Source organism: Mobula hypostoma, chromosome 10 (genome assembly GCF_963921235.1).
Source record: "Mobula hypostoma chromosome 10, sMobHyp1.1, whole genome shotgun sequence".
Classification (NCBI taxonomy): domain Eukaryota; kingdom Metazoa; phylum Chordata; class Chondrichthyes; order Myliobatiformes; family Myliobatidae; genus Mobula; species Mobula hypostoma.
Genome location: NC_086106.1, coordinates 114,766,758 through 114,833,894, shown reverse-complemented (window position 1 = coordinate 114,833,894; position 67,137 = coordinate 114,766,758). Strand labels below are relative to the sequence as shown.

The 67,137-nt window shown below is 42.1% G+C and overlaps 1 long non-coding RNA gene across 2 annotated transcripts; it reads left to right on the top strand.

Moving 5' to 3' along the window:
* Positions 1–7,089: 7,089 nt before the first annotated feature.
* LOC134353409 (uncharacterized) lies at positions 7,090–44,436 on the top strand. 2 transcript variants are annotated; one of them, XR_010019616.1, is made up of 5 exons: positions 7,090–7,203; positions 8,885–9,034; positions 13,467–13,683; positions 17,452–17,617; positions 44,319–44,436. It is a non-coding gene; the product is annotated as an uncharacterized LOC134353409 (long non-coding RNA). The 2 variants fall into 2 exon arrangements; XR_010019615.1 differs by lacking the exon at positions 44,319–44,436 and having other exon boundaries at positions 17,452–18,018.
* Positions 44,437–67,137: the final 22,701 nt, after the last annotated feature.

Sequence of the window (67,137 nt, the reverse complement as noted above, 5' to 3'; positions counted from 1 at the left end):
GCAGTGGAGACTTGATGGGCAAAATGGTCGAATTCTACTCCTATGTCTTAATTTCTTATGATTTAAAAGATCTTGCAGAACAATTTCAACACCTTTGCCTAGTATGAGTGACAAAAATGACCCTGGAACAAACATTACTAAAATTGTTTTTATTCCAAAACAGTTTGCTAGAATTTGTGGTTTACAAATTGGTAACCATATTTTCTACATTGTAATAGTGACTCTATGTCATAAGCATTTTGCTGGTTACAAAGTGCTTTAGGCATCCTAATGAATGATGCTGTTTTAAAATATTATCTTTCCATACTTCATCGTGGAAGTTTTAACTGTTAATGTGTTGGAATAGTTTGGCTTAAATCCAAGAGAGAACCATAAAGCAACATCAACTAGAGGCAAACAAGAGTGTTTTTAATGTAGGAGGACATGTCAGAATGTTTCACAGAGGTGGGAAGGAGAGAGGCAGGTCATGCCATGTGTGATATTATTATAGCCTTTTTCAATAACAGTGATGGTAGGGGAGTGGTTGCTCAAAACTGATGGGAGGTGTTGAATTGGGAAAAGCTCAGCTGATGATTTTGTGCTTGAAGAGTTGGAGAGACAAGGGATGTTGGCAAGAAGCAAAAATGTTTCGAGCACAGAGCTGTTGAAGGGAGGTTTCTATGTGGAGTTAGTATGCCTGACAATTTTGATGGGAAGAAAAAAACGCAATTAAAATACACTATTGTAAAAACTGTATTATTTAATAAATGTAAAATGGTGATTTACTGTAGAATAATATTATGTCAACACTGTACTGCTGCTACAAAATGACAAATTTCATGTCATACATCAGCAATAATAAACCTGGCTCTGATTTGAAAATATCAGCTGCTCCGGGGGGAATTGCAAAATGAAAATCCAAGTCAAGGGAAAGTTGATTGTCAGATGCACAGGAACATGTACGTATAGGTGCCATGAAAGACTTACTTGCAGCAACATCTCTGGCACATGGTATTAGAGACACAGCATTCACAAGAAGAACAAATTAAACAGAAATTATACAAAATTTGAACAGTAAATATTAATTGCAGTGCAGATTTAGAACTTACAGATTAGCTTTATTTATAAAGATTAGTCTTTATTTTTCACATGTACATTGAAACATAGAAACATGCAGTGAAATGTGCTATTTGTGTCAACAATCAACACAATCTGAGGATGTTTTGGTGGCAGCCTGCAAGTATCATTAACATCGCATTTTCCCCCTTCCTTTCCAGTCTTGATGAAGGGTCTCATTTCTATAGGTGCTGCCTGACCTGCTGAGTTCCTCCAGTGTTTTGAACCTGCAAATATTACTATGCTCCTGGCCCTAACATAGTACACTCACAACTTGCTACATATACATCTTTGGGAGGAAAGCAGAGCAACTGGAGTAAATCCACGTGGTTACAGGGAGAACATATAAGCGGAAGTCCAACCCCAACTACTAGTGGCGTAAAGGGTTATGCTATCTGCTACACTACTGTGCTGCTCTTGAATGTTTGAAAGGAAGTAGCTGTTCGTGGACCTGATGTATGGGACTTTAGATGAGATCTAGTCTGTAGTTCATGTTATGATGAGCTTCTGGTTTCTGGTTACTCCTTTTTTTATTACTATTTTGTATGATTTTGATTAGGGTGAATTGGCTCTGTGGCCTGCGAATGACACAGGGCTAAATTAAACTGTACTGAACTAAACTGAACATTCCTAAACTGTTTCAAGGACTCTAGGGTTTAATATTTAATATTCTGTGTATTATTCACTCATTTTTTGACGTTGGCGCAATTTGTTCTTTTTTTGCGCGTGGGGTGCTTGTTTTTTTTCTTTGAATGGGTTCCATGGTGTTTCACTGTTTTGTGACTATTTTGCAGGAAGACAAATCTCAGGTTTGTAATCTGCATACACACTTTGATAATAAATGTACTCTGAATCTTGTATGAACTGAATTTTAGCGCTATATGTGTGTGGAAAGAAGGGAAACACTGAAAGGAAGAAATTAGAGAGAAGGAGGGAAAAGTGGGAGGGAGAAGGAAATGTGCTGTCATCTAGCTTTGATAGATCGTCTGTTTCCCTGCTCTCTCCACTTCATTCCTCAGTCTAATTCTTTTGATGGCATTGTGGATGGTGGTACTGCAACTTCTGCCGCTGTTGCACAGCTCCAGCAACCCGCGTTCAATCTTGACCGCCGTGTGCTGTCTGTGCGGTGTTTGCAGGTTCTTCCTGTGACCACATGCATTTCCCTGGATGTTCTGGATTTCTTCCACATCCCAGTGATTTGATCATAGGCTAATCAGATGGCATGATAAAGCACGGAAAGGCCCTCTGGTCTGTTGAGTTTATGGTGCCCTTGTACCTCTCTACTAATTCATTTACCCACATCAATGTGTGCTCCACTCTCTGCACCCTTTTCACATTGCCAAGCCAATTTACCTGCTTTCCCCTGCAGATGGACTGCGTTCACTCAGTCCTCTCTTAGTTGTTGTTCTCTCTCTGGTCTATCCCCGTTCTGGTTTCCCAGTGGAACACCGTCCTTTTTGGATTCATTGGAGGTTCACTCTGACTTCTCTCTTTCACGTCTGCCTGAGTTCCACCCTGACTTTTCCTTTCCTGGTCTGCTTGAGCTCATTTCTGATTTCTGCTGCTCACCAGCTCTCTAAATCCTTGAAGCCTACACTCCCTTTGCCGCATCTCCTCAGACTGTTCACACTAACTGGAGCAGTGGCTTCGTCGCTCAGCATCTCTTCACTTTCCAGGGTCCACTTTGGTCACGCTGCTGTCCCTGCTTCACGCTGCAGCCAATTACTGCTGTTCATTCCTTATATAGTTTTCCATCCCTGTTCCCAGATCAGCCCCCCCCCCCCACACACACAGTCCACAAATTCAATACCCTTTTTGGCCTGTGGATTGGCATTTATTGAATCTTCCCATCATAGATACAGATTTTCCACAAACAGCATTGCAACATGACACTCCATCACAGCAGACAATTACACAGGCTAATATGCTATTGTAAATTATTGCTAGTTAGGTGCCTAGCCACTGTTCTGCTCTGTCTACATTTAGGACTGCGAGGCTAAGTACAGCTCAAATGTCATCTCTAAATTAGCCATTGCTTTCAGTAGAACCTCAGATGGTGATGAGGAAGCTTAAAGCAACACACGTAAAATGCTGCAGGAACTCAGCAAGTCAGGCAACATCTATGGAAATGAGAAAAAACAGTCAAAGTTTTGGGCTGACACCCTTCTTCAGGACTGGAAGAGAAAAGGGGGAAGGCAACAGAATAAAAAGGTAGGGGGATCACAAGATCACAAGACAGAAGTAGGCCATTCAGCCCATCGAGTCTGCTCTGCCACTCCACCTTGAGCTAAACAATTCTTCCATCTAGTTCCAATTTCCAACTTTTTCCTCCATATTGCTTGATACCCTGCCTATTTAGATACCTATCAATCTCCTCCTTAAACACCATCAATGATCGAACCTCCACAGCTGTATGTGGCAACGAATTCCACAAATCCACGACCCTCTGGCTAAAACGGAGGGGAAGGAGGATAGCTGGAAGGTGAAAGGTGAAGCCAGGAAGGGTAGAGTGCTGGAGAGGAAGAAATCTGATAGGAGGGGAGAGTGGACCATAAGAGAAAGGGAAGGAGGAAGGGTCCCAGGGGAGGTGAGATGAGATAAGGAGTCAGAATGGGGAATAGAAGAAGAGGGGAGAGGGAGGGATTGTTTTTTACCAGAAAAAGAAATAGATCTTCATGCCATCAGTTTGGAGGCTACCCCTATGGAACATAAAGTATTGCTCCTCCAACCTGAGGGTGGCCTCATTGTGGTAGCAGTGGAGGCCACAGACTGACATATCGGAATGGGAAGAAAAATCGGAATTAAAATGTCTGGCCACCAAGAAGTTCAGCATTTGACGGATGGAGTAGAAGTGCTCGATGAAGTGATACCCCAATTTACGACAGGTCTCACCAGTGTAGAAGAGCCCACATCAGGAGCATCAGACACAATAGACGATCCCAACAGGTTCGCAGGTGAAGTGTTGCCTCGCTTGGAAGGGTGGTTTGTGGCTCTGAATGGAGGTGAGGGAGTAGGTGAATGGGCAGGTGTAGCATTTCGGTCACTTACAGGGATAAGTGCTGGGAAGATGATTAGTTGGGAGGGACAAATGGACGAGGGAATCACGGAGGGAGCAATCTCTGCAGAAAGCGAAGGGGGGGAGGTAAAGATATGTTTGGTGGTAGGATCCCTTTGGAGATGATGGAAGTTACAGAGAATGGTGTGTTCTCATTTGCATCACCAACATCTCCAACAGCATCACACTGAGCATGGGGGCCCCCCAGGGCTGTGTGCTCAGTCCATTGTTGTTCACTCTGCTGACCCACCACTGTGCTGCAACACACAGCTCAAACCATATCATCACGTTAGCCGATGACACAACCGTGGTGGGTCTCATCAGCAAGAACGATGAGTCAGCATACAGAGAGGAGGTGCAGCGGCTAACAGACTGGTGCAGAGCCAACGACCTGTCTCTGAATGTGAACAAAACAAAAGAGATGGTTGTTGACTTCAGGAGGACACGGAGCGACCACTCTCCGCTGAACATCGACGACTCCTCCATAGAGATCGTTAAGTGCACCAGATTTCTTGGTTTTCACCTGGTGGAGAATCTCACCTGGTCCCTCAACACCAGCTCCATAGCAAAGAAAGCCCAGCAGTGTCTCTACTTTCTGTGAAGACTGAGAAAAGTCCATCTCCCACCCCCCATCCTCACCACATTCTACAGAGGATGTATCGAGAGCATCCTGAGCAGCTGCATCACTGCCTGGTTCGGAAACTGCACCCTCTCGGATTGTAAGACCCTGCAGCGGATAGTGAGGTCAGCTGAGAAGATCATCGAGATCTCTCTTCCTGCCATTACAGACACATACACCGCATGCTGCATCCGTAAAGCAAACTGCATTATGAAGGACCCCACACACCCCTCATACAAACTCTTCTCCCTCCTACCATCTGGCAAAAGGCACTGAAGTATTCAGGCTCTCATGACCAGACTATGTAACAGTTTCTTCCCCCAAGCCATCAGACTCCTCAATACCCAGAGCCTGGACTGACACCAACCTACTGCCCTCTACTGTGCCTATTGTCTTGTTTATTATTTATTGTAAAACCTGAACTGTTTTGGGCACTTTATGCAGTCTTGGAGAGGTCTGTAGTCTAGTGTAGTTTTTGCGTTGTTTCATGTAGCACCATGGTCCTGAAAAATGTTGTCTCATTTTTACTGTGTAATGTACCAGCAATTATGGTCGAAACGACAATAAAAAGTGACTTGACTTGACTTGGATGTGGAGGCTCATAGGGTGGTAGGTAAGGACAACAGAAACTCTTTCACTGTAAGGCGGTGGGAAGATGGAGTGAGTGCGGACATTCGGGAAATGGAGGAGATGAGGGTAAGGGCAGCATAATTGTGGAGAAAGGGAAACCCCATTCTTCGAAGAAGGAGGACATGTCTGTTATATTGGAAAGGAAAGCCACATCCTGGCAACAGGTGCTGGGGAAATGAATAAACTGAGAAAAGGGAATAGTATTTTTTCAGGAAAGAGGGTGGGAAGAGATATAGTCAAAGTAACCGTAGGAACTGTTAGGTTTATAAAAGATGTCAGTCGACAGTTTGTCTCCGGAGATGGATATAAAAGATGAGGACGCTTACAGAAGTGAGATAGAACTCAGTGTTGAGTGTTAATGCTACAGCAGCCTTGCATTCAACATTAACAAGACCAAGGAACTGATAGTGGATTTCAGGAAGGGATATTAGGAGAACCCACACCAGGGTTCAGCAGTGGAAAAGGTGAGCAGCTTCAAGCTCTTTTTTCCAACATCTCAGAGGACCTATCCTGTGCTCAATGCATTATACAATCATGAAGAAGGCCAGTGGCTCTGCTTTGGAAGGAGTTTAGAAGTTTGAAATGTCACCAAAGACTCTTACAAGTTTCCCTAGATTATGGTGGAGAACTTTCAGACTGGTTGCCTCACAGCCTAGCATGGAGGCTCCAATGTATAGTAATGTATAGTAATGTATGGTATTGTATAGTATTGCAAGAGGGTGCACAGGGTTGTAGGCTGTGCCAGCTCCATCACAGGTGCAATCATCCTCATGATCAAGTGCATCTCTGGGGCTCCATTATAGACACAATTGCTCTCACCATCCAGGACATTCCCTCTTCTCATTACTACCAACAAATCAGAGGTACCACTCTCAATGATTCAGATACAGCTTCCTTTGTTCTGCCATCAGATTTCGGAAAGATCTATGAACCTACAAACACTCCCTGAGGACTCCTTTGTTTTGCTTTATTTAGTTAGTTTTGTAATGTACTGATGCCACAGAACAATAAATTTCATGTCATAAATCAGTGGTAATAAATCTGATTCTGCATAATAGGAGAATTGGAAAGAAATGATGGACGTGTGAAAGAGAAATGTAAATAAGTGAGAGAATAGAAATGATGGGATGATTCTGAGAACTGGCTGAATGCCCTCCCTCTATACCATAAGATTATTATGACATTAATCATGGTTTCAACCACCTTGAGGTCAATTCACCAGGATCTGAATTACTTTACAAGAATTCTCTGCTGAAATTCTATTTTGCTCAAGTACATTGCTTTACAGTTTTATAACTTGTCGTACTATCGTCCTCTGTATAGATATAACCATGCTTGTTATCTCTACTAAAGTAAACATGTGAATTTACATAATGAGTTCTTGTTCATTAGGAAGGGGAATCACAACAGTCTTTTTTCTGCCTTGATCTGATGTTCATTTTCACCCATTTTATCGGAGGGTTGATCCAGCACAGAAACTGTAAGCAATGTTTCCATTCTCTAGCTCTGCAGTGCCTGGTAAGTTGTATAGAAGCCATTAGTTAATACAGCCCTGAGCAGCTATTTCAAAATGAACCAAGGTCGTCTCTGTAATCTTCTCATTGCATATCGATCTGTGCCAGACATAGCCGATCATTAACTCAGTTTCAAGCATTTAAAGTAAATCTATTTTTCAGACAATACTTAATAGCAGCTTGAGGTAGGGTTTCCAGTGTTCATAGACTGCCTTGGAGTCTCCCAAAATGATGCTGAATTTCTCAGCCACTACAGGGAGCACCGGAAGTACAGTTACACCTGTGTAGAGGTAATCTTTCTCTGCCTTTTCAGAAATGCTATGAAGAGTATAGATGCAGCAAGTCCTGAGTAGAAGTTTAGAGATAAAGTCAATGCTTAAATTATATTGCAGCTCAAGCTGGGAGCCCTAGCCTGCTTAGTTCACGCCCGATAAATAGGAGGATAGCCATTAATGGAACTTCATTACCTGGTTTTCACAAATTAAATCATTGAAATATAATCATATTTTGAGAAACCTACTATTCCAGGATAGAATAGCTAAATTAAGATTTAAGCTCCCACATGGAAAGAGTTAATTAAAAGCGCAGGCAAAATAACTTTTGAACTCTGTTGCAAATTGAGGATAATAGTATACTGGAGGACCAGGTCATGACAAATTTCCTGCCATATCCCTATGACTTGCTCTTATTTTTCAGCCTATTGAGCCTACGTCTGTTCCCAGTGCTCTCCAATCCTCTCTCTTATGTTCTCCTAACACATTCTCTTTCATGCACCCATCAGCTTCAGTCTAATTTTCCAAACCACCCACCCATATTAGGAACAATTTAAAATATCCAACCAATCTGCCAAAAAGCATGCCTTGAGGGGAGGGGTAGGGAAGTTGATGCAATTGCCATTCTTTTTATCTGCAGGGGAGGGGTGGAGGATTTTGGGGTTTGCAGATTTAGTTTCTTCTTCTTTTTCGTGCTGGGGGAGGGGAGTTGGTATCTTTTCGTTCAACAATTCCTATGGTTTTTTTTGTATTTCTAGAGTAGACAAATATCAGAGTTGTATTGCACATGCGTACTTTGACAATAAAATGTACCTTTTGAACTTTTGATGTGGGAAGAAACTTGGGCAACAGAGGGAAACGCATACAGTCACAGGAAGAATGTACCAACTCTACACAGACAGCACCCAAGGTCATGAGTAAACATGGATCACTGGAGTCGTGAGGCATCAGCACTACTTGCTGAATCAACCAGCCGGCAGACTGATTGGTGCTTCTAAGTTATCCGTGTAGTGCAAGTTCCCTTTTGGGTTATGTTCTCTAACTGCAGATGCTGAGGGGAGACTTAATAGAAATCTACACGATTATATGAGACATAGAGTAGAAAGCCGACATTTTTCCCCCTTATTGAAAAGAGTACGAGAGGGCATGAATTTAAATTGAGAGCAGAGTAATTCAAAGGAGATGTGTGGAGCAAGTATTTTTCACATAGAGGGTACAGCCAGAGAAGGAAGTAGAGGCAGATCTAATGGAAACACTTAAGAATACCTTGAAGCTGGGTGAGACTAGAACTCGTGGTCAGAGGTTAAGGTTGAAATGTAAAATGTTTAAGGAGAACCTGAGAGTGAAATTCTTTGCTTTTAACATTTATGAGAACTTTGGATAAAGACATAACTAGGACAGGCATGGGCTCTGCAGCTTGCACATAGAGCTTTGAGCATCTGGGTTTCTTGAACACCCGTATTTACTAATTGTTAGAGCCTTTAAGCTCAGCTATTTTCTATTTGGTGTTGTCAAGCTGATTGTGACTGGCAGGTGTTTCTTGCACTCTGTCATTATTTAAAGGAGACTCACGGTGTGCTCTGTAAGTGAAGTCCTCCTGTGTATTGGAGAATAATTTGTCTCCCAGTGTCACTCGGCCATGCCTTCAATGCTCTGTTGGTATTCCTATGTCAAACCTCTTGTTTCCATCTCTTCACAGGGAGTGTGCCGTTCCTCCGCTCCTGGGTCGAGTCGGCACCAGCACCTACCAAGATTGAGGCTGTCATCTGCCGCACCTGGGTTGAGTCAGTGCTGGCAACCACCATGACTGAGAGGTTCTGCTGTTCCTCCACACTTGGGCCCCAGTCCTGTAAGTGGGCTTTGCCACAGGGGAGGGTGTATCAGGTTGTGGTCTGGGTGCGGGTCAATGGGACTAGGCAGAATACCAGACTAGATGGGCTGAAGGGCCAGTTTCTATACTGCAGTGCACTTTGACTTGACGACTCTACTACATGGATATGCAGAAAATGGAGAGAAATGAACCATGTGCAGAGAAAAGAGGTTAGCTGTGATTAGCTTAATTAGTTCTGCACAACACTGTTAGCTGAAGGGCCTGTTCCTGTGTTGTACTTTTTTCATGTTGTATGTTTTACATTCCAGTACACATTGGCACAGATCAGACTCTGAGGAGATGAGGAGACAGAATATAAAGTCTAAACGAGGGGCCAAAATTGATGGAATTATATCATATGATGAAACCTGGTGGAAACGGTTCAAACAGAGGTTGCAACTTTAGTTTGAAGAGTAGGGACAGATAGCTGATGTGGGAGGGGCCAAGTGAGTTGAGCAAGTAATTATAAGGTGAGCTGGTGAAAATGAAAGGGCTCTATTATTTTCTGGATCATTAGGGAAACAATTTTAGATGACATTTCGATAAAACCTGGGTGTCATGGGAACATTGCAGAACAGCACTCAATGACATTAACAAAGGTCAAACAGGAGTGCTGGAGCTGCTGGCTGCACAGTAACATATCTGCTGTTAAAATAGTGCCCTGGCTGGGCCGGACATTGATCAGAAATCTCCTGGCTGCTGCTCCCCATCGACTTCCAATGGCGTACAGCAGAAACTACCTTTGTGTGCCTCAGATTTTTACTCTGATGGACAGAGAGCGGAGCTAATGGAATCCCAATTTTTAGAATCCACCTTCATTGCCGGCGCAAAGTCTTGAGTCACAATCTGGTAACATAGAACATAGAGCAGTACAGCACAGGAACAGGACCTTTGGCCCACACTGTGTTGCCGAACCAATTTAAACTTGTACTCCAATGTAAGGTTTTACATTGAGTAATAGTTGTCCAGCATTGAGGAGTCATCTGCTTTGTGGCTGCCTGTAAGGAAATGAATCTCAAGGTTGAATAACTTATACATTACTTTGATAATAAAGTAGTTGAACTTTGATTGCAGAATTATGAAATCAGGCTGATGTCTACAGTGGACTGGGAAATGCAGCAACCTAAATGAGGCAGCCATTTAGCCCTTGAGCTCCCGGCCTCCCAACCCCACCTCACCCTGGCCCTTGCACCCAATTTGTCTTCCTACTCTGTACCTGCAACACTATATTGTACTCTGTTTTCTTTCTGCAACCTCAATGTAATTATGTATGACATGATCTGTCTGGATGGCGTGCAGAACAGAAGTTTTTCTCTGTAACTCAGTTCATGTGACAGTAATTAACTAAAACCAACACCTGCTCCACCATTCAGTGCCATCGTGTCTGCTTATTCATTTCAGTAGTTCATTCCTGCTTTTTCCCCCTATCCTTTGGTTTCTGTGGGATTAAGGGATATACGCTCACTGGTCAGTTTACCTAATAAAGTGGCCACTGGGAGTATGTTTGTGGTCTGCTCATTAATGCAAATATCCAATCAGTCCATCATACAAGCATGCAAACATGGTCACGAGCTTCAGGTGTTGTTCAGACCAAACACCAGAGTGGGGAAGAAATGTGATCTGAGTGAATCTGACCATGCAATGATAGCTGGTGTCGGGTGGGGTGTTTTGAGAATCTCAGAAACTATTGACCTCCTGTGATTTTCATGCACAACAGTCTCTAGAGTTTACAGAGAATGGTGCAAAAATCAAAAAAAAAAAAAAAAAAAATCCAGTGACTGGCAGTTCTGTGGAACTAAAATACTTTGTTAATGAGAGAGGCCAGAGGAGAATGGCCAGACGGGTTCAAGCTGATAGAAAGGCAATGGCAAATCTAATAACTACACAGTTACAACAGTGGTGTGCAGGAGAGCAATTCTGAATGCACAACACATCGAACCTTGAAGTGAATGGGCTACAGCAGCAGAAGACCATGAACATGCGCTCAGTGGCCATTTTGTTAGTACAGGAAGTACCCAGTAAAGTGGCCACTGAATGTATATTGAACTCCTGGGGCCCAAGAACTTATTCCTGTCTCTATGAACCAATGAACACTACAATATTATTCCTTTCTTTCTTTTTAACTTCTCAATTATTTTATTATTTATCATAATTTTATACCTTTGTACTATACCGCTGCAATAAGACAACAAACTTCACGTCAAATATGGCAATGATACCAAACTTGATTCTGTTTGTACTATCAACTGATTCTTGTCAATGTGTAATCTGAAAGAACTGGAGTTTTATTTTAGCACAATAATTTTTTTGGGACATTCTCAAAGGCCTTCTTAAATTCAAAACATACCATGTCCATAAATTGTTTTTTTATCTATTTTACTAATTAACTCCTCAATAAACTGCAGGAGATGCATAATTTCTCTTTCCTAAACCTATGCTGACTGTCTAATCCCATTAGTGCTTTTCATTTGAAATGCTATTAGTTGTGTAGAAGTCTCTGCCTATTAGGGTTTTTAAGTGGCTCAATAATTCTTGATTATTACTCTATAAAAATTCTCCATCATGAAGCTTCTGATTTACAATGATACTGATAATAGTATAGCCATATGGACAGTCAAATGGCACAAGACAGAACGTAGGACAGAACTTCCTCCCTCACCACCATTCAGGGCCCCAGATAGTCCTTCCAGGTAAGGCAACACTTCACCTGTGAGTCGGCTGGGGTGATATACTGCGTCTGGTGCTCCAAGTGTGGCCTTCAATATATTGGCGAGACCTGACGCAGACTGGGAGACCGTTACGCTGAACACCTACACTCTGTCCACCAGAGAAAGCAGGATCTCCCAGTGGCCATTTCAATTCCACTTCCCATTCCCATTCTGATATGTCTATCCACGGCCTCCTCTACTGTCAAGATGAAGCCACACTCAGGTTGGAGGAACAAGACCTTATATTCCGTTTGGGTAGACTCCAACCTGATGGCATGAACATTGACTTCTTTCACTTCTGTTAATGCCCCTCCTCCCCTTCTTACCCTATCCCTTATTTATTTATTTAATATTATTTTTCCCCCTTTCTTTCTCTCTCTTTTTTCTCCCTCTGTCCCTCTCACTATGTCTTCCTCTGATGGCCCCGTCCACCTCTCTTTCTCCCTAGCCTCCCGTCCCATGATCCGCTCCCTTCTCCAGCTTTGTATCTTCTTGCCAATCAACTTTCCAGCTCTTTCCTCCTGTTTTCTCCTGTCATTTCGGATCTCCCCCTCCCCCTCCCATTTTCAAATCTCTTACTATCTCTTCTTTCAGTTAGTCCTGACGAAGGGTCTTGGCCCGATACATCAACTGTATCTCTTCCTATAGATGCTGCCTGGCCTGCTGCGTTCCGCCAGCATTTTGTGTGTGTTATTTGAATTTCCAGCATCTGCAGATTTCCTTGTGTTTGCGTGTGTGTCTCTCTCTCTCTCTCTCTCTCTCTTCCCCCCCACCTTCCCCCCCCTACTCCCCTATTGCCACTCTGCACTCAAAGCTTCTACATCCACAGAGCCTCAGATCCCTCACTGCGTGTTTGGATATTATAGTTTGGACAAATTTGTCAACATTTAGGTGTAAGTTCCAGGTCCTATTAATGTAGGTATCATTTGCCACTTCTTCTGCTACTATTTCTGCAATTGCTGAACAGAAAAAAATTAAAAAATAGTTGAATAAAAATGTAACTATTATGACTCAAATCCATACTGTAATCTAATAAAGAGAAGTTAAACTGCCAAAAGGCATATTTAGGACAAACAGAATTATTACCATGTTGAACGGAACATATGTTTTAATAGCAAAATGTCGTCATTTAAGGAGTATTTACGCACTAAATCTGGAATGGTTGGTTTTGTTTAAATGGCTATTTCTTGGGTGTGTTTAAATTTCAATAAGTTAACTAATAGCCCAGCGGTAAAATGTAGGCACCATCCTATGAATAAAGTCGAACTTCTATTACTGTATATCAACTGCACGGACACACTATATTGAGAAATAATTTCAATGAATTGTCAGGGGAGACATTCAGTGAATTAGATGGCTGTTTCTTGCAAATTTTGTTGCATTTTTATCTGGTAAAACTACTGCTAAGATGTATATATTATTTTGCTAATGTCAATTGTTCGGTAAAATCAGTAGGTGGGACTTTCATTTTACCCATTTGTTGCATTCACAAAATGGCTCCTTCAACTGTTCTTGTGATTAAATGATCAGAGATTGCTACTGGGTTGCTATTCAAATCCAGATCATGCATCAGATCTCCCAGTGGGAAACAGTGGTGGCACAAAGACTCATGATTAGAAGGTAGTATAATTACTTCAAAAGGGGTATCAACAACGTTTTTTTGGAAGACTTCCTAACAATGGACATTCTCTGTTCAATTTTAGGACTATTTCATAACATTCAAAGCAGCTGTTGTGGATACGGTCCATGGGAGATAGGAAATCAACATGCTTCATTTATCAATAACAGAGTCCCTCCACAAAATAATCTCCAATTAATGGTGGCCAGGATTGTTGCTAATTCTGTCCGCTGTGAGCTATCAGGAAATTTAGAAAACGTAAAGCTAACGCTAAAGTTTTTAATTACAAGTTCCATTTTAAGGTAAGGAATATTTTTATAAAGGCTACAGGCACAAAATGCTGGAGAAACTCAGCCGGCTAAACATCATCTATAAAAAAAAGTACAGTTGACATTTCGGGCCGAGACCCTTTGCAAGGATTTCCAGCATCTGTAGATTTTCTCTTGTTTGTGTTTTTATAAAGACTATTATTTTTAATATAGTAGATTAACAATCAACATAAACATAATTATAATCATATTAATAATATTTACTACATCATAAAAAACAAAATTAAATTACAGTACTATGCAAATGTCTTAAACACATGTAAAACAATTCTGTAAAGATGCTTTCAAAAATAATGAAATGAAAAGTTTCTAAAATGAAAAAAACATAATAACAAGCAGTAAACAGTAAAAAATGACATCAAATCAATATTTGGTTTTCATCTTTTGCCTTTGAAACCGAATCAATTCTCTGCTGTGCAGTTTTATAAGAAAATCGTCTGGTAAGTTGTTCCAAACATCTTGGAGAATTTGCCACAGTTTTTCTGCAGACTTTGGCTGTCTCGCTTGCTTCTGGCTACAGGTAATCTCAGACAGCCTCAATAATGTTAAGATCAGGACCCTGTGGAGGCCATACCATCTGAAAGCATATAAAAAGTCTAGGGCGCTTAAGACGTTTGCACAATACTGTATATTAAATGTAAATCACTTTGGAGCAATCTGAGGTTGAGAAAAGTACCAAAAACTGTCTTTCTTTTTGTTCTTTCCTCTTTGTCAATCCAGTTAAACAACTTACAACAAGAGCAAGGCAAACATTAGAAATGCTATGATCTCACACCTCCTCCTTGGTTTCAGTATTACATTAGAGCTCAAATAATAACGTCCCAAAGCCAATTGGTTGCAAAGCCATTTATTTAACTATAGTGCGCCCTAGTGACCTAAGACATCATCGGCAGTTTGTTGATCTAAGAATCTACTCACTAAAAAACATTGTTTTCTTGCACAATTTCTGTGCACATCATTTCTCCTAGTACAGTGAAAATCTACGGGTCTCTGTCCTGAGTATAATCGACAAGAACTTCCAAAAGCACTTTGCAGCAGAGGGCTTCAAGGGTTCATAACATATTATTGAGGGTATTTTTCTCATTGCTACCCAAATTGATCTGCTCCTTATTCTGAGGGGATATGCTTCCTAGGTCTAGGCACTCCCATTAGTGAAACCGCCTTGTTAAGCCCTTTCAGGTTCCAAAGAATTATCCTTCATTCTTCTAAATTCCCAAAAGAATAGACCTATCCAAGTCAACGTCTTTCCACAGGACAACACCTCTGATCCCAAGAATAGCCTGTTCTCTGACTTGTTCTATGAGATATTGCTTGAAGAATGTGCCTTGAATTCATCAAGTCTTTTTGGCAATTTAATTATGACAGTCAACAGTCTATATGCAGATTTAAAACCCTCCTGGTTTTTACATTATTTTCCTTATTGTCCTCGTAACAGTGTTTTGTTTAACCAGTGATGAATCCAATTGTCCAGGAACTGAAACACTGATCTCCTCTACCATACTCATAGCTATACATTCTGACCTTTGATTTGGTATATCTACTTCAAGCATTTTTTTGCTAAGAAACTAGAGATAATAATCTGTTAGGGTCTGTGGTTTAGTCTTCACCATAATTCACTAACAAAATCTCTCAGAAGAATCTCTTTCTAAGTGCTCCTAAATGGTTGAGGATCCCTGCCTCCCATCCCACAATCTCTATGACCCACTAGCGTCAGGAAGGAGATACAGGAACATCAGGAGTAACACTGCCGGACTGGGTAACAGCTTCTTCCTTCAGGCTGTGAGACTAATGAATACCCTGCCACCAGTGAGGTCTCATCGCTAAGACAAGAAGTTTTTTACTGAATTGTTTGTTGTTTATCTGTGCTGCATGCTACATGAACTTTGAGTTACATTTTAAAAACTTACTTGCAGTAATATTTTGTTTTATGTGCTGTGTGTGATATATGTTTTATGGGAACACCATGACTGTGAGAAACATTGTTTTGTTTGGTTGTATACATGTCTAATGACAATGAACTTGACTTGAACTTGCAGAATGGATCACTCTTCAGTGCAATGTAATACAACGCAACATATAATGCAGCACAATAATGCAGATTATTGTGCTGCATTATATGTTGTGTTGTATTACATTGCACTGAAGATTACTTTAACCCTACAAATTGGCGAATGATGCTGCTACTGGGACCCCAAAGAACACAATCAATGCCTCTTTCTGCCATTTTCTTTCTTCCACCCTCAGTTTGATGAGCTCTTTCTCTGTGGTGCGGGGGAAATATTGACCACTCCCTGTGCTCTCACCCATACAGTTTGAAGACTGGTCATGCACCAGTGCCTCCCGCGTCCACTATTCTCGTCAGCTTCTTGTATATTCAAATTACCATACAGGACCATGACGCAACCTGTCAGGATACTTCCAACAGTACAACTGTTAAATTGTTAGACTTTTCAATGACAAGCCGAACCTCCAAAGCTGGTACTCTTTCCTTATGATTGCTTTGACGTGCTGGGCCCAGGACAGGTCATCCAATATGTTAATGCCCAGGAATTTAAAGCTGCTAACTCCCACCAGCGCTGATCCCCCAGTGTAGACTATTTCCCCTTGCTGAAGTTCACAATCAGCTCTTAAGTGTTGCAGCTCCGGTCAACCAGGTGTCATGAGGCAGCAGAACATTATAAAATGCACTTCATTATACAGTACAGTGCAAAAGTCTGAGGTATATATATATATATATTACACAGCTCGGGTGCCTAAGACTTTTACGCAGTCCTGTATTTGTCAACATGGAGCAGAGAGCAAGTTTGTAAATCTGACAGGAGCAAAAGAGGTTGGGAATGGTGAGGATGGAGCACTGTGGGAGGGGTGTGGGACAGGTGGCAGAGAAGGAGTCCCAGGGTTAGGAGGTGGTTCAGGTACAGACACACCCAGCCCTGAGACACCAGACAAGGTCACTTTGTTTCCAAATAACTGTTTTATTGATCATTATTGAATGTATCTATGGTGCTCCCCACTCCATCCCTTCTCCTTTCCCCCTTTCCTAACCATGATTCCCTTCTCCCTGCCTCTTCCCACTCTCAGTCCACAATAGAGACCCATATCAGAATCGGGTTGATCATCACTCACATATGTCATGAAATTTGCTTTTTTCTGTGACAATACAGTACAGTATATACAGTGAATGATGCTCATCGGTTGCTTGATAAGTAATATAAATAGTGCATTCAGAAACCTGATGGTGTAGGGAAAGAAGCTGTTCCTTAAACATTGAGTGTGTGTCTTCAGGCTCCTGTACCTTCTCCCTGATGGTAGAAATGAGGACGAGGGCATGTCCTGAAGTGATGATGGTCCTTCCTGTTGGATGCTGCCTTTTTGGGGCGTCGTGTTTTGAAGATGTCCTCAATGCTGGGGAGGCTACTCTCTTTTTCTTGGGTACAATGCAATGCAATGCTAAATAGCACATTATATAACATAATTTAATACAAGACAATGCAATGTAAGAAAGAGATCTGCAGCATGATGTGAAGCAGTAAGGAAAGACTGATGCACTTCAGTAGAGTTATTAGTGTGCAATATCTCTGGTATGATAGGGTGTTAAATGACTTAAGCTTCCAACATTCCACGATGCAAAAAGCCTGCCAGAGACCATAAACAAAAATCTTTATGACTGGATTGTACTGGCAGAAATGGGGGTGAGAAATAATGTCTAGTTTTCAGCTGGATTTCATTTTTAATTTTCAGACTTGGTCAGATTGGCTGCCGCTTCAAACTCTTATTAAGTTTTCTACAATGCATCGGAGCCTATTGTGAAGATTTGTAATACTTTTAGAGGCATTGACAATGGATTAAATCTGATTTTGTGGTGGAGTGGGAATGAAATCTGCAAGTATTCTAAAGGAATGAAAAGGTGAGAAGCGAATGTATTAAATTCACCCATCTTTTGAATCAACATTCATTCTATTATTAATGATCCAGAACCTTTTTATCCATGGCCATAATCTTACATTGTCCTTAGATACATAAACAGTGCTTGATGTGATGTGTATTAGCAAAGTCCAAAATTCAAAAGCAGATTTTAAGCCTTATCCGATCTAGGTATGTATCTACAGGTGTCCTCGCTATAGGGAGATGTACTGTATTAACCTACTCTGCGAAGACTAGCTTCTTTCCCTGTCTTGTCTCAGCAGTGCGGTCTAACAGCCAATGCCCACGATTTGAGTGATGGGGTCCCCTCCCTACCAAGAAGGAGATCCTTCCAGCTACCAAAATAGTTTAAGCACAGTTTATTATATTTTTAATGACACATGCTTAAATTAGACTAATTGTTCTTAAAACACAGGGGATTTCTGATTTATAAAAGATTTATGAATTATAGAAGATTTACAAATTTCAAAGGATTTCCAAGCACAGGTACAATTCTTACGAACTAAAAGTACATACCAACGAGTGCAGACGAACGAGTCATCCATTGCAGAAAACAAAGGCTGAGGAGTGAATTCTAGTTCTTCTTTCTCTCAGCCTGTCTTTCTGTTATTCTTCTTGTCATTCCTAACAATCCTCAATGCTTTCTAACATTTATACTGTTTTGCTACTAGTTGACATTGTTTGCATGTGATGTGTTTTAGATAACTTTGCCGGGACAAAGTAATTCACACAGCTGGCCTAAAAGCTTCTGTGGATAGCTTCTGTGGCTCCCAAAATGAATGCTGTATGACCTGACTCTCTGAGTAAACAGGTATCCCAACCATTGATGGATCATATCTGTGACCATGTTTGATGTGCTAAGTGACAAAACCAATCTGGTCTGCAAGCTTATTTGAACTCAATCACAATAGTGTAATCAACCCAGCCATTCCTGTTTGCTTGCAAAGCTATCTTTTTTAACTTCAGACTTTGTACATTAAAAATTAAAGGCTGGTCCTTGTTAAGCTGAGCAAGGAATATTGGTTAGAAGTTTTACTTTGTTACTAACATCTCCGACCCTTTGAGAGGTCAGACTGCTGTGATAGAAAGCTGAGGTTAATGATAAAACTCTAAGGCTCTGGAAAGTGAATATCCATCAATCCAGAGTTCATGTTTAACTCTCAGACATTGTCAGATTGGAGGTTACTTTAACCTTTATTAGGTTTTCAACAAGGCGTTGAAGCTCATTGTTAAGATTTAGAATACTTTTAGAGATATTTACAATTAATTAACTTTGTCTTGTGGTGGAGCAGGAATAAACCTGTAGGAAATATATCCTAAAGGAATGCAAAGATGAGAAACGAATGTAATGAAGGCACCCATTTTTACAACCAACACTCAGTCCATTATTAATGATCCAGAACCTATTATCCATGGCCATAATCTCAAATCATCCTCAAATACATTCACCTACAAGCCTGGCAGTTCATCCTCCTGACGGAAGTCTTAATTAGCTCATGGAAAACAGCGCAGATGCAGCATGCATAAGCTATTGGCTTACAGACAAAATACAGGCAAATGAAACTGAATTGCATATTTTTTTGATGTGGTGCATTTTATACAAGATCCCATTTTTTTTCCTTGCGTAAAAAGGTTGAGTGGCCTGCCAGAGATTTTTTTACTGGGCAGAAATGGCTAATATGCAGGGGCATAATTTGAAGGTGATTGGAGTAAAGCATATGGGACATTACAGAAGTAAGTTCTTTACACAAAAAGTGATCAGTCTGTGGAACACCCTGTCAGGGATGGTGGTAAAAGTTAGGGACAGTAGGGACATTTAAGAAATTTTTAGATAGGCACATGGAGGCTATGCAGCAGGGAAGAGTTAGATATTTCTTAGAGTAGGTTAAAAGGTTAGAGCAACATCGTGGGCTGAAGGGTCTGGACTATGCTGTAATATTTGATATTCTATACCCAGGACCGAGCTCAAATGAAGACCATAAGACCATAAGACATAGGAGAGAATTAGGCCATTCAGCCTATCAAGTCAGCCCTGCCATTCTATCGTGGCTGATTCATTATCTTTCTGAATCCCATTCTCCAGCCCTCTTCTCATAACCTTTGCTGTTCAAAAACCTATCAGTCTCCGCAGATCCCACCTAGGAGTTGGAAAGAATGTCTTCCCTCAAGGCACTCTCCCCATTTGAACTGGACAAAAACAATGCACACTAAGACAGCTGAGGAAGAGAGAGAGGACACAGGGGAGAGGTAGAGAAACAATAAACAAGACTCAAAACTCCTAATAACTGAAGTGCACGCTAGGAGAAAATACTGTGTGGCAAAAGGCCAGCAAACCAGCCAAGGCAGGATATGGTTCCAGTCATATCCTCTAGGGGCGAGAATTACTTCTTATTTAAGCAATGCAAAATTAAATGTTATGTTCTCATACAAAATGTTGCAACAAACTGTCCATTGCTGAAACTGTTATAGTTGAATTTATTATTACAATCATGTTATGATTCTAATTATACTCATGTTATGATTCTCATTAAATTATAATCATGTTATGATTCTCATTAAATTATAATCATGTTATGATTCTAATTAAATTATTATCATGTAATGATTGGTGTGGTTCAGCAAAGGAAGATATAAAGGATTATCATGTGACATCTGAGCTGTCACCTGACTTTGGTGAACGATGTGGGTGTTAAGACTTGTGGTGTGAGAGCATCACTTTGCCTGCTGGGAAATAAAATTTTATCTGGCTTCTTATGAAAAATTGAGCTCTTTGAGGGCATCCCCCAAATAACTTTTAGTTAATGCCGACTTACTTTGTTCTACTCATATTTGTGTTTTGCAGATTCATTTCCTGGTGCTTTGCCATTTCTGGCATCTGTAATTTTTTTTTGACCCGTGCATTATGCCTCTGAAGTGTTAGGTCTCAATGCTGCTCTCCTGCAACACAAATTGTTTGTGGTATGCAGCAAATCTAACAGAGGGTCTGCAACTCCTGGACATTTTCTGCATGGACTAGTACAGTCATGGGATTTTTAGAAGACCAAAGGTTCTGAGCTTGTGTAACTGTTACATAGAAACATAGAAAATAGGTGCAGGAGTAGGCCATTCGGCCCTTCGAGCCTGCACCGCCATTTATTATGATCATGGCTGATCATCCACCTCAGAACCCTGTACCTGCCTTCTCTCCATACCCCCGATCCCTTTAGCCACAAGGGCCATATCTAACTCCCTCTTAAATATAGCCAATGAACTGGCCTCAACTGTTTCCTGTGGCAGAGAATTCCACAGATTCACCACTCTCTGTGTGAAGAAGTTTTTCCTCATCTCGGTCCTAAAAGGCTTCCCCTTTATCCGCAAACTGTGACCCCTTGCTCTGGACTTCCCCAACATCGGGAACAATCTTCCTGCATTTAGCCTGTCCAATCCCTTTAGGATTTTATACATTTCAATAAGATCCCCCCTCAATCTTCTAAATTCTAGAGAGTATAAGCCTAGTCGATCCAGTCTTTCATCATATGAAAGTCCTGCCATCCCAGGAATCAATCTGGTGAGCCTTCGTTGTACTCCCTCTACGGCAAGAATGTCTTTCCTCAGATTAGGGGACCAAAACTGCACACAATACTCCAGGTGTGGTCTCACCAAGGCCTCGTACAACTGCAGTATCTACAAAGGTGGATTACGGGTTGGTGTGAGGGAGCAGAAGGTAGTGCTTGCTCCCCACATTTAACCCTCTGGTGGTGATGCATCACAAAAATTGTCTGGCAATTTGGTCATTCACAATATCTGTACATTCAGGAAACAGGAGAAGGTCTAGATTGAGCAGATAGCCAGAGACTTTTTCTCAGGGCAGAACTGACTACTACAAGGGGGCATAATTTTAAGGTGAATGGAGGCATTTATGGGGGAGGATGTCAGAGGGAGGCTTTTTAACCAGAGAGTGACAGGTGAATAGAATGCTCTGCCTGGGGTGGTAGTAGAGGTTGATAGCTTAGGTGTATTTAAGAAGATAGAAAAATGATGGGCTATGTAGGACAGAAGGGCTATTGCTGAACAGTTTCTAACTACAAAGTTTGTAGTACCACTTGAGTGAACTTGTGCGGCTGTTAGATTCTATACCATGCTTAGAGCAAACAGTTTCTAAATACGTTGATTGTGTTCAAAAAGCAATGATTTTTGTCACTGATAGTTGGCAAGAAATAAGCAGTAAGACAACTTAGAATTGTTTTGCTCACTGTGTTTCAAGCGTTCAGACTTGGAGATGCCAGAAATGGCCGGGAGTGAAAATTAAATGATTTCACTACATCAACAGGTAAGGCACTATGAAGAATTTGAAGGTATTGACAATCATCCTGAATGCTACAATGAAAATGAAGATTTGGAGGATGCAATCATCAAAAGCATTGCAGGAAGGCAGTCCATTATCTACACTAGGTGTCTGAGCTAATTTTGTTCATTTACAGTCAATCAAAGAAAGCGGCTACATACTAGATGTCTGTCATTTCTGACAATGACATTGAAACTTGTGCGGGAGAGTTTTTAGAGTGGAAAAGCCATTACACTGGGACAGTTCCACTCTCTTGGCCTTGGAAGTCCACGTCCAGTGGTGCAATTAGTCTTCACAAACTAGGATCTTCCTCGTTTGCAGTGGATGACCATAACTTCTACTGTGCCTTATCATGCCTTTTGCTCTGCACGAATTGTGCAGAACCGCCTTCTTGGCCTTTTGATCTCATCCACCCAGTTTGCTGGAGCTGACTTGATATGCTAGGACTTGACATGACTTGACTGGGATATGATGCCACCAGCTACCTTCACCTAGTTTAACCTGTCTGTAGAGGCGGTCTACCAGAATGTGGCCACTGCCACATGCAAACAGTTAGTTGCAACCACAGTTGAGAGCTGAGTGTCCGGTGAGGACCAAAGGTAAGTGAGCTGTCCCAGAATGTACACAACAAGCCCTTTCACCAAAGGCATTACCCATCCCTGGACACCCCATACATGGCGCGTACACTGCATGAATTCCTCTGTCAATAACTGGTATTAAGAACTAATACACAGTTTTATAGTACTGCAGTAGCATTGGTGGTGTTCTAAATTATTTTGTATTTCGTTTAAGTACATACATTGTTACTCAGTTAAATGTTAGTTTCTCTTTTTTTTATATACCTTTTAGCTATTTCCATGAAATTTTGGCTAATTGGGCCAAATGTTCTGGTCTGATGTGTCCCAATTAACCGGAATCCATTGAATGATGAACAGGATACTGATAAGCTTCAAGAACTGGAGACAGAGGCAGGCACATGGCCAATGAAATTTAACACAGACAACAGAGTAGTTTTGTAGTCAGATGGAAAGAACGAGGAGCAGAATTAAGATGTAATTGCACAGCGAGTACGTGAATGATCAAGTCAAGTTTCAAGTTGAGTTTGTTGTCATGTGCCCAAGTACGGTGAGGTACAGGTACAATGAAACACTTGCCTGCAGCAAAGGCAGCCGTTCAGATTACACACAAAACATAAATTATATAGTACTGGTCAAGGGTCTAAGGCACCTTTATATAGCTAGGGTGCCTAAGGCTTTTGCAGAGAAGTGTAGTCATTTAATGTATTGCACTGTACTGCTGCCACAAAACAAAATGGCAGTTGTGAGTGATGAAAAATCTGATTCTGATATGGGTCTCTATTGTGAACTGAGATTGGGAAGGGGACAGGGAGAATGGAATTCTGGTTGGGGAAAAGGGAAGGGGAAGGAGTGGGAAGCACCAGAGAGAGATTCTGTAATGATCAATAAACCAATTGTCTGGAATCAAATGACCTTGCCTAGTGCTTAAGGGCTGGGTATTTCTGCACCTTTGCCACTCCCTGCCCGGTAATCCTTCTCTGCCACCTTTCCCACACCCCTCCCGTAGAGCTCCACGGTTGCCATTCCCAGCATCTTTTGCTCCCGCCAGATTTCCAAATTCGCTCTCCACTCCACCTTGACAAATACAGTACTGTGCAACAGTCTTAGCACCCTAGCTATTTATATGTGCCTAAGACGTTTGCACTGGACTGTATTCAATGGGCTGAATGGCCTAATTCTGCTCCTATGATTTATGGCCTTATGGTCTTACTGCACAGAGAGTAACTAGAAAAGAATACATGTAAAATAAAACATTAGTGCAAAATAATCGCAATCAGAGAGCTTGGCGTACATGTACAGAATTCCGCATCAGCAGGGCTGGGTGAGAGAGCACTTATAAAAGCAGACAGGGTCTTGAATTTTATCTAGAGATTGCATATAAATCTGGTCACTACATTTTATTTTTATTGGTGTATATTGCCACATGTCCTAAGAAGCAGTCAAAAGCTTGTCTTGCATATGGTTTATACAGATCAAATAGGTACATAGTGCTTTGAGCTAGAATAAGGTAAAAACAATAACAATGCAGAATAAGGTGCAAAAGCTACTGAAAAAGTGCAATGCAGGAAAAAATACGGTAGGAAACTTTGTCACATGGTGTGAGCAGAATTATCTGCAGCTTAATGTGAAAAAGACTAAGGAGCTGGTGGTAGACCTGAGGAGAGCTAAGGTACCGGTGACCCCTGTTTCCATCCAGGGGGTCAGTGTGGACATGGTGGAGGATTACAAATACCTGGGGATACGAATTGACAATAAACTGGACTGGTTAAAGAACACTGAGGCTGTCTATAAGAAGGGTCAGAGCCGTCTCTATTTCCTGAGGAGACTGAGGTCCTTTAACATCTGCTGGACGATGCTGAGGATGTTCTACAAGTCTGTGGTGGCCAGTGCTATCTTGTTTGCTGTTGTGTGCTGGGGCAGCAGACTGAGGGTAGTAGATACCAACAGAATCAACAAACTAATTCGTAAGACCAGTGACGTTGTGGGGATGGAACTGGACTCTCTGACAGTGGTGTCTGAAAAGAGGATGCTGTCCAAGTTGCATGCCATCTTGGACAATGTCTCCCATCCATTACATAATGTATTGGTTGGGCACAGGAGTACATTCAGCCAGAGACTCATTCCACCGAGATGCAACACAGAGCGTCATAGGAAGTCATTCCTGCCTGTGGCCATCAAACTTTACAACTCCTCCCTTTGAGGGTCAGATACCCTGAGCCAATAGGCTGGTCCTGGACTTATTTCCTGGCATAATTTACATATTACTATTTAACTATTTATGATTTTATTGTTATTTAATTATTTATGGTGCAACTGTAACAAAAATCAATTTCCCCCGGGATCAATAAAGTTTGACTATGACTAAAGTGAAAAATCATAGTGAGGCAAATTGGAAAGCCAAGAGTCCATTTTATCATCAGTTCGAGAGTCTGATAATAGTGGGATAGAAGAGGTCTTTGAGGCCTGTGGCACATGATTTCAGACTTTTGTACCTTCTGCTGGAAGGGAGAGGGGAGAAGCGGGAATGTCCGGGATGGGTGGGGTCTTTGATAATGCTGACTGTTTTACTGAGGCAGCAAGAAGTATAGGCAGAGTCTATAGATGGGAGGCTAGTTCCTCAGTAGTGCTGAGCTGTGTCCACAGCTCTCTTGCAGTTTGCTTAGCGGTGATGTGTGTGCCAAGCATTCAGGAATTATGTAAAGAGTTTAGACTTTGGAATGCAGAAAATGGTTTCTGGACTTGTCAGGGGGTGAGGGACCAACGAGGAAAAGCTGGACAAACCGTGATTGTTCTCCTTAGATCAGAAAAAGTAGACAAGAGGTGGTAGAAGGCTGCTCAAATGAGTGACAGGCCCAAACAGAACAAGTGCTAACTCTCACCATTGATAGAGCTCACACTTTATCATAATTGTCAAAAGAAAGGAAGAAGTTATTATACAGTAAATAGTTAACATCAGAGATGTACACACAGTAGACACTTTATTAGATGCCTCCTGTTCTTAATAAAGAGGCCACTGAGCGTATGTTCATTGTCTTCTGTTGCTGCAGCTCATCCATTTCAAGGTTTGACATGCTGTGCATTCAAAGATGTTCTTCTGCCCAGCACTGTTGTAACACATGGTTATTTGAATTACTCTCACTTTCCTGTCAGTTTCAACCAGTCTGGCCAGTCTCCTTTGAGCTCTCTCATTAAAAAGACATTTTCACCCACAGAACAGCCACTCACTGGATGTTTTTTTTTTGTTTTTTGCACCATTCGCTGTAAACTTTAGAGGCTTGTGTGTGGAAGTACCAGGAGATCAGTATTTTCCGAGTTAGCCAAACCACTCTATGTGGCATGAACAACCATTTCATGGTCAAAGTCACTTAGATGACATTTAGCCTCCATTCTGGCGTTTGGTCTGAAAAGCGACTGAACTTCTTGACCATGTCTTCATGCTTTTATGATTTGAGTTGCTGCTATATGATTGGCTGATTAGATATTTGCATTAATGAGCAGGTTTGCAGATGCACCTAATAAACTAGCCATTGAGTTTATCTGCTGACAGAGTGGTTTAGGTCAATTCAATTCTACTTTTCAAATAGATTTTCATCAGAACTTGACTGAAAATAATTGCAAGAAGTGCAGAATATAAATGCCCTGCTTTCGCTCTTGCGCGGTCTTGAAGGGTCAAATGACCTCTTTCTATGTGATTGCTATTCTCTGATTTGAAATGGAGAGATTTATTCTGAGGGTTGCCAGCATTTCATGACACTTCCAAAGTCCAGACTCCCACATGGAACCTTTCCCTCATGTAAAGCTCCTCAAGTCTGAAATCATCTGGGCTTGGAGGCTTGTCTGTAAGAGCTAATCAAGCATCTTCATTGTATTTTATCTTTAAAAGTGAAGACTGTGTTCTGTTAGTTTGCTGTTTACTAATCTGCTATAAATAGTCATAGTCATAGTCATAGTCATACTTTATTGATCCTGAGGGAAATTGGTTTTCATTACAGTTGCACCATAAATAATTAAATAGTAATAAAACCATAAATAGTTAAATAATAATATGTAAATTATGCCAGGAAATAAGTCCAGGACCAGCCTATTGGCTCAGGGTGTCTGACCCTCCAAGGGAGGAATTGTAAAGTTTGATGGTCACAGGCAGGAATGACTTCCTATGATGCTCTTGTGTTGCATCTCGGTGGAATGAGTCTCTGGCTGAATGTACTCCTGTGCCCACCCAGTACATTATGTAGTGGATGGGAGACATTGACCAAGATGGCATGCAACTTGGACAGCATCCTCTTTTCAGACACCACCGTGAGAGAGTCCAGTTCCATCCCCACAACGTCACTGGCCTTACAAATTAGTTTGTTGATTCTGTTGGTGTCTGCTACCCTCAGCCTGCTGCCCCAGCACACAACAGCAAACATGATAGCACTGGCCACCACAGACTTGTAGAACATCCTCAGCATCGTCCGACAGATGTTAAAGGACCTCAGTCTCCTCAGGAAATAGAGACGGCTCTGACCCTTCTTGTAGACAGCCTCAGTGTTCTTTGACCAGTCCAGTTTATTGTCAATTCGTATCCCCAGGTATTTATAATCCTCCACCATGTCCACACTGACCACCTGGATGGAAACAGGGGTCACCAGTGCCTTAGCCCTCCTCAGGTCTACCACCAGCTCCTTAGTCTTTTTCACATTAAGCTGCAGATAATTCTGCTCACACCATGTGACGAAGTTTCCTACCGTAGCCCTGTACTCAGCCTCATCTCCCTTGCTGATGCATCCAACTATGGCAGAGTCATCAGAAAACTTCTGAAGATGACAAGACTCTGTGCAGTAGTTGAAGTCCGAGGTGTAAATGGTAAAGAGAAAGGGAGACAAGACAGTCCCCTGTGGAGCCCCAGTGCTGCTGATCATTCTGTCGGACACACAGTGTTGCAAGCACATGTACTGTGGTCCGTCAGTCAGGTAATCAAGAATCCATGACACCAGGAAAGCATCCATCTGCATCGCTGTCAGCTTCTCCCTCAGCAGAGCAGGGCGGATGGTGTTGAACGCACTGGAGAAGTCAAAAAACAGGACCCTCACAGTGCTCGCTGGCTTGTCCAGGTGGGCGTAGACACAGTTCAGCAGGTAGACGATGGCATCCTCAACTCCTAGTCGGGGCTGGTAGGCAAACTGGAGGGGATCTAAGTGTGGCCTAACCATAGGCCAGAGCAGCTCCAGAACAAGTCTCTCCAGGGTCCTCATGATGTGGAAGATCAACGCCACCGGTCTGTAGTCATTGAGGCCACTGGGGCGTGGCGTCTTCGGCACAGGGACGAGGCAGAACGTCTTCCACAGTACAGGAACCCTCTGGAGCCTCAGGCTCAGGTTGAAGACATGTCGAAGTACTCCACATAGCTGAGGGGCACAGGCTTTGTGCACCCTGGTACTGACACCATCCGGGTCTGCAGCCTTGCTTGGTTTGAGATGTTTCAACTGCCTTCTCACCTGTTCAGCTGTGAAGCCCACCGTGGTGGTTTCGTGTGGGGAAGGGGTATAGTCATGAGAGCAGGGTGGGGGACTGTGGGGAGGGGTAGGAGGGGAGAGTGGAATATGTGTTGGTTGGGGGCCGACAACAGATGGCTCATGTGGGGGATGGGCAGGGGTCACAATGTCAAATCTGTTAAAGAACAGGTTAAGTTCGTTGGCCCTGTCCACACTGCCTTCAGCTCCCCTGTTGCTAGTTTGCCAATTTTGAACCAGTTTGATACTTAGTGCAAGAATCAAGCTGCTGGAGGGACGCAGTGGACCAGGCAGCATCTGCGGAGGGAAATGAACAATTGACATTTCTGACCAAGACCCTAAATGTGAACTGAATGGGTAGAAGGGACATAAGCAGAATCAAGAGATGGGGAGCAAGATCTGGTATTTGATAGGTAGGTCCAGTTGCGGAGGGGTAATGGGCAGATGGAGTCCAGTCAGGGAGTGAAGCTGGAGATAGTGACAGAGGCTGGAAGGTGGTAGGTGAAGGCAACAAAGGGCTGCAAAGGACCGTAAGACCATAATATAGGAGCAGAAGTAGGCCATTCGGCCCACCGTGTCTGCTCCGCCATTCAATCATGTGCTGGTCCAATTCTTCCAGTCATCCCCACTCCCCTGCCTTCATCCCATACCCTTTGATGCCCTGGCAAATCAAGAACCTATCTACCTCTGCCTTGAATACACCCAATGACTTGGCCTCCACAGCCGCTCATGGCAACAAGTTCCGCAGATTTACCACCCTCTGACTAAAGTAGTTTCTCCACTTCTAAATGGACCTCCTTCAATCCTGAAATCGTGCCCTCCTGTTCTAGAATCCCCTACCATGGGAAATAACTTTGCCATATCTAATCCGTTCAGGCCTTTTAACATTCAGAATGTTTCTATGAGATCCCCCCTCATTCTCCTGAACTCCAGGGAATACAGCCCAAGAGCTGCCAAAATTTCCTTATACGGTAACCCTTTCATTCCTGGAATCATTCTTGTGAATTTTCTAAAATAAGGAGACCAAAACTGCACACAATACTCCAAGTGCAGTCTCACAAGTGGCCTATAGAGCATCAACAACACATCCCTGCGATTATATTCTATACTTCTAGAAATGAATGCCAACATTGCATTCACCTTCTTCACAACCGACTCAACCTGGAGGTTAACCTTTAGGGTATCTTGTACAAGGACTCCCAAGTCCCTTTGCATCTCTGTATTTTGAACTCTCTCCCCATCTAAAGTCTGCCCATTTATTTCTTCCACCAAAGTGCATAACCATACACTTTCCAACATTGTATTTCATTTGCCAATTCCTTGCCCGTTCCCCTAAACTAGCCAAGTCTCTCTACAGGCTCTCTGTTTCCTCAACACTCAGCAAATTTAGCCACATATCCATTAATACTGTAGTCCAAATCATTGACATACATACATATATCATAAAAAGCATTGGTCCCAACACCGACCCCTGTGGAACTCTCCTGGTAACCGGCAGCACCCACTCCCCCACCCCACCTCCAGCCAGAATAGGATCCCTTTCTTCCCACTCTCTGTTTTCTGCTGATCAGCCAACGCTCCACCCATGCTAGTAACTGCCCTGTAATTCCATGGCCTCTTAGGATAGAACATTTTGAGAGGTTATGCTTCAGGAGCACAGTCCATGAGATCCGGACGGGCACATAGAAAAAAATGATTCCAACAATTTTTTTTCCCTTTGATCTCGCTGCAATTGAGGCAAAAAAAAAATCCTCAGCTCGTACCTTCCACCTTCCCACTTCCTGGCCAGATTCAGAGTATGTGAGAACTTGTGTAAACTAGCAGCATAAACTTTTAACTTATGTTCAGCATCCAGGGTTTGTTTCAGTTGAAAATGCTTTGTGATGTGTGATGTGTGTTTGTGCTTGTAAGTGCTAGCATTTTCATTTCCTCTGTAGTCTCTGTGCTCTGATAATGCAAAATGGCTTAAAGAGAAAGTATAAGGGTAATAGACACTTGATTACTCAGCTGTTTGATGACTTACTTGTTTCTATGTATGGTTTTTTACACGTGCACTTATTTGCTTACACTAATGTATGTATGAACTTCATCTTTGTGTGTGTGTGTGTGAGAGAGAGAGAGATAGAGAGAGATTCTGGCTGCCTAGATGTTACTGCAGCTTCTCCTACTAATTTCCCAGAGACAGCTATTGGCAAGGCCTGGCAACACAGTCTCACATCTGTTGTGCCTGGGAAACCATGCCAATACCGAAGACCGATTTCAGTTTTTTTCTCATTGGCTGAAAGTAGCACAGATGGACGCACTACAGTGGGTTTGATCTGAGCAGTCACACCTTATCTGCAGATTGTTTGCATACATTCCCAGGCACAGTGAAGTGAGACCAAGCAACTGATGGAGTTCATGATCTGGCCAGCGTCAGTGGGCATGTAAGTGATGGTATGACGTGTGTGTATCCTGCATGCTTGAGCGATCTCCTACACAATATTACCAAATGCAATAATGACCTGTATTGTTCAGTGGTGATAATTAAGAGCTGTGCCAAAGCCAAAGGACCTGGACCTGCTACAATTTCCCTATTGCCACAATAGGTGGATTCAATCTCACTGGCTCTCCACACAGACTTGGACCACCTGCACAGCAACAATACTGACATCAGGCTGAGTAACACACACAAAATACCAGAGGAACTCAGCAGGTCAGGCAGCATCTATGGAGCAGAATAAACATTCACTATTTTGGGCTGAAACCCTTCATCAGGGCAAACCTATGCCAAGCTGCTGTTTAGCAATTATAGCTCTGTGTTCACCGCCATCATCCCCTCAGTGCTAATCAACAAGTTTCAAAACCTGGGCCTCTGTAATTCCCTCTGCAAATGAATTCTTACCTTCCTCATCGGGAGACCAGAGACCAGATCTGAAACTTCCATTAAGGTGATTCTACTGAGCATGAGCGACAACTTACTGGTAGTTTTCGAAGCAAGAAATACTACTAAATAGGTTATTACTAACACTTGATCTTTAAAAAAATTATGGTAAATGATCACTGCAAATAATGAAGAGGCAAGTGAAGGAGAGGCTGACTCAAGGGTTGAAGTATGCGGGTGTGAGCAAGTTCAAGGCATATTCAAGGTGAAGTGGTCAGAGCGAAGTCAAGGAGTGTTTGAGGCAGAGTTGGGGTGTGCAAAGTCGCGAAAAGTCAGACCAGAGGAGTTTCTGAGTCCATCCATCTAAACTGAGAGTGAGGTTCGATCAACCTAAGCTCCAGGCCGATTTGGAAAGGTTGGGTACGGGCCAGAACATGGCGGCGGTGTCCAGGCCCTGAGCATATCGATGTGACAGATCCTAGGTCTTAGAGTGAGGAATGACCCGATGTTTGGACAGATTAAACGTCGGGCCGGATGGATTGAAAAGGCAGGGCGTTGGGACCGAAGGTAAGGATCGGGCCGGTTCTGCTCACTGCTCTTTGCTGCGCTGAGGCTCAGGCTCTGGCTCTGGCTATTCTGGGTTTCATTTCTGGTGTTTTGCTCCACTGTGTGATGAACTGAGGCTATGTGCCTGCGCCAGCTGCTCCAGGCTTCGGGTCCAGGGATTCACTTTCATTCTGAATGCCATTTGCTTGCTTTTATTGCTTGCACGATTTCTTTTTTCTCTCTGTGCATTGCATGTTTGAAGGATATTTTTAACGGGTTATTTTGGGTTCCTTGTTTTTGTGGCTGTCTGTAGGGAGATGAATCTCAAGGTTGTATAAAGTATACATACTTTGATAATAAATGTACATTGAACTTTGAACTTTGAGCCAGTGTGGATCAGAAATAACATACTTGCCTCACTAATAATCAACACAGGTGCACCTAGAACATAGAACATAGAAAATCTACATCACATTACAGGCCCTTCGGCCCACAATTTTGTGCCGATCATGTAACGTACTCTCGGAACTGCCTAGAAATTCCCTACCGCATAGCCTCTATTTTCTAAGCTCCATGTACCTAAGAGTCTCTTAAAAGACCCTATTGTATCCAACTCTACCATCTTCGCTGGCAGCGCATTCCACGCATCCACTACTCTCTGTGTGAAAAACTTAACTCTGACATCCCTCTTGTACCTACTTCCAAGCACCTTAAAACTGTGCCCCCTTGTGTTAGCCATTTCAGCCCTGGGAGAAAGCCTCTGGCTATCCACACGATCAATGCCTCTCATCATCTTATACACCTAAACCTCTATCAGGTCACCTATTATTCTCTGTCGCTCCAAGGAGAAAAGGCCAAGTTCTCTCAACCTATTCTCATAAGGCATAGTCTTCAATCCAGGCAATATCCTTGTAACTCTCCTCTGCACTCTCTCTATAGCATCCACATCCTTGCTGTAATGAGGTGACCAGAAATGAACACAGTACTCCAAGTGGGGTCTAACTCAGGTCTTATATAGCTATAATATTACCTCACGGCTCTCGAACTCAATCCCATGGTTGATGAATACCAACACACAACAGGCCATCTTAACAACACTGTTAACCTGCGCAGCAGCTTTGAGTGTCCTATGGACACGGACCCCAAGATCTCGCTGTACATCCACACTGCCAAGTCTTACCATTAATATTATATTCTGTCTTCAAATTTGACCTATGAAACTGAACCACTTCACACTTATCTGAGTTGAATTCCATTTGACACTTCTCAGCCCAGTTCTGCATCCTATTGATGTCCCGTTGTAAGCTCTGACAACACTTCAGACTATCCACAACACACTCAAGTTTTGTATCATCAGCAAACTTAATAACCCACCCTTCTACTTCCTCATCCAGGTCATTTATAAAAATCATAAAGAGGAGGGGTCCCAGAACAGATCCCTGGTCACCACTGGTCACCATCCTCCAAGCAGAATATGAAACATCTACAACCACCCTTTGCCTTCTGTGGGCAAGCCAATTCTGGATCTACAAAGCAAGGTCTCCTTGGATCCCATGTCTCATTACTTTCTGACGAGCCTCGCATGGGGAACCTTATCAAATGCTTTACTGAAATCCATATTCACTACATCCACTACTCTACTTTTATCAATGCGTTTTGTAACACCCTCAAAGAATTCAATCAGGTTCGTAAGGCATGATCTGCTCTTGACAAAGCCATGCTGTCTATCCCTAATCAGAGTATGTCTCTCCAAATGCTCATAAATCCTGCCCCTAAGGATCTTCTCCAGCAACTTGCGCACCACTGAAGTAAGACTCACTGGTCTGTAATTTCCTGGTTATCTCTATTCCCTTTCTTGAACAAGGAAACAACGTTTGCAATCTTCCAATACTCTTCTCCCGTCCCTACTGCTGATGCAAAGATTATCACCAGAAGCTCAGCAATCTCCTCCCTCACTTCCCACAGTAGCCTGGGGTATATTTTGTCCAGTCCTGGGGACTTATCTAACTTACTACCTTTCAAAAGCTCCAGCACATCCTCTTTCTTAATATTTATTATCTCAAGCGTTTCAGTCTACTTTAAGTCATCCCCACAATTGCCAAGGCCTTCTTTACTGGTGAATACTGAAGCAAAGTATTCATTAAGTACTTCCACTACCTCCTTTGACTTCATGCACGTATTTCCACTCTTACTCCTGATTGGTCCTATTTTTACACAGCTCATCCTCTTTCTCTTCACATACTTGTAAAATGTCTTGAGGTTTTCCTTAATCCTGCTAGCCAAGGCCTTCTCATAGCCCCTTCTAGCTCTCCTCATTTCATTCTTGAGCTCCTTGGTATTCTTGTAATTCTCTAGAGCTCTAGCAGTGCCTAGTTCTTGAAACTTTTGTAAGCTTTTCTTTTCTTCTTAACTAGATTTTCTACGTCCTTTGTACACCATGGTTCTTTTACCCTACCATCCTTTCCCTGCCTCAATGGAACAAATCTATGCAGTATGCCATGCAAATGTCCCTGAACATTTGCCACATCTCTGCTGTGCATTTCCCTGAGAACATCTGCTCCCAATTTATGTTACCAAGTTCCTGCTTAATAGCATCATATTTCCCCCTACCCCAATTAAATGTTTTCCCAAATTTTTACTCCTAAGCGCTCTGGTAAAGGAGATGGTTGTGATCATTACCTCCAAAGTGCTCTCCCACCAAGAGATTGATACCTGACCAGGTTCGTTTTTCAATACCAGATCAAGTGCAGCCTCTCCTTTAGAAACCTTCCTGAACACACCTAACAAACTGCACCCCTTCTAAACCCCTTGCTCTAAGGAGATGCCAGTCAATATTAGGAAAGTTAAAATCAGCCGTTACAACAACCCTGTTATTATTGCACTATTCCAGAATCTGCCTCCCTATCTGCTCCTTGATGGCCCTGTTACTGTTGGGGAGGATCTATAAAAAACACCCAGTAGAGTTATTGCCTCCTTCCTGTTTCTGACTTACACCCACCAATGACTCAGTAGACAATACCTCCATGACTTCCTCCTTTTCTGCAGCCATGATACTTTCCCTGATTAGCAAGGGATGTGGGCTTAGCCCACTAATCTACTCTCTACACGCCTAACTGAATAGCTAGGCACAGCTCAAATGCCATCAATATCTTCCCCGATGTTGCTGGCAGAATCTCAGATAGTGATGACGAGGCATGCAGGAGTGAGATAGATTGGTCGATTGACTGGTGTTGCAACACTAACCTTTCACTCAGTGTCAGCAGGACCAAGGAATTGATTGTGGACTTCGGGAAGGGAAAGTCAGAAGAGCACTCACCAGCACTCATTAAGAGATCAGTGGTGGAAGGGATGAGCAGCTTGAAGTTCCTAGATGTCAACGTCTCAGAGGACTTATCCTGGGCCCAACAATTTGATACAATCCCAAGAAGGCACATGATACCTGAGGCTACATTTCTTTAGGAGTTTGAGGAGATTTGCTATGTCGCTAATTACTTTACTGAAGTTCTACAGATGCATGGTGGAGAGCATTCTGGCTGGTTACTTCACTGCCTGGTTTGGAGGCTCCAAAGCACAGGATCACAGGAGGCTGCAAAGGGTTATAGACTCAGCTACCTCCATCACAGGCACAACCCTCCCCACCACCCCCACCATCAAAATCATCTTCAAGAAGGTGGGATATGCCTCATCATCTGCGATATGCCCTCTTCCCAGTACTACCATCAGGAAGGAGGTACAGGAGCCTGAAACCCACATTCAAAGTTTTAGGAATAGTTTCTTCACCTCTGCCATCAGATTTCCGAATGGTGCATGAACCCATGAACACTACTTCAAAGGTTCAAAGGTACAATTTAATGTCAGAGAAATGCTTACAATATACACCCTGAAGTGCTTTTTCTTCACAACCATCCATGAAAACAGAGGATTGCCCCAAGAATGAACGACAGTTAAATGTTAGAACCCCAAAGTCTCCCCCCCTCAGCTCCCCTCCCTCCCGTGCGTAAGTGGCAGCGAGCAACAATTCCCCTCCACCACCGGCAAAAATAAGGCGCACCCACTACCAGCACTTAAGCGTGAGCAAAGCCATAGCAAAGACACAGAGGAAGACATAACAAACAACTCGCTGGTTTACAATGTTAAAAGTCCATTACATCGCTTTTTTCGAGCTCTGTGCCTGAAAATCGCAAGGATCCCCAGTCCCCAGGCACACAGCAGATGTTCCGACTCCCCCAACGACACACAGGTCTCCTGTGGTGATACTGACCGTGATCCACCCGTCTCCAGTTCCTCAAGATCCCAGGCTTCTGAATCCGAGCAGTAATCTCAGGCCAAGCCTTCGGCATGCTGAATAGTGGCCAATTGTGGAACCCCGAGAGCGGGTCCTATTCCCGCAAAGAACCATAGTCAGCATGTAACTCCAGGTCAGGGTCTTCAAAAGAACCCTAAAAGGGAAAAATAGGGATATTAAGGATGGAAATAGAGCTGTTTTCGAAGATGCAAACAAAGGAGTCGCCGTTGGACATCATAACCTCTTAGCTCTGCCTCCTTTTGCACTATTAATCAATTAATTATTTATTGATATATTGTAATTTATAGCAATCTTTTTTTCTTGCACTGTATTGTTGCCTAAACAACACATTTCTAGATACATGTTAGTGATAAAAAGCCTGCTGATTCTGAAATTCAAAGCACAAATGCTGAATAGATTCAGCATTACCTATTTGCTGCATATTTTCAAATAAATCTCTCCATGTCCATCCTGAGACACAGAAAATAAACTTTCTTTGTAAGAAATCGAAAATTATTGGTTATTTAATGAAGTTGACATTTGGTTCCTGAAACCTGTAACTTTAGAGATTGCTCTTTGGGGAAAGCATGCTATCCTATTTGAAACATGTTTGGAGGGCTGAACCCAACCTCACTGCGTAGAGAGAGGCAGTCAGTGTCCTGGCCACAATGCATTCTAGTCATTTCATTTCAAGTCACCAAAACGTAATGGCAAATAATGATTGTAGCCGAACAGCTGGCACTATTCAAGTAGAGTTACCATTCTGTTCAAACAAAGGCTATCAGAGGATGCAGCTGTTGTGCATATGCGACCTCAAGCCCTCAATTAAACTGCTTAAAAGAGTGCAAAATTTACAAAAAAAAAGTATTAGCAAACTTTTATTTTGTCTGAAGAGTGAAAGGATATAGCTGAGCCATCTTCTTGTTTTAAGACAGTACTTGGGATCATGAGCTCTTTCCCACCACTCAAGTGCTGTGTGTTCTGAGCAGCACACAAAATGCTGGAGGAACTTAGCAGGTCAGGTAGCATCTATAAAGAGGGATAAAGAGTTGTGTTTGAGTTTTAAGATACCAGCATGTTATCTATACATGGTATTTACGAAAAAGCTGGATAGATGTTTGCATAGTAGGGGAATTATAGGTTATGGGAAAAAGGCAGATAGGTGGAGATGAGTCCATGGCCAGATCAGCCAGGATCTTATTGAATGGTGGAGTAGGCTCGATGAGTCAGATGGCCTACTCCTGCTCCTATTTCTTATGTTCTTATTAACATCGATCTCTCTAACTTCCAATAATTTCACACCCTTTCCACCTTCTCTGTTTTTCCATTCCCCATTCTGTCACCTGTCTTCCCCACTCTATTCTCCTCACTTGCACATCACCTCCCTCTGGTGCCCCTCTTCTAGCTGTTCTGCCATAGTCCACTTTCCTCTCCTATCAGATTTCTCCTTCTTTAGCCTGTTACCTTTTCCACCTATCACCTCCCAGTTTCTCACTTGCCAGCCTATACTCCTTTTCCTCCCCTTACCTTCCTATTGTGGCTTCTTCCATCATCCCTGCTAGGCCTGTGATGAAGGGTCTTAGCCCGAAACGTTGGCTGTTTATTCATCTCATCAGCTAACTGATCTGCTGAGTTCCTCCAGAATTTTGTGTGCATTGCTCATGGTGTCTGGTGGGATCTGGAATGCCAATTGGGATAGGTGGATTGGAGGTCTATAAAAAGCTCCTCCTATAGGTTACACTGGACTTTTATGTGCTCTAATTCCTGAATATTCCTTCTACATTTTGAAGAGTCATGAGTCAGGAACTCCAAGGAAACAGTGATATTTTTTCAAAGGAATTATGAAAACTTTCTTGAATCTTCTCTGTTTTCCTATGGAGAAGCTTGGATTGGGTTAACTGTGTTAAGGGTTTGGTGTCAAACATGTGAAAAAAATACCTGTGCACTGTAACTACTGGAGTACAATTAGGGCTTCAATGCTTGGAACCAATGCAATGTTCACCTGCATTGGTTTGTTCATTTTGCCAGTGGATTTGGAGAATTTTAAAGAGACAACACTGAAAGAACTCCAGTGTTTAGAAATGCCATTTGTAGTGGGTACAAGAAATATAGAGGAAGACAGGGATCTTTGCTGCCATCTTCCATTATGTTTGTGTCAGGTAGAAGGTCTTGATCTTCAAATATTCTCTTCCTTGATGGAGCAAGGCTGTGATGACACACTAAAACTTATGGTAACATCGATGTATGGCCTCATGCTTAGCTATGATAAGTGGTCCATAGTTTTCAAGTCTTCATCATTGATTTTTATCATCAGATTGTGGTGCTGCACGGTAGGGGCAGGTTGGTAAGGGGCATCATTTTGTAGACCTTGAGCAGAAAAAGTGGCCCTGCAGAGAGATGCTGTTGTCAACCACGTAAAGAAAACTCACGAAATGCTGGAGGAATTTACAAATGGTAGAATGTCAGACAGCATCTATGAAGGGATTTGGTGACCCTCCTCCTTCTCTTTCATCCTCTCCTATCAGATTCCTTCTTCTTCATCCCTTTACCTTTTCCACCTATCACCCAACTTCTTACTTCATCCCCCTCCCCCACTCATCTTCCCCCTCAACTATTTTCATTTATCACCTGCGAGCTTGCTTTCCTCCTAACACTGCCTTACTCTGACTTCTGACTCCTTCCTTTCCTATACTGATGAAGAGTCTCGGCCCCAAAAATTTACTATTTATTTCCCTCCATAAGTGCTGCACGAACTGCTGAGTTCCTCCAGCACTTTGTATCTGTTGGTCAAAATTTCCAGCTTCACTCTTTGACTTCTAGACTCTGGACTATGACCCTCACCTTTGGCCTTGGGGTATCAACCCCAAGACTTGCTAACCATGGAGGCTGGAGGAGAAGGAGTACAAGCTGGCAGGTGATAGGTGAGACCAGGTGAGAAGGAGGGTGGGTGAGGGATGGAGGATGAAGTAAGAAGCTGAGAGGGAATAGTTGGAAGAAGTAAAGGGGCAAAGAAGAAGGAATCTGATATGACACGAAGTTATGGTAGCGAGTCTGGGTGAGCATATTATCAGGGAGTCAGAGATCAGCAGATATCACAGATTCCCAGCACCTGCAGAATCTCCTGTTTTAAAATATCTTCTTTTTGGGAGCGGGGTGAGGCTGGTGGATTTGAAAGAAACTTAATCAAAGGTAGAAGGATGAGAACCCTTGACATTGTCAGACCGCATGGGAGCTAAGCAAATCAGATTCTTGACTGAAACACTGGAATCCAGATACCCTCTTGGAATGACACACGAGCATCAATCAGCTACATATGCAATATTGGAGAGGTGGAAATTATCTACAAGGAGACTTTAAAGATAACATAGAAACATAGAAACATAGAAAATAGGTGCAGGAGTAGGCCATTCGGCCCTTCGAGCCTGCACCGCCATTTATTATGATCATGGCTGATCATTCAACTCAGAACCCCGCCCCAGCCTTCCCTCCATACCCCCTGACCCCCGTAGCCACAAGGGCCATATCTAACTCCCTCTTAAATATAGCCAATGAACTGGCCTCGACTGTTTCCTGTGGCAGAGAATTCCACAGATTCACCACTCTCTGTGTGAAGAAGTTTTTCCTAATCTCGGTCCTAAAAGGCTTCCCCTTTATCCTCAAACTGTGACCCCTCGTTCTGGACTTCCCCAACATCGGGAACAATCTTCCTGCATCTAGCCTGTCCAATCCCTTTAGGATTTTATACGTTTCAATCAGATCCCCCCTCAATCTTCTAAATTCCAACGAGTACAAGCCCAGTTCATCCAGTCTTTCATCATATGAAAGTCCTGCCATCCCAGGAATCAATCTGGTGAACCTTCTTTGTACTCCCTCTATGGCAAGGATGTCTTTCCTCAGATTAGGGGACCAAAACTGCACACAATACTCCAGGTGTGGTCTCACCAAGGCCTTGTACAACTGCAGTAGTACCTCCCTGCTCCTGTACTCGAATCCTCTCGCTATAAATGCCAAATAACGATAAGCTTTATTTGTCACATGGGCATCAAAATATCAAAACATACAGTGAAATGTTTTGTTTGCATCAAATCCAATCAGCGAGGATTCTGCTGGGGCAAGTGTACCAGTGCCAATATAGCTTGCCCACAACTTATGAACCCTAATCCTAAACATATGTCGTTGGAATGTGGAACAAAACTGGACCATTTGGAGGAAGCATAGGGAGGACACCCATACTCCTTACAGTCAGTGACAGGAATTGAACCTCAGTTGGTCATCACTGGCACTGTAAAGTGATATTGCTAACCGCTATGCTACCATACTGCCCACTAGGAGGCAAAGAGAATGGAAAGCGAATTTAGGGTATTCAGAACAAAGCATTTTAAAAACTGAGAGTTCACTGCAGGACAGTATTCTTTGGCTGTCTTCCATATATGGTGGCCACCCACTGTGTCTGTCCATGACAGAAAGCCTGCGCGGGGGAGTTTTAAAGTGGAAAAGCCATTGTACTGGGCCAGTTCCATTCTCTCGACCTCAGAATTCTGGGTCCTGTGGTACAATCAAGTGTCACAAACTGGAGTTTTCCTTGATTACAGTGGATGAGCATAGCATTTATTGTGCTTTGTCAGGCCATTTGCACTCCACAGCATTGCAGTACACCTTTCTGGCCGTTGGATTTCACTGTAGATCTGTCCTGCCCAGTCCGCCAGATCCAACTTCACATGCTGGGACAAGCAGGTTCCCTTCTATTTATACCTTCTGCTTACTATCAATTGAATATTTCTTCAAAGAAACTTTTAAACCAGTGTTGACAGAGTTTAGGAATCAATCTTGATTCCAGAGCAAAATAATTCCTGAGCCTTTGTGCTCTCATTTACACTTTAATCTCCTTCATGAAATTTAATTAACACAAACTGTGTAAACAGTCAGAACATCTGTGGCCACTTCCATTTTTACAGAAGTGTTTGAAATTAAGGATGGCACTGTGTGAGGGGTGTAATGCGGCCTGAACCCTTTGCAAAATAATTAAACCTTAGTGGAATTACCAGCTTGGTTCAAGTGACTACATTTGTTTGTACTCAAGACATTCTTTAATTCTGATAAAAACACTACACCATAGGAACTTGCTATAAGGGGAACAGCAGATGCAAGGTTGCAATCATCCAGTAAGGAGTGGGTGCTGATCCATTAGTCAAGTCAAATTTATTGTCATGTACATAATGTATATAACCATATAATGTATATAGAAATGAGATGTATCTCTGAACCAGGGTGTAAAGTACAGCAGTACTTTACTTTATTACTTTATTGTCACCAAACAATTGATACTAGAGCATACAATCATCATTGCGATATTTGATTCTGCGCTTCACACTCTCTGGAGTACAAATCAATAATAAATATAATAAAAATTTAAATTATAAATCATAAATAGAAAATAGAAAAGGGAAAGTAAGGTAGTGCAAAAAAAAATGAGAGGCAAGTCCGGAATTTGGCGGGAACAGCCCAGATCCGGGTCAGGATCCGTTCAGCAGTCTTATCACAGTTGGAAAGAAGCTGTTCCCAAATCTGGCTGGATGAGTCTTCAAGCTCCTGAGCCTTCTCCCGGAGGGAAGAGGGACGAAAAGTGTGTTGGCTGGGTGGGTCGTGTCCTTGATTATCCTGGCAGCACTGCTCCGACAGCGTGCGGTGGAAAGTGAGTCCAAGGACGGAAGATTGGTGTGTGTGATGTGCTGGGCTGTGTTCACGATCTTCTGCAGCTTCTTCAGGTCTTGGACAGGACAATTTCCATACCAGGTTGTGATGCACCCTAGAAGAATGCTTTCTATGGTGCATCTATAAAAATTAGTGAGGGTTTTAGGGGACAGGCAAATTTCTTTTGTTTTCTCAGGAAGTAAAGGTGCTGGTGGGCCTTTTTGACAATGGACTCAGCTTGGTTGGACCAAGTCAGGTCATTTGTGATATTGACCCTGAGGAACTTAAAGCTTTTGACCTGTTCCACTTGTGCACCACCGATGTAGATGGGGTCGTGTGGTCCACTACTCCTTCCGAAGTCAACAACCAATTCCTTCATCTTGCTGATGTTGAGGGATAGGTTATTGTCTTTGCACCATGCCACCAGGTTCTTAATTTCCTCTCTGTACTCAAACTCATCATTACCCGAGGTATGGCCTACAATTGTGGTGTCATCAGCAAACTTATATATTGAGTTCGATGGAAACTTGGCTACACAATCATGGGTGTACAGTGAGTACAGCAGGGGGCTGAGTACACAGCCTTGTGGGGCATCGGTGCTCAGAGTGATTGTAGAGGAGAGCTTGTCCCCTATTTTTACAGTATGGGTCCTGTCTGTGATGAAGTTGAAGATCCAGTTGCAGATCTGAGTGCTAAGGCCCAGGTTCCGGAGCTTAGGAATCAGTTTATTTGGAATGATGGTATTAAAGGCAGAGCTGTAGTCAATGAAAAGGAGCCTTACGTATGTGTCTTTATCCTCCAGGTGTTCTAAGGAGGAATGTAGGGCCAGAGAGATGGCATCTGCCGTTGACCTGTTGCTCCGGTAGGCGAATTGCAAAGCATCGAGGTTGACTGGTAGGCTGTGGTTGATGTGTGCCATAACCAATCGTTCGAAGCACTTCATAGCAATTGATGTCAGAGCCACAGGTCGATAGTCATTCAGGCATGCCACCTTGCTCTTCTTCGGCACTGGGATTATCGTTGCCTTCTTAAAACATGAGGGGATCTTAGACTGAAGCAGGGAGCAGTTGAAGATGTCAGCAAACACTCCAGCTAGCTTGCTTGCACAGGCCCGGAGAACCCCTCCTGGGACGCCATCTGGGCCCGTCGCCTTCCTTGGATTTATCTTCAGGAAGGCCCTTCTAATGTCCTCCTTGGTGACGATGAATCTCGATGCCACCAGGTCCGGTTCATCCAGAGGGGGCAGGACGCTCCTCTTCTGTTCGAATCTTGCGTAGAATACATTAAGCTCGTCAGGAAGAGAAGAGCTACAGTTATTGATATTCCCAGCCTTTTCTTTGCGCCCAGTGATCTCATTTAGACCCTAACACACATAACACATGATAACTTACAAAGGTAAGGGTAAAATCTACAGACGAATCACACAAATAGCAAACCGATGTGCATTAACATTAAATATTGTAAGTTACAAAACAGATTAACCAGTGTCATTTCAAGTATGTGCAGCCTGGAGTTCAGAAGCCTAATGGCCCGAGGGAAGAAACTGTTTCTCATCCTGGCTGTTCTTATTTTTAATGCATAGTAAGTCTCCTTCCTGATGGTAGAAAGTCAAAGAGATGGTGGATGGATGTGTGGGATCCTTAATAATACTAAGGGCCCTATATTACTGGATATACATAGGCAGCACCCATGTACCACTGTGTGGGTTATGAAAATTCACCCTTATGGGATTCACAAAGCACTACCAAAAATGTTGAAATACAGAATAAAATACACTGTCATGGAATTTTTGTGAGGGAAGTGAATAAATAAACACAAAATGAAAGTCAGAACATACAGTATGTTGTCAATTATAATTTTATCTCCAGTCTATAGGACAATAAGATCGGGACATAATCTGTAGGCAGCCATCAATCCCAGGGGATCATGGGTTTGTGCCTCAGGTGGACTGTGTCCTCTCCATGGTCCAAGCCTGGGTGGGAAGATTTGAAAAACCAGCTGTTGCCCATGCAGTGGGTTCTCTCTCTCCACATCACTGATGTAGTCCAAGGGAAGGGAAAACGCCGATACAGTTTGGCACCAGTGTCGTCGCAGAGGTTGCCAGATGAAGTTGTAAACAATATCAGTGCCTTAGGGACCCTGGCTCCGGATTTCTTCCTTGAGACTTACTCCGGAAGGCTTTCCCATGGGTGGGTATTGTCACAAGGCAGAGGAGGTTTAAAATCACAGAGTTTTCCTTCTCCTAGGTGGGCTACCATCCAAGGCTGATGAGCCCCCACCTGCCTGAAGCAACTGGTTTTGAGGTGTCAGTGGTCCACCTTTGCCCCATCTCTTGCCAGTAGAAACAGTTCCGCCAGGCCTAGTTGCTAAGCCACACATGAAGGCCAAGATTTGGCTGTCAGAGGCTGTTAGAGATGCACGCCCTTTGGAGTGCTTTATAGACAGTGGGAGCTTATCCTCACCACCATCCCCAGCTATGACAACCTTAGGACATAATATCAATGCAGCTTGTCAAATGTTCACATGTCCATGGAGGGTGGATATAGGAACAAGAATAGACAATTCAGTAATTCAGTCCTTAAATGGAGTGGAACAGTAGTGTGGTGGATTGTGCAATGCTTTACAGCACCAGATTTAAGATTAGGGTTTGATTCCCACTGCTGTCTGTAAGGAGTATTTACAGTACACGCTCTCCATGATCGCATGGGTTTCCTCAAGTTTTCCAGTTTCTTTCCACATTCCGAAAAGGTACAGCTAGGGTTAGTAGGGTTGGTAAGTTGTGGGCATGCTATGTTAGCGTTGGAAGCATGGCAACACATGGCAACAATCCTCACTGATTTGATTTGATGCAAGCTATGTGTGGCAAATAAAGCTAATCTTTAATCTTCTCTTTCACCTGTAGATACATCAGTGACCTGACTGACTGAGGAAAGGAATTGTTGCTTTTCTGCTATCTGCTCACATGGCATTGTTTCTGATCATCCATCCACTCCTCTTGGTTCCCTTTTGTACAAAAAAGAAGAGGTAATAAAAATAACTTAATATGTGCACAAATATAAATTCATGAAGACAAAACCATACTTAATGTAAATTTGACAAGCACAGCTGAAGTCATAACGTAAGAAAAGGCAGCAAAGGCAGGGAGAATAATTAACAGAAAATTAGTGAAGGAATGGGATTGCTCTATGAGCTGGCATAGATCAGATGGAGCAAATGGCCTCTTATGTCATAAGGAAGCATGAAAATATGAACAAAGCCACTCCTTTTCATCTGTATCCCACTTTGTTGTCAACTTTAATGGGTCTCTTCTGGTGGTGGGACAGGACAAATCCAGGGATTGTGTTCGAGTATAGATGTTGGCTGAAAGGTAGAGTGCTTTGGAATTCTGGCCAGAGAGAGCTATCTGTCTGCAATCAGCTGCACCTCATGATTGTTTAACAATCTCTCAGATTATATACTTGAAAGACAGCAGATGCTTTCTGAAAGCAAGATATTACCGATATAGTAAATTAGGATGATAATGAATTGAGTTTTCAGGATTGAAACTATACAGGCTGGATTTAGATTGCAGTTTTGGAATGTAATTTAAATTTGACATTTTAGCGAATTGGACTTGGCATTTGTGACACTGATTCTAAAATGTAGAATTGTAGCTCGAAGGGAGCATTAATCTTATTACCCAGAGGCTCTATCAAGTGCAGAGCATCATAAGAAATGTAGTTTGTTTCAGGGATGCAGTATATTCACTGATGCTAAGATTTTGCACAGAAATGTACAGTATGTGCATAAATCCTCCGGATATAACTTTGTATACTTATTGTTATGCTCAAGTCTAGATCAGCATCTTTATCTTCTCCAGCAAGATTAAGAGGAGATTCTGAGTCGGAAACCTGAAGAGGTTACACATATCCATGATGACCACCAAGTACCTACCTATACTAATCTCATTTACCAGCACTGGGTAAATAGCCCAGTATGCCTTGAAGGTTCAAGTGTTCACCCTAATGCTGCTTAAATTGTGTGAGATACTGTACCTCCCTCCACCACCTTCTCTGGCATTCTGTTCCAGGTTACTGCCACCCATTGGGCAACAAAATTCCTACTTTAATATCCTCTAAACCTCTTACTCCTCACCTTAATCCCATACCTTATGATTTTAGATATTTCTGCTTCATTAGAAAGGGTGAATAAAAATAACTCAAGTGCTAACTCAAGTCATTCTTTTGAGTCTGCCGGTTTCAGAGTGGCTTTGGCTCATCAGGCTTAGGCAAGATCAGGCTTGGGTGAGGTAAAGTATCTGGTAAATTCCTCTCTTTCTGTTCCTATTCGTTCATCCCTCATCTGTTAGGGCACAGTAGTTTAGTGAGAACGGCTCCAGGGTCAGTGATTTGTATTGTGTGTGAGATGTCAGAAGTCTGGGAGAACTCCAATCTCTCAGATAAACCCTAACCCTGAGGGAACGTATTAAGGAACTGGAGCTGCAGCTCGATGACCTTTGACTCCTACGGGAGAATGAGGAGGTGACAGACAGAAGCTACAGAGAGGTAGTCACCTCTACATTGCAGGAGACAGATAACTGGGTGACTGTCAGGAGAAGGAGGGTGAAATGCACAGCCAGTGCAGAGTACACCTGTGGCTGATACCCTCAGCAATAATTATACAACTTTAGATACTATTGAGGGGGACAACTTACCAGAGGGCAGCCACAGTGACTGGATCTCCGGCACAGAGTCTCATCAGAAGAGCAGAGAGATGAAGAGGACTGCAGTCTTGATAGGAGATTCCACAGTCAGAGGAACAGAGATGAGGTTCTGTGGGTGTGATAGAAACACCCAGATGGTATATTGCCTCCCTGGTACCAGAATTGGGGATGTATTTGATCAGGCCCGTGGCATTCTCAAGGGCGAGGGTGCCAGAAGTCTTGGTATGTATTGGCACCACTAGCATAGGTAGGCAAGGTGAGGAGGTCTTGAAAAGAGATTTTAGGGAGCTAGGAAGAAAGCTGAAAACAGGACCTTCTGGGTGGTAATTTCTGGATTACTACCTGTGCCATGTGCCAGTGAGGGTAAGAATATAATGATTTGACAGGTGAATGCGTGGCTAAGGAACTGGTGCAGGGGTCAGAGGTTCAGACTTACGGATCATTGGAATCTCTTCTGGGGAAGGAATGACTTGTACAAAAGGGATTGGTTACAACTGAACCCAAGGGGATACAATATCCTTGCAAGCTTGTTGGCTAGAGTTGTTCCGGTGGATTTAAACTAATTAGGCAGAGGGATGGGAAACAGAGTGAGAGCGCTGTGGATGAAGCAGTTGGTTTACATACAAAGGCAATGTGTAGTGAGACTCCTAGCAAAGAGAGAACGATGATAGGGCAAAATTGCAGTCAACAAGATGAATCGCAGTATAAAGGGTGGACAAAATTAAACAGGGTTGTGGCTAATAGAGGTGAACCTCTTTTGAACCCTGTCCAGTTTCAGCACATCCTTTCTAAGATGAGGGGCTCAAAACCTATCAAATCATGAAAAGCCTGAATAGAGTGGATGTGGAGAGGATGTTTCCTATGATGGGGAAGTCTAAGAGTAGAGACACACAGCCTCAGAATGGAGGGGCATCCTTTTGGAATGAAGATGAGGAGGAATTTCTTTAGCCAGAGAGTAGTGAATCTGTGGAATTCTTTATCACAGGCAGCTGTAGAGGCCAAGTCTTTATGTATATTTAAGGCAGCGTTTGATAGATTCTTGATTAGTCAGGGCATGAAAGGATACAGGGGAAGGTAGATAATTGGGGCTGAGAGGGAAAATAGACCAGCCATAATGAAATGGTGGAGCAGACTCGTTGACCCAAACAGCCTAATTCTGCTCCTATATGTTATAGTCTTATAGTCTGCTAAGGGGAGAATGTTTCTTACTATTTACCTAATCAATGCCTCTCAAAGTTTAGTATACCTCTGTCCAGCATCAAAGTTCAAGACTAAAGATTCAAATTTATTTATCATGTGTACATCATATGTTATACAGTGAAATGCAACGTCTGTGTTGACAATCAACTCACCCAAGGGTGTGCTGGCAACAGCCCGCAAGCGTTGCCACACATTCCGGTGGCCAACATAACACGTCCATAATTCAGATTCCCCTCAGCCTTATCTCCTCCGAGGAAATCAAGCAGGCCTTGCTAATTATTTTAAGGTCTGTTTCGCCACTCCTGATCTTGATTTCAAGACTTGCGCTTTGCTGGTGGACTGTTATGGTCATTACTTAGGGGAATTTTAACAGTTCAGGTTCAAAGTTCAAAGCTCAACTATGTCCCCATATAATATCCTGAGATTCATTTTCTTGTGGGTACTCACAGTAAGTACAAAGACACACTGCACTCAACAAGAAGGACAGACGCCAATGTGCAAAAGACAACAAACTGTGCAAATACAAAAAGAGAAAATAATAAATATAAATAAATAAATAAATAACAAACAAATAAATAATACATACCCCTTTGGCTCAAGAGCCTGATGACTGTTGGGTAATAACTGTTTCTGAACCTGGTGGTGTGGGTCTTGAGGCTCCCGTACTTCTGTCCTGATGGCAGCATCCAGAAGACAGCATGGCCTGGGTGGTTGATGTCCTTGATGATAGATGCTGGTTACCTGCAACAGTGCTTCATGTAGATGTGCTCAGTGGTGGTGTTGGAAGAGCTGCTGTAGGGATACAGTTCAGTGCCAGTATCTATTCTGAAACAACTCCCTTCCCAGAAAAGCATTCAGTATTGTTATGTTTCTTCTATTTCAACGTACCATGGGTTAACAGTAAAGAATCATATTCTGGAAGTATTAGAGAACTTTGTTCAATCACGTACTGGTATAATCACGTGATATCACCACTTCTTCCTTTCCTTAAAAAGAAAAACAATTAACAACATTAATCAAAGCAGATACATAATTTAACCACAAAACTAATCTGGGTCAGATAACTGAAACTCTGAAGTTGGTTTCTTCTTCTTTTCTTTGCAATTTCTTCTTGCCACTGCTCCTTCCTCTGTTTGGACCATGTATGATCCAGGTTGTAGCTTTTTTTTTGTAATTTATTTTTTATTGAAGTTCATCATCATCAAACAAACATTTCCATAAGATGTGTTTCAGATTTTGTACATATACCTGTATATCATACAATCATATTTGCCACAAATCTCCACATAATATTTATCTAAGGTGTACACCTATAGAAAAGAGAGGAAAGAACGAACAAGCAAAAGGAGAAAACTATGTACAAGTAGGGAGTGATTTTTTTTATAATATATTCATTGATTTGTGAGCATAAAATCAGGCCTATGAGGTGTTACGTAGTTGAACCATTTTTCCCAGTAAGAATCAAATTGTTCCAACTTATGATTAACAGATGCTGTTATCTTCTCCATTTTGTAAATGGTACTGTAGCTTTCTTAATTCCTTCCATTTCCATTTGTAATGAAATATGGATCTTCTTTTCTTCATCTAATTCATTCATTAACTGTGTACTGTAATCTCTTTCTTATGCTGAGACTTCATCATTTCAATACAACTTCTCAATTCTGTTACTTCTGTTTTCACTTCTTCCTTATACTGTGCCCACTGTGGGTGTTCTTGCTCTAGATGGTGATGAGACTGAATCTCATATTCTCTCTGTGTCTCTTTCATTAGCAACCTCCTCCTGCCATTGCCTTTTCACATCATCAATTGCCTCCTGTTTGGTCGTCTCAGACACTGCAGCTACTGCTTTTAAACTCTCCATGCCAGCATTTGCCTCCATGAGCTGGACCTGCAGTCGAGTTACATCACCTTCTGCCGACTGTAATGCAACATTCTATCACTTCAGCTCTGACACTATCCAAGACAAAAATGATTTTTCTTACCACAATTGTAGCAAATTTTGCCATATGCGAAACACTGATTTGGACGGTATTCCCGTGCACAGCAATCACATGACTTCTTTTTCAAATGCCATCTTGCTCTCGTCGATTTTGTCGATGTACTATTATATTTCTTGATATATTCGCGCTTTTTACAGTGTTTACATTGCAGTTTTCAACAAAAAGCTCTTCAGCCTGTGTCAGAAGCCTTGCAGAGCGTAAAAGCTTTTTCAAAATTTATATCTTGCTCTCTCAACAGCATTTCTCGCAAAGCATTATCAGGAATGCCACAAAGTATTCTATCTTTAATCAGAGAGTCCGTGAGCAATCCAAACTCACATGTTCTACTACGCTTTCTTAACTCAGTAACATACTGATCAATTGTTTCAGCAGCTCTCTGCGCACGTGAAGAATTTATATCGTTCATACGTTACATTACATTTAGGTATACAAAATACTTCAAATCTGCCCATTATTGACTTTAAATTGAAATTTTCTCCATCTTCAAAGACAAAATTATTATATGCCTCTACTGCGTCAGTCCCGATTATATGGAGCAGGATTGCTGCCTTAGTTTTGTCCGATTTCTATCAGCTCCGATCGCTGATAAATAAATTTCAAACTGTTGCTTGAATATCCTCCAATTCTCAGCTACATTCCCAGTCAGCTGAAGTTTTGGTGGGGGTAGTAAACCTTCCATTTTACCATTTACAGTTCAAACTTTTTCCTTTTTTTTTGGACTATCTTTGATTCTCAATTCTCGATTCTCCCGTATCATTCTTCCAGAAGCACTTCTGAAACCGTGTTATGTTTCTTCTACTTAAACATACCATGGGTTAACAATAAACAATCATATTCTGGAAGAATTAGAGAACTTTTATTTACAGCTATAAACAAACACGTCTTAATCACACTGGGATGTACTGCAACATTATAACAATCCTGCGCACGCCCAGTGCACTGTCCAATCACGTATTGGTACAATCACATGATATCACCACAAGTATCCTACCATTGGTAGGTATGGTAATGGAGTGGCTATCACAACACTTTACACTGCCAGCCGTAAGACCAGGGTTTGTTCCCACCACTGTCTGTAAAGAGTTTGTGCGTTTTCCCCATGACTGCATGGGTTTCCCCGGGTGCTCCGGTTTTCCTCCCACCATACAAAGATGTACAGTTATGGTTACTGAGTTGTGGGCATGCTATGTTTGCCCCAGAAGCATGTTTACACTTGCACACTGCTCAACACAATCCTCCCTAATTCGATTCAACGAAAATGATGCCTTTCACTGTATGTTTCGATGTACACATGACAAACAAGGCAATCTAATCCAAACAAGACAGATCTGCAAAAAAAAAACACGGTATATTAGAAAAGCGCTTCACATTGCGCTATTACTGTGCCATCAACTTGGGGTCAATTCTGCTGCAGTTTGTAAGGAGCTTGTACATTCTCCCCATCACTGAATGGGTTTCTGTCCACATACCACATACGTCTGGGATATTATGTTAATTGGTCATGTGGTTGTAATTGAACGGTGGGGGCTCATTGGGGAGGAAGAGTCTGTATTGCACCATATCTCAAAATAAAAAGAGGAAAGGGTTAACTTCTAATCCACGATTGAGAGGAGAAAGGTGATTCAAAGCTCTTTCAGCACAGAACAATCCACCAATTCATAGCACTACGGCAAGACAAAGGCTGTGGTGCAGAGTTACTAAGGATAGCCAAAGAAACCAGAAAGGCTGATGAACATGCCCAAACTGACCAAATGAAAGAAAATGGTGCAAATTTACACTGAGTTAAGTGCTGCTTACAATAAGCTATGTATGAATTGGTTTGAGACTGTTCAGAGTCCTTCCAGCTGGAGAGGATACAGCTGGCTGTCAATGCTTGCATCCAATCATTTGTGACTGGATCAAAAGGAGATTTGAAAGAAGAGTTTACTAGCCTGCAGTATCAGCTGGCTCTTCTCATCTCTGCTGGTTTTTTGCAGTGTGCTGTAGAGGGAGGTTCTACTGTGGTTAAGCAGGCCTGCCACTCAAGCTACTTCTGAATATCCTCTCTTGTTTGTGCCATGTTTCACTTACCATGGCTTTTTTGACTGCTTTACCTGACACATTGCAGATGTAGACAAACCTATAATTCTGAAACTGTGTCATAATTACTCTATTTTGCTCATGTGTAGCATTTTGCTACTCTTTCTTCCTGAAGCTAACATTAATCACTTTCTTTTTTGTGCATTCTGGCAAAAGACCTCGAAAGAGACCAGAAATAAAACAGAGTGAAGATGTCAGGATTTCTTTCCACGTTCTTTTTTTAAAGCGCACAGCCTGAAAATGAAGAAAAAGGGCTCTTAAATAGAAAAAGATCTTGATTTTTCTTAGAGCCAATCTCCATAACCATTTCAGAGCTTCATCAGAAGGGAAAAGAGTGGGGTGGTGAGTCTGTGGAATTTGTTTTTACAGGTGGCTGTGGAGGCCAAGTCAGTGGGTATCTTTAAAGTGGAGCTTGGTAGGTTCTTAGAAACACAGAACATAAAAAACATAGAAAACATACAGCACAATACAGGTCCCTTGGCCCACAATGCTACACCGAACATGTACTTACTTTAGAAATTACCTAGGGTTACCCATAGTCCTCTGTTTTAGTAAGCTCCATGTACCTATCCAGGAGTCTCTTAAAACACCCTATCGCATGTGCCTCCACCACTGTTGCTGGCAGCCCATTCCACACACTCAACACTCTCTGCGTAAAAAAAAACTTACTCCTGACACCTCTGTGATCTTGCAACACACTCAAAATGATGGTGGAATTCAGCAGGTCAGGCAGCAGCTATGGAAAAGAGTAAACAGTAGATGTTTTGGGCCAAAACCCTTAGGTTCTGGGAGAAGGCAGGAAAATGGGGTTGAGAGGTATAATAATTCAGCCATGATGGAATGGTGGAGCAGACTTGATGGACTGAATGGCCTAATTTTTCTCCCAGGTCTTTTGGTGGGTAGTAGGGTGGAGACACTTCTCTACCAAGGTAATGTAAGCTGGCCTGCACTAGCCTGCAGGTCAATCTTGATACGTCTGTACCAAAGGAGGGGTAACGCACTCCTTCCCTCTACTAACCTGCAAGTGACCCTTAGGCAAGTTGTAGAACCCATTTCACCCCCCCCCCAGTCAAGATCATGAAAAGCTATGGGAGCAGGTGATGTGTGGTTATATGAGCATTTGGTGCATATCAGAATTCCTGGTTATGTGACCAATTACTCAAGGCAGACCATCTCTGAGGAGTATTGATAATGGCTGGGGTCACCCGTCTTGTAAATAACCTGCCCAGAAGAAGGTAATGGCAAAGCACTTCTGTAGAAAAAATTGTCAGAGGCAGTCACGTTCATGGAAAGACCATGATCGTCCACATCATACGACATAGCACATAATGATGATGCTGTCTTATCTTCTTATGGTCAAGAATGGAATTCTCCTGCCAATTTTACACCTGTTCTAAAGAACATCTGGATAAGTATTAAATATAAAAGGGGAAAGGGTACCTGAATTTTCCAGTGTGAAACTGACATCCGCACATTCATTTAAAAACCTGTATACTGTATCTCTCTCTCATTCTTGCCCCCCTCCCTTTTCCCTCCCTCCATCTCAGACTATCTTTGAGGGTTTATTGTACCAGTTACACATAAATTACACTGACTAGATTAATTCTAATGGGATTTTGCAAAAACAACTTGTCCATCTGTCTTGATGTTGCTGTCAAAACACACAGTTCATTGTAAAAAAACCTGTACGTGTATAGTTCCTTGGGGTGAGTTTATAAGCACTACAGGAGTGGAAATGTGTTCCAAAAACAGTTCCTTGAGGTTAAATTAACAGCACGGCAAGGAGAAGAAATATATTCCAAAACAAACTGACTTTTTTTCCACACATCTCAAACTCACCTGCTGTCCCATTATAACCTTAAAATTCCTACTGCTTGGAACTTGCATTATTCCCCCTTTGATCTTCCCAACGTTAGTTACCTACCACGGCCGTACTCCCCAAATTCATTTGAAATTCTGATCATCTTTAAATCAGTAGTTAATGCAGTTGCCTGCAAAGTTCTGCACCACAAGTGCAGCAGTGTAATCTCACCTCTTTCATACTGGGTATTAAAATATACCCCAAAACTCAGCAGAAAATAAGGTGGATTGCTTTCAGTGATTTTTGCTCAATCAATTTAATAGAAGAAAATAGAATATGGAATGGTCTGAAGGTAATATTAGATAGAATTGGAAAGTCAGAGATGCCATTAAATTATCAATGACATCTACATCTTGAATATTGACAATGGCAGGGGACGATCTTTCTGCAGCAAAGCTACTGAGTGAATTTCTCAGATGGCTGTTCCTGATATCACAGCTGACCCCTGGCGGTTCTGTCCCATCCTCCATGAGTGAGCTTAACGTATCTTCACCTGCTTTGCAAGGAAAGAATTCCACTCATGCTTTCTGCGACAACCACAGTTTTATTGGATTTTCTCACAATGCTGGCACTGATGTGAGCCCATCCATTTTTCTGGAGGTACCACTCCTGACGATCAAGAAGATCTTGCATGATTGTTTAGACAGAATCAAGCAATTCTAAAGAATGTTATTGGACTAAGTTGGACTATATTGAATGTGTGGTCTAATGTGAAGTTCAATCTGACCCAAGGAGAAAACACTTATCAATTGGGATGTTCGTTGGGAGTCCAGGATCAGCTCCTGGTGATAGGTAAAACATTGCTAATAAGCCGGCACTTCATGGATCATTCAGAAGAATTTCTACAATGCATAAAAAAACTGCTGTCATATTCCCACCCTGCCAACCCGTCTGGTGGGGTCAATGGTGGGCTTCCACTGTGACCACAATTTTGGTACATCTGTTAAGGTTGAAGATTCTTGGACCTTCCAAACTCCGCATTCAATACCGTGTTCCCCTCAAAACTAATCAATAAGCTCCAAGACCTTGGCCTCAATACCTCCTCGTGCAATTGGATCCCCAGTTTCCTTACTTGCAGACCCCAGTCTGTTCAGATTGGCAACAACATCTCCTTCTCGATCTCCATCAGCACAGGTACACCACAAGGCTGTGTGCTTAGCTGCCTGCTCTACTCCCTTTAGACTTATGACTTTGTGGCTAAGCGTAGCTCCAGTGCCATATTCAAGTTTGCTGAAGACGTCACTGTTATATGCTAAATAAAAGGTGGTGATAAATCAACATATAAGAGGGAGATTGAAAATTTGGCTCAGCGGTGCCGTAACAAAAAACTCTTACTCAACATCAGAAAGACCAAGAAGCTGATTATTAACTTCAGGAGAAGGAAACCAAATGTCCATGAGCCAGTCCTCATCTGAGGATCAGAGGTGGAGAGGGTCAGCAACTTTGAATTCTTCAGTGTTATTATTTCGGAGGACCTGTCCTTGGCCCAGCATGTAAGTACAGTAATTAAAAAAGCACAGCAACGACTCTACTTCTTTAGGAGTTTCTGAAAACTTGGCAAGACATCTAAAACTTTAACAAACTTTTATAGATCTATCGTGGAGAGTTTATTGACTGGCTGCATCACAGCCTGGTATGGAAATACTGATGCCCTTGATTGAAAAAGCCTACAACAAGTAGTGGACATGGCTCAGTCTATCACCGTAACACCCTCCCCACCATTGAGAACACCTATATGAAACACGGTCACAAGAAAGCAGTGTCCATCATCAAGAACCCCACCACCCAGGACAAGCTCTCTGTTCACTGCTGCTATCAGGAAGAAGGTACAGGGACCTCAGGACTCACACCACCAGGTTCAGAAACTGTTACTACCCTTCAATCATCAGGCTCTCCAACCAAAGGGGACAACTTCACTCAACTTCATTTGCCCCATCATTGAAATGCTCCCACAATCAATGGACTCACTTTCAAAGACTCTTCATCCCATATTATTGATATTTATTGCTTATTTATTTTGTTTTGTATTTACAGACTATGGTGTCTTTTGTACAATGGTTGAATGACAAAGTTAGTGTGGCATTTCATTGTCTCTGTTATGGTTACTATTCCATTATGGATTTATTGAGTATGTTCACAAGAAAATAAACCTCAGGGCTGTATATGGAGACATATATGTACTTTGATAATACATTTACTTTGAATTTTGAACTTCATTTAACTATAAAGTGATAAGCAATAACTGCAAATTGACCAGCATGAACCCACATGCTTTGAAATACAGCTAAAAAAACACAAGGAGGATGTCAGTTTGAGTACATAAGCAATAGCTCCATATTTCAATGTCCTCCAAACCATAGGAAGCATCCTGTCCCAATGCATTACTGCTTGCTATGACAACTACTCTGCCTGAGCCTGCTAGAAATTTCAAACTATTCTTCCTTCCATTGACGCCATCTACACCCCCTACTGTCACAGGAAAGCAGCCAATATAATCAAGGACACGTCCCATCCCGTTGTTAACAGGCTCTGGAGCTGAACTCTCAAATGCTAAAAGATGAACTCTTAATCTCCCAATCTAGCTCTCTGTGGCTTTGTACATTTTTGTGTACCTGCATGGCACGTTCTCTGAGAGTGCAACATGATAATCTGCATTCTATTATTCTTTTCACTACCTCAATGTACTTATGCATGGTATGGTCTGCGTAGCTTTCCGCTGTATCTCAGGACACATAGAGTTAATAAACCCATTACCAAAACCAAAACCTGTACCCAACCAGGAAATCTATCCTTGCCTTCTTTCTCTAGCACTAAAATCATATGCTTCAGACTGACTTATGATACCAGCTTCAGTGTGGTTTAATCCACAATCATGATGTCCTTTGGGTGAACCCTCTCAGGTTAGAAATTGCATAATAACTGAAGAAGGGAGTTATAGCAGCATTGCAGACTTGCTCTGGATCCCCCATGACAGAACATAGAACACAAAATATTACAGCACAATCCAGGCCCTATGGCCCACAATGTTGTGGTAATCTTTTAGCATACTCTAAGATTAGAATGACCTTTTCCTCCTACATAACCCTCCGTATTACATCATCTGTGCCGATCTAAGAGTTTTTAAAATGCACCTCATGTATCTTCCTCTACCAACCCCCTCACGGTGTGTTCCACGCATCCAACTCTCTCTGTGTGAAGAACTTACCTCTGACATCCCATCCCCCATACTTTCCTCCAATATCCTTAAAATTATGGTCCTTCATATTAGCCATTTCCACCCCCAGGAGAAAATATTCTCTGGCTGTCCACTTGACCTTTGCTTCTTATCATCTCATATACCTGAAACTCCAGGTGCCAAAGATGAAGCTCCATTGAGCCTGAGGTGGAAAATGTCCAATTTCCATTGCAAAACCTGCACATGTGCTTTTTCCCCACAATCCATGGATTGACTGAGTCTCCGGAGAATCAAGTTAGGGACAGAATTGCAGTGGAGAAAGAAAGCATCAGAGGAATTAACAGAGAATTCAGTAAGAGACCAATGGAGAGCTTATATGAGGAGAGCTATCTGGTGAGAGAGATCAGCTGTCCAGGAAAAGTAAACCCATGCAAGTCTCCACCCTCCAGTTTAATGTGTAAAGTCTCTTCCGTTCTTTGTCTTTATGGGTTTGAATAATTTCGGTCATATCAACAAAGCATGAGCTCAGAGGACTTGCATTAATTTATGAAGATATGAATACAAAGTACCTAATCTTACTCCATGAGAGAATTCAAGACTAGAATCAGAATCAGATTTAATATCACCAGCATATAATTCCTGAAAAAAATGCTGTACTTTTCATCAAAGTTGCTGGTGAACGCAGCAGGCCAAGCAGCATCTATAGGAAGAGGCGCAGTCGACGTTTCAGGCCTGCTTGGCCTGCTGCGTTCACCAGCAACTTTGATGTATGTTGCTTGAATTTCCAGCATCTGCAGAATTCCTGTTGTTTCTGTACTTTTCAGCCCTTTTCAAAATGGTGGAGGTGAAGGAAGAACGCAAAACGGCAGTGTATGGAATTGGGAGAGAAAGGATTCGGCAGAGGCTCCCAGCTGGGGTCCATGGAACCCTCAGTTAATGGTAAGTGTCCATGACATAAAGTAGGTGGGGAATCCCTGCTGTAAAGTATAATGTAGGCATGGAGGTGATAAAGTATAAACAAGGGGAGAAAAGGACAAGCAAAAATAGCTGAAGTGAGAATATCAGAGGGAAGAAAGTGCTAAGGATAATGAAGAACATAACTAGTTAAGATATTTTGGAATATCCCATGATCTTAGGGCAGAAAATTGATTTATTTTTGGCTGTCGGTGACGGTAATAAACATTCCAGTCGCTTTAATACAGCCAGATGTGGAATATAATTCAATATATTCTGTGTAAACAAGGATATGTGGAGTTATGGGCTCAGATTGTAACCTCTACCAGTCAGATATGACATTTCCACTTATACTCAAAACTTCACTGAGTTTTAATTTGTTATATCACGGTCAGCTTTGTAACAAAGTAAGGCATGGCTGTTCAAAATTGATTTCATGTGAGATTTCTGCAATCAAGAATGAATAGTTGACATTTAACCTTTCAATCTCAGAGGATATGAATTCTACATTCTAGAAATGGATGACAAATATCCTAAATCCACAAAACCACCCAGTCCCCAATATATTTACCTGTCACCTGAGCTAAATGAGCTAGTGCCATTTTAAACCTCGATACATAAAAACAATAGTATTATTAATTTCCTTTGCTATGAGCATGCTGCTCGATGCACTACATACTGTGCAGACTGCAGGTAGCTGTAGGTGTTATTCCAAGAAGTGGAGATCATTACTTGTGGTCCCATGCATAGCAAAGTTAGTCAATAAACATTTCACTCTCATGTTATACTGTCAATCAATTCTTGAAGAAATTAGAATTTTCAGATATACACTTGTTTCTTCTGGGTATAGCTTTGTCAAGAGTGTACACTGACTGTAATTAAAATCAATCTTTCTTATAAGGTTGACAAGAGAAGTCAAAAAGTATATTAAACTTTTCTTAAAGCTGAGCTCACACATTTTCTGGATGGATTAAGAGGTAGCACAAACTGTGCAATATAGATTTAAAATGAATTAATTGCGATTTATGCTACTGGAAAGTACAACTCCATCTGTTCGGTGCTATCATTCACAAGTGGGTCCAATTAAATTTGAACTAATGAACCACGACCACCATTAGTGCTTTCCATAGCAGTTTGGCAAGTACAAGGGCAAAAAGTAGACCTACAATAATTGGACCCCAAGCAGAAAAGATCTGATTCTGTACTATAATCTAACCCCCAACAAATATCTGATGAAGGGTCTTGGTCTGAAACGCTGACTGTTTATTCCTTTCCGTAGATGCTGTCTGACCTGCTGACTTCCTCCAGCACTTTGAATATGTTACTCTGAAAATCTGATGTGATCCCTCTTTGGACTTTTGATCAGAGTAGAGTAGTGGTCACCTGTAATTCAAATGGTAAAATAAATATTATTCATCAAGGTACAATAAATATGCCTAGATTTAACCTCCAACCTTTTAGAAATAAATTTTTTGCTTACTCTCAGGAAAGGCTTAAATTTATTTCCCATTTCTAATCATCCTTGTGAAGATCCTCTTCTAATTAATTCTAAGAAAAGATGGTGGTAAGATTTGTTCTTGACCCACTGCAGACTGGACGGTGAAGATACTTCCACAGTACTGATGAACAGAGAGCTCCAAAACTTTGACCATTGCTAAACGGTTGGTGAGACAGACACAAATCAGGATGGTGGTTTGAAGTAGGGAAAGTGGTTTCATTTGATTCCAGCTTCTCATTGCTGGAGACAGATCTAACATTCTCCTTACCAGTCTCTAATTTTTTTTTTTTGAGTCTGTTGAGAGGTTTGTTTGTGTGTGTACATCCAGATGAGGATAGGACAGACCTTCGCTGTGACAGTCTATGTCTCAAGAATGCTCAAAATCAAAATCCAACATAAATTAAAAGTTTCATGTGTTAAACTGAGATAGCTAAATTTGAGTTAGACTGTATGGAAACAAACTCTTTGGTCCACTGAGACCATTGACCATTGAGTACCCATCTACACAAACCTATTTCTCCCTTTGCATTCCATCAAATCCCACCTCCTTCAAATCTCTTGCCACTCACTGGGGAAAATTTACAGTTAAAAAAAAAACTACCAGCCAGCACGTCCTTGGCATAGAAACCATAGAAATCATAGAAAAACTACAGCACAGAAACAGGCCTTTTGGCCCTTCTTGGCTGTGCCGAACTATTTTCTGCCTAGTCCCACTGACCTGCACACGGACCATATCCCTCCATACACCTCCCATCCATGTATCTGTCCAATTTATTCTTAAATGTTAAAAAAGAACCCGCATTTACCACCTCGTCTGGCAACTCATTCCATACTCCACCACTCTCGGTGTGAAGAAGCCCCCCCGCTAATGTTCCCTTTAAACTTTCCCCCCTCACCCTTAACCCATGTCCTCTGGTTTCTTTCTCCCCTTGCCTCAGTGGAAAAAGCCTGCTTGCATTCACTCTATCTATACCCATCATAATTTTATATACCTCTATCAAATCTCCCCTCATTCTTCTACGCTCCAGGGAATAAAGTCCTAACATATTCAACCTTTCTCTGTAACTGAGTTTCTCAAGTCCCAGCAACATCCTTGTAAACCTTCTCTGCACTCTTTAACGTTATTTATATCCTTCCTGTTATTTGGTGACCAAAATTGAACACAATACTCCAGATTCGGCCTTACCAATGCCTTATACAACCTCATCATAACATTCCAGCTCTTATACTCAATACTTTGATTAATACAGGCCAATGTACCAAAAGCTCTCTTTACAACCCTATCTACCTGTGACAGCATGTGGGAGAAGACTGGAGTATTCAGGGGAAACCCATACAGAGAGTATGGATAGATTCTTCAGGGTCAGGATTGGACTCAGGTCTCTGGAGCCTTCACCTCCTCCCCACCCGCCCCCAGTGTGCCACCTCTTTAGTGAGGACTAATGTTATAAGTCTGAGTAGTGTCCCATTACAAGCATTTGAATCTAGCCTTGATTAATATGAAGCAAATTTCCTTTCTTTGACAGCTGCAATAGCCTTGTGTAAAATTAGATAGGACAGCTGTAACTTGTCTTTAATGGGTGCCAAAACTGCAAAACTCCACAGTTTAAAACAAATTGGCAATTCAATATAGAATGACTTCAAGAAGAAAATTAATACTTGGGCATTTGGAGCTGCTGACAGTTAGGAATCAAAGGAGGGGATCTGCTGTGGTGTGTAATTTGGTTAATATCGTGCACAGGGCAATAGAATTATACTGTTTTTTGGCCCATCTTGTCCATGCTGACCAAGTTGTCTGCTTGAGCTAATCAACATGTTAGAAATGACCAGTTACTAGGTTTGATAACCTTTTCCCTTTTCCAGTTAAGTGCTCATTTTTTTGATGGGTGAGGAGCACAATCAACACAGGTCAAAGTAGTTACCGCACTGGCTAAGAAATACTGTTTTTGACCTTTTACTTTTTGATATACAAGGTCATAAGACCATAAGACATAGGAGCAGTATTAGGCTATTTGGCCCATCAAGTATGCTCTGCCAATCAATTATGGCTAATCCTTTCTGCTTCTCCTCCTCAACACCATTTCCCGGCCTTCTCACCGTAACATTTGATGCCACATCCAATCAAGAACCTATCAATTTCTGCCTTAAATACACCCAATGAACTGACCTCCACAGTTGCATGTGGCAACAAATTCCACAAATTCATCACCCTCTGGCTGGACACCCTTCTATCCTGAGGCTGTGCCCTCTTGCCCTAGACTCTCCCACCATGGAAATCATCCTTTGCACATCTACTCTGTCTAGGCCTTTCAACTTTCGAAAGGTTTCAATGAGATTCCCCCTCATCTTTCTGAATTCCAGCCAGTACTGACCCAGAGCCACTAAACGTTCCTTGTATGATAACCCTTTCATTCCTGGAATCATCCTTGAGAACCTTTTCTGGACCCTCTCCAATGCCAGCATATCTCTTCAGGGTGAGCATCCCCAGGGAAGTGTTGAGAGCTGAGATGTTGTTGATATTGTGAGAAATTTAATTTTAACCAATGTTTGAAGGGGAATTTTGCCCTGAATATTATAATATTCCTTGGACTATAAGACATAGGAGCAGAATTAGGATATTTGGCCCTTTGAGTCTATTGCATCATTCAATAGCCTTTGATTTATTCTGCTTCTCAACTCGATACTCCTGTCTTCTCCCCATAACATTTGATGTTTCTACTGATCGAGTACCTATCAACCTCTGCTTTTAATATACCCAGTGACATGGCCTCCAAAGCTGTCTATGGCAATGAATTTTCATTTTGTCTTTTTTGGTGAGACTATTTTACTCTTAAAATTGCAGTATTCTCTGTAATGAGACGAAGAACATCGCTACAAAGAGACATGTAAATTCTGTTTCTTCAGCTGATGAGGGACTTTGTAATAATTATGGATTGTACCCTGCTTCTGAAAATCGGCTCACCAAGCTTCAGAGCTGTTTCATTGTTCACACCTTTCTACATTAAATGATCATTATAAGCAACAATGGACACATTTCATAATCTACTTAATTATATATTTCAATAAATGTCTTGATTTACAGAGCTTTATGTTGAATCATTTCAAAAGACTGTGCTCATTACTGCAATGCCCTTTAGATATACTAGAGCACACACATAAAAAAGGTAGTTATGAGCAATGTAGGTTTGCAAATATCACAATGAAAACTAATATACACTTTGAAGTAAAGATCCTCCTGATTTTGATTTAGTCAATGTACTTTTTTATCCAAATACACACCTGCCTATAACCCAAACCTGTCCTTCAATGCATTTTATACTCTCACTGCCAAGTGCTCCAGAGGAATTAACCTTTAATTAAAAAAATGGTGCCGATTATCAGCTATTCTCTGTCTTCAATATCACCAAGCAAGCTATCTTAACAGCTTTAACTTTTGGAGCAACACACACAAAACGTGTTGATTTTTCTTAATTTAAAATATGCAAGTTTGGATACTCTCAATAAGATGGACTCTTGACTGTGCACTCTGCCTCGTTATGATCTTGCACTTTGTCGTTTATATGCACTGCAGTTTCCCAGTTGGATTTATACTTAATCCTGCATTATTATTGTTTTACCTTGTTCTGCCTCAATGCTCTGCACAATGATTCCATCTGTACGACAGCATGTAAGACAAGCTTTCCACTGTATCTTGGGACAATAAGAAACCGGTACCAATACCAGCATTCTCAATCTAGGAGGTTTCCGGACACAGATATGTGAAACACCAACTGAAGACAAGTACATTTAGAAAAGAAAATCAATTTTTTTTAAAATAAGCAGAAGGTTACAAGTACTTAATAATACCATTACATACAGCAATCCTGATTTACCAAAAAGAATGCAAAAATCTTAGCTCCAAGCTCAAGCTTTACCCAAGTAACTGCATTTGGTTTGCTTACAGCAATTAAAGTAGCAATACCCTACCCCATGGCTTGCAAAATACCTTTAAATAATTTTGACCAGGACCTTTCATACTAGACACTGTCATGGTGAATTAGGTTGTGATTTGATGTGTCTTTCATCTGTTGAGAGCAATTTTCCCTGCAGAAACCATAGTTTACTAAACTCACTTTTGATGTCATTTTCCAGAGAATAAAATGGGTATCCTTGAAAAAAACAAACTCAAGAAAATCTGTAGATGCTAGAGAACCAAAGCGAGGAATGCTGGAGGAATTCAGCAGGCCAGGCAGCATCTATGGATTGGTTTCTCTAGAACACTGGAAGCTGAGGGGAAACTTGATATAAACTTTCCAAATTATCAGATTCACAAAAAAGGTAGACAGTATGAATCTTTATATCAGGGTTAAAGTGTGGAATATAAGAGGGCTGAGCTTTAAGATTAGAGGAAGAAAGTTTAAAGGGGATTGGCAGAGCAAGGCCTTTACAGAGGACGGCAGAAGACTGGAACATACTGCCGGGGGAGTCAAAGTTCAATGTAAATTTATTATCAAAGTATGTGTATACCATAAGTCTTGAAATTCATTTTCTTGCAGGTGTTCACAGGAAAACAAAGAAATATAATAGAATAGATGAAAAGCTACACACAAAGACTGACAAACAATCAATGTGCAAAAGAAGATAAACTATGCAAATAGAGAAAAAAGTAAATAAATAATACCGAGAACTTGAGTTGTAGATGTGTATTTAATAGTTCAGTACTATTTGAATAATATTATATATATATATTGTTTTATTAAGCCTTCCTTTTTATCTACATAATGAATTGTGGTTTATATATGAGTGGCACACGTCATCACTTTGCTAAAGTAAAGAATGAAACTAAGATAAACATCTCCTAGCTCCCTGTTTGTCGTTCAATTAGTTTTATATTTTGGAGTCACAAAACTTAACAATGGTAACAAGGAAGTTTTAAATGAGCCCATTTAGTAAATGTTACCTGGATGACATCATTGCTACTAGTACGGTTGACAAGAAACAGCTCTAGACTCTGAAGACAGTGTTAAAAGGATAGAAGATTATGGGCTCAGTGCAAAATGAAGCAAGTGTGAAATCTTTAAATCAAACATCATTTACAGCGGTCACACCATTGACACACAATGATTACACAAATGTGCTGAGAAAATTCGAGCAGTGGTGGATGCCCCAAGAGCAAAGGACATTTCATAGTTGTGGTCCTTTTTAGGATTTGTCATTTACTATAACAGGTTTCTGCCAAACCTGGCTTTAGTGCTTGAACTTATTATTACACATCAGGAAGAAATGGCAATGGAGAAAGCTTTCCAAAAGGCAAAAGGAGTGGTGATGGCAGACAATGTTGTTATAAGTGTTGGAAGTGAATGCACCATAGTTTTTGCATCACATTCCCTTACTGCTGCAGAGGAAAAGCTATGCACAGATTGATGGAAAGGCCTTGAGTCTGGTTTGGGGTGCAAAAATGTTTCAACCCGGGAGACAGTTCACTCTCGCTACCAATCATCAACCACTGGTGTCCATTTTTAATCCATAGATGGTGTTCCACCAACAGCAGCAGCACTAGAGCAAAGAGTGGCTGGGTTTTTTGGAGGATACAATTACAGGATCAAATTCAAGAGGAAAACTAATCACGGAAGTGTTGATGGATTGTCCTGTTTACCCTTGGAAAAGGAAATACCTGAAGAAGTTACAAAAGAGGACACTCTTGTTGATGTAGTTTCCCAATGCAAATTGTAAGTCTCCCTATTATGGCAGAGATGACTGAAAGGGAAACCAGAAAATATCCCACACTGTCTCAGGTCTACATGGCAACACAAAATGGATGGAATGTGCAACAGAAATCCCAGTTCCACCATTTTTACCAGCGCCGGGATGAACTTGCTTTTGACGAGGGCTGCTTTATGTGGGGATTGAGAGTTATTATACCATCCAAGCTGAGAACTAAGGTGTTGGAAGAGCTACAGCATATGCCAGTCAGCTAGGCATGGTGAAAATAAAGACATTGGCTCTAAGCTCTGTCTGGTGGCTGGGGACAGGCCAGCAGATTGAGCAGGATGCCAACATGTCCAGAAGATGTCAAGAGCTGCACCTGTACATCCCTGGGAATGGCCTGCGTTGCCCTGGCAGAGGATTCATGCGGATTTTGCCAAACCATTCATGAGTATAAATTTCTGTATAGCAATGGATGCAGCTACAAAGTGGCCAAAAGTGTTCCCAATAGCCTCCACTTCAGCCTTGCACACTACTGATGTGTTGAGAAGCATCTCCTCTAGGATTGCTGTTCCAGAACACTTACTCATTGACGATGGACCACAGCTTGTTTGCTAACAGTTTCAGTCAAGTCCTGAAAATGACATATTACACCAGCACCGTATCACCCAGTTACAAATGGCTTGGCAGAAAGGTTTGCCCAGCATCTAAAGAATGCACCGCGAGCAATATCAGTAGAACACACTATACTGACACTGAATCGGAAGCTCACCAATTTTCCCCTTGGTATCATAATGCAGCACACTCCACAACCAACAACTCTCCAGCTATGGTGTTTCTGGGTTGTCCCTTGCATTCCTTTATGGATCTCCTCAAGCCCAATCTCAGAAGGAGTATGCAGGACAAACAGCTGAGGAAAACTGAGGGCTCCTCATACAAGGAGGTTCGATATTTCACTCCTGGACAGGCAGTTCTGGTGAGTGATCAAAAATGGGTACTTGGATAGATTAAGGACAGAAATGGATCATTCTCCTACACTATGGTAATTGGGTTTGATGTCATCTGGAGATGACTTTTTTTTGAATTTGTTAAAATGTTACTTCCATCTCACAACATGAGGGAGTAAAAATCTTTGCATTATGACATCCATCGCAATGTACAGACATGTGAATTTATAAGTCAAATGGCTTGTGAAAGCTGACCCGTAGCCTATTGGTCCTGGCTTTAATGCTGCGGTACTGTTTGCCAGATGGAAGCAGTTGAAACAGTTCATGGTTGGGGTAACTGGCTTCCAGGCCTTCTTTATGCAACTGCTGCTGAAAATGTCCTCAACAGAGAGAAGTTCATGTCCACAAATGTGCTGGGCTGTCCATACCACTCTCTGCAGTGCCCAGTTCCCGTACCAGGCAATATTACAACCGGTCAGGATGCTCTCAATGGTGCCCCTGTAGAGGGTCTTGGATTTGGGGGATTATGCCAAACTTCTTCAGTCACCTGAGGTGGAAGAGATACTGTTGTCTCTTATTGACACAAAGCCAGTGTGTACAGTTCAGGTGAGATAATTGGTGATGTGTATACCGAAGAACTTGAAACTACTCACCCTCTCAACTGCAGACCCATTGATGTTGTCTCCATTCCTCCCGTAATCCACAATCAGCTCTTTTGTTTCTTAGACAATGAGGGAGAAGTTGTGTTAGGGTATCAACCTCTCCTCTGTAGGCTGTCTCATCACTGCCAGAAATAAGGCCGATCAAAGTCATGTCATCTGTGAATTTGATCAGTAGATTGGAGCTGTGTATGGCAGCACAGGTGTGGATGCAAAAGGAGTAGAGGACGGCTCAGGATACAACCTTGGGGGGCACCTGTGTTGAGGGTCAGAGGGGCAGTGGTGAAGGAGCCCATCATTACTACCTGTTGGTGATCCGATAGGAAGACTAGGATCCAGCTGCACAAGGTGGGGAGCAGGTTGAAGTCTCTGAGCTTCCTGTCAAGGCTGTACAGAATTATGCTGTTTAATGCTGAACTGTAGTCCAGGAACAGCATTCTAACGTATGCATCACTCTTCTCCTGGCGAGTGAGGATGGTGTGTCGTGCTGTGGTTATGGCATCTTTGGAAGACTGGTTCTGTTAGTAGGTGAATTGTAGGGGGTCCTGTGTGAGTGGTAGCATGTTGCAGATGTAATATTTAACCAACCTCTCAAAGCATTTGCTTATAATTAAGCTGAGTGCAACAGGGTGCCAATAGTTCAGGTAAGCTACCTTGGTTTTCTTAGGTACAGGGACAATGATGGACAATTTGAAACAAGAGGGCATTACATACTGTGAGAGGGAGAGATTAAAAATGTCTGTAAACACACCAGCCAGCTGTTCCATGCTTTGAGGACCAGCCCTGGGATGCCGTGTGGCTGTTGACACGTTGGAATATTCCATGTACCTCAGCCTTGGAGATGGTCTTGTTGGCACCTCTCCTTGGGGGTTCAGTCTTATCAACTTCAAATTGAGCGTAAAAAGCATTTAGCTTTGTCTAGGAATGAGGCGGCAATGTTGGCTGTGCTGCGATGGTGTGC